Source organism: Gopherus evgoodei, chromosome 3 (genome assembly GCF_007399415.2).
Source record: "Gopherus evgoodei ecotype Sinaloan lineage chromosome 3, rGopEvg1_v1.p, whole genome shotgun sequence".
Lineage (NCBI taxonomy): Eukaryota > Metazoa > Chordata > Testudines > Testudinidae > Gopherus > Gopherus evgoodei.
In genome coordinates this window covers 9,852,346-9,918,602 of record NC_044324.1, presented here as the reverse complement: position 1 = coordinate 9,918,602, position 66,257 = coordinate 9,852,346, and the positions used below count along the sequence as shown (strand labels likewise).

Genomic DNA, 66,257 nt, shown 5'->3' with positions numbered 1-66,257 from the left:
CCAGGGCGGGGCCTGCCGGAAGCTGCCAGACTCAGGCGGCTGCAGGATGGGGGGGGCGCTGGGGCTCGTGCCCGAGCTGCTGTTCCGGGGCTGGGGGGAGCCGCTGCTCCTGGCCGCCAGCGCCGCCTTCCTGGGCTACTACTGGGTGTGCGTCGCGCAGGTCCGTCCGGTCAGCTCGCGGGGGGGGTCGGTCCGTCCGGTCAGGTCCCGGGGGGGGGGGTCGGTCCATCTGGGCAGCGCTGCGGGGTGTGGGGTCGGTCCGTCCGGTCAGCTCGCGGGGGGGGGGGTCGGTCTGTCCGGTCAGCTCGCGGGGGTCGGTCCATCTGGGCAGCGCTGCGGGGTGTGGGGTCGGTCCGTCCGGTCAGCTCGCGGGGGGGGGGTCGGTCTGTCCGGTCAGCTCGCGGGGGGGGGGTCGGTCCATCTGGGCAGCGCTGCGGGGTGTGGGGTCGGTCCGTCCGGTCAGCTCGCGGGGGGGGGTCGGTCTGTCCGGTCAGCTCGCGGGGGGGGGGGGTTGGTCCGTCCAGGCAGCGCGGGGGGGGGGGGGTCGGTCTGTCCGGTCAGCTCGCGGGGGGGGGGGTCGGTCTGTCCGGTCAGGTCCCGGGGGGGGGGGGTCCATCTGGGCAGCGCTGCGGGGTGTGGGGTCGGTCCCGCGTGTCCCGGCTGTAGGGTCGCGGGGCGCTGTCTGGCCTGGGCTGGAGCCCTGGCGCTGCCTGTGGGACAGCTCTGAGCCCCGCCCGAGCTGGGAGCGATGGGGGGTCCCAACCCCAAGAGCCCCCCCTCGCTGTGACACCCCTCCCAGCACAAATAACCCCTCCTTCCCAGGCAGGGGGGCTGAGACTGTGTAGTGGGGGCGCTCGAAGCCACTGAACCTGGAGATGATGGAGACCACGCCAAGCTGGGGGTGCAGCAGCCCCCCAGTTCCAGCACTGATGTCCCCAGGGGCCTCAGTTGGGGCCTGACCCCTCCTAGCCTGGAGCTCAGAACTGACAACCAGCTGTTGGGGGGCAGGGACCCGTCCCCTGGGGCTGCGCTGCCTCCTGCTGGTTTGCTCCCTCCAAGCCCTTGGGGGATTGTTCTGGCCTGGCCGGTGGCTGGGACTCGCCAGCTGGGTGCAGCCTGTCCCGGGCGGTGCCCGACGCCCCAGCCAGGTTCCTGGGCACGGCTGCGCTGACCTTGTTTCAGGTCAGTCCCGGAGAAGCGTCCTTGCCCCATCGCACAGCTGGGGAGTGTCTCACTTCCCCTGGGGGGAGCCGCTGTGGCTGGGAGGCAGGGGCTGAAGCAGGGAAGGGCCCCTCCAGGCTGGAACAGAGCCTAGTGCCCCAGGCCGCAGCCCCGGGCCTGCTGGCATTTGTCTCCGTGTTTTCGGATGCTGAATGCCAGCTGGCCGAGCTGTGATGAGAACGACCTCCCGTCAGCCCCCTGATCCCTCTGCTCTGGGCATTGGCCCCACAAGTCTGTCAGGGGTGCCCTGGGGGACAGCCGCTCCCTCCCAGCCCCCACGTGGTGCATCTCTGTTCCTGGTTCCTCTCTGCCCTCGTCCTGTGGCCCCATCTCACCTCTGACCTAGAACGGCGCCGCCCGGCCCGCCTCAGCTGGGTGGGGCAGGGCCGTACCCTGGAGTCTGGTTGCTCGGGGATGACGGTGACCCCCACCCACCCCCGGGTGCTGCCTGCACACCCCTGCTCCCAGCACCTGGGGGCTGGATGGGATCAGCTAGCAGGGCCTCTCGACATGTGAGCTGGGGCCAGGCTCTGTCCCTGCTGGCTCAGCTCCATGTCGCGGGATCTTGGGGGCCGTGGCCATGGCTTGTGCCAGGGCCTGCGAGCTTGACGGGCTCTGACAAGCCAGGCCGTGCTGGAGCTGCTGGGGCCTGGGAGCCAGGCCCATCCTTGGGCTCGGGCTGGCCTCAGCTCTCCCCGAATCTCTCCCCAGAGGCCCCTGCTGGTGGGTGGGCTGTCGTTCTGCAGCTTCCTGGAGGCGCACTGCCCCGTCGTCTGCGAGCCCTTCTACCCCACACCCTGGTGCTTCGAGGGGCGGCTCCAGACCCTGCTGCGTTTCTTCCTCCAGTCCCGGCTCCAGGTCTCCTACCGAAGGTGCGTGCTGGGTTCTCAAGCTGGGCTGCTCCGTGACTCCCAGGCTGTGCCCATGGGGTGCGGCCCAGGCCTCTGCTGCCCGGGGCTCACCCCACCCTGTGCTCCCTGCCCAGCGAGTTGCTCCGCACGGCGGATGGAGGGCAGCTGCTGCTGGACTGGGTGGACAATGCAGAGATCCAGCGGTACCCGGAGCCTGGCACACGCCCCACTGTCCTGCTGCTGCCAGGCCTCACCAGCAACAGCCAGGCCACCTACGTCCTGCACCTGGTGCAGCAGGCCTCCCGTGCGGGATTCAGGTGAGACGCTGCGCAGGAGCAGGACCCCGGGTGACCCAGGGGCCCGGCCTCATGGTCAGCCCCCGAGTGAGGCATCTGGGTCAGTGCCAGCCTCTGCGGGGCATTGGGGAAGGGGGGCTGGTGGGGTCATGGGTGAAGGTGGGATATGGGGGGTGGGGATGGAGGGGTGTGGGGAGTGAGGATGGAGGGGTCATGGGGGAAGAGGGCTGGTGGGGATGCAGGGGTGAGGATGGAGGGGTCATGGGGGAAGGGGGGGTGTGGGGAGTGAGGATGGAGGGGTCATGGGGGAAGGGCTGGTGGGGATGCAGGGGTGAGGATGGAGGGGTCATGGGGGAAGAGGGCTGGTGGGGATGCAGGGGTGAGGATGGAGGGGTCATGGGGGAAGGGGGGGTGTGGGGAGTGAGGATGGAGGGGTCATGGGGGAAGGGCTGGTGGGGATGCAGGGGTGAGGATGGAGGGGTCATGGGGGAAGGGGGGCTGGTGGGAATGCAGAGGGGTGGGGATGGAGGGGGAAGGGGGGACATGGAGAGTGGAGATGGAGGGGTCGTGGGGGAAGGGGGCAGGGAGCCTCACCCATCTCTCTTCCCAGGACTGTTGTGTTCAATAACCGCGGGTGCAAGGGGGAGGAGCTGCTGGTGAGTGAGCTGTGTCCCCGGGGGGGGCCTTGAGGCGCGGCTCCAACACAGAGATCCTGGCCCAGGGCTCTGGAGGCTGTGGGGGTGGATGGCAGCATGCTCCATGGGCCCTGGAGGGGAGGGCAGAGCTGCTGTCCCATCTATACAGGCAAAACAATGGGGCTAAGCCAGCTGTGACCCCTCAAGAGAGATCTCGGCCTCCCTGGGGCTGGTTCTCTGAGAACAGCCGCTCCGTGGGCAGCAGCAGCCGGGGAGCCCTGAGGAAGGGGCTGGATAAGACAGCAGAAAATATCCGATTACCTCTGTATAAATCCACGGGCCGCCCACACCTGGAACACTGCAGGCGGCTGTTGTCAGCCCAGCTCGGAAAAGGATCCTTTATGGTTGGAAAAGGTGCAGGAAGGATTAGGGGATAGAACAGCTTCCGTCTAAGGAGAGATTAGTAAGACTGGGATTTTTCAGCTCGGCAAAGAGACGACAAAGGGGGGATATGACAGAGGTCTATAAAATTGAGTGGTGTGGAGAGAGTGACTAAGGAAGTGTTCTTTACTCCTTATACCACAAGAACAAGGGCCCATCAAAGGAAATGAACAGGCAGCAGGTTTAAAACAAACAAAAGGCAGAAGTGTTTCTTCACACAAGGCACAGCCAACCTGTGGAACTCCTTGCTAGGGGATGTTGTGACGGCCCAGACTAGAACAGGGTTCAAACAAGAACTAGATAAGTTCCTGGAGGCCAGGTCCATCAATGGCTATTAGCCAGGCTGGGCAGGGATGGTGTCCCAGCCTCTGTTTGCCAGGAGCTGGGAATGGGCGACGGGGTGGATCACTGGACAATTCCCTGCTCTGTTCATGCCCTCTGGGGCACCTGGCATTGGCTGCTGCCAGGGCTGGGGTCCTGGGCTAGCTGGCCCAGTCTGGTGGCACTTTGCTCCATCCCACCTGCAAACAGCTCTCAGGGTTGAACCCTCCCCATGCCCCTGGGAGGCCAGGACCCCCCTCCCATGCAAGAGTGGGGGATCTGGCATGAACATCCCTGTTAGCTCCATGGTGCCCCTATTAACTGAGGTCAGCCAGGGACACCCCCCCCCCAGCTCCACCTCCCCGGGGTCACCGCCACCCTGCCCCCCTCAGCTCTGCTCTCACTCTTAGACCCCCAGAGCCTTCTGCGCAAGCAACACGGAGGACCTGCAGACCGTGATCACCCACATCAAGGCCCAGCACCCGCGGGCACCACTGCTGGCTGTGGGTGTCTCGCTAGGCGGGTGAGGAGCAGGGGGCTCCCCGGGGACTGGCACAGGGAGGTGAGGGATTAATCTCCCAGGTATGTGGTGGTGAATGTCTGTCCCCCCCAAGCTGGGGAAGGGGAGGGGGGCTGGCACAGCACAGCACAGGGAGGGGAAGGGTTAATCCCGAGCCCCAGCCCACCTGCAGTGCTGTCTCCCCAGGATCCTGGTGCTGAAGTACCTGGCGCAGCGGGGGCATAACACGGGGCTGGTGGCTGCCATGACCTTGTCCGTCCCCTGGGACACGGAGGATTCCAGCCGCTCGCTGGAGCAGCCGCTCAACTTCCTGCTGTTCAACCGGCGCCTCACGGCCAACCTCTGCCACCTCGTGAGCCGGTGGGGCTGGGTCAGGGGGCCTGGAGGGCTGGTACACAGAGGTTGGGGGGACTCGGGGGCTGATACTTGACCCTCCAACCCCCTGTATGTGGTGGGGAGGTGTGGGGCATGTTCAGGGGGTGTCAGGAGGCTGTGGGGCTGGTTGATGCGGGTCAGGGGGCTCTTGGCTGTCCTGCTTGGCAGTCCCCTGCTGACTGTGGGGCCCATTGCAGGCACAGGAAGGTGATTGCAGAGAAGGTGGATGTGGAGCACGTACTGCAGGTATGCTGTGTGTCCCCCTGCCATATCCTCCCCTGCCCAGCCGCACCCCTGGCCCTGACCCCCTCTCTGCCCCAGGCACGCAGCATCCGGGAGTTTGACGAGCGCTACACGGCTGTGGTGTTCGGCTACGGGACGTGTGCTGCATACTACCGGGACGCCAGCCCCTCGCACTTGGTACACGCCGTGCGCCTGCCTGTGCTGTGCCTCAACGCAGCCGACGACCCCTTCTCGCCGCTGCAGGGTGAGTGCTGGGGGGCTGGGGGCTCTGGGCCCAGCGGGGCTGGCCTGCCTGACTCGCTCTCTTTCAGCCATCCCCCTGGCTGTGGCACGGCGTCTCCCCACGCTGGCGGTGCTGGTGACGGCACGTGGCGGGCACATCGGCTTCCTGGAGGGGCTCTTCCCCCGGCACGAGAGCTACATGGACCGCGTCTTCGCCCAGTTCCTCACTGCCGCCTTCGAGCACAGCCAGGAGCTGAGCTGCAGCCTGGGACCCGAGCGCCCAGCCCCACAATAAAGCTCCTGCCCGGCTACCTCCTGTCCTCTATGAGCTACAGGGAGGAGACAGGGCACCAGGCCAGGGCTCGGCTGCAGCGACACCAACTGTGGGGGCCAGCCGGGCTCTGGGGCAGGGCTGAGACCTGGGCCCTAGAGGGGATAGGCCCTGCTGGACCCCTGCCTGGGGACGACTGGGGGAGCTGTATGGAGACCAGCTTTGGGAGCCTCACTGCCCAGCTTCTTCCCAGGGGATATCCTGCCTCCTGGGGGAGGGGCAGAACCATGGCCGTGCACCCTGGGCAGCTGAACAGGGTGGGCTCCCCCCAGCCAGGCTCTGGCTCAGAGGAGCTTGTGCCAGGCCAGGCCTGCCCAACACCGGGCCCAGGGCCAGTGGAGCCAACTGGCTGGGGTCTTGTGCAGTGACTGGCCCAACCTGGGCCCAGACCCAGGGGGGCACCGTAGAGAAAACAGGATTTTCTATTCATTGCACCCCCGCAGTTCCTCCCATGGGCTCGGCAGCCCCCCAGCATGCACAGGCAGGGGAGCGACCGGTCAGACTCCAGTTTTAATGGCAGCCAGCGAGCTGCAGCAGGAGCACGGGTAGACACTGCTGGCACGTCGCTGGACGGGCGTCATGGGGCGACTGGCACAGACTGGGCTCTCCCGCACCCAGAGCATCTTACCGTTCCCGAGAGCTCAGGCAGCACCCGTCCCATGCAGGGAGACACCCGGCACGCACATCCCCACCATGGGCAGGCAGGGCCGGGGCCAGGCCCTGAGCAGGAGCACCCGCTGTGGGGCTGGGGGGGCTGCAGGTCTCTGAGCTGCTTCACGTCCCGGGGGCAGAGCCGGGCCGGACCAGGCAGGCGACGGCCCCGAGGGGCAGAGTCTCTTGCTGTCCCCGCAGGGTTCCTCACGCCTACAGGAAGCCGGGGAAGGCCAGCTGCAGCAGCAGGATGGTGGCCACCACCAGGCCAGTGCAGAGCAGCAGCAGCAGCCACACGGGGAAGCTGCCTGTGGGAGACAAGGAGCTGGCTCAGGGGGAACCAGCCACCGGGAAGGGAGGGGGCATCAACCCAGGGCAGGGCCTCAGATCAAGCGGGGGGGGCCCTGCATCAGAGGGGCCCTGCTAGGGTCTAGCTGGAGCAGGGAAGCAGCCTGGGCCAGGGTAGGGGGCAGGACCCCTCCCCCCCAGGGGCCCAGGGCACGTACGCCTGGGGGGCAGCAGATGCAGCTTGCAGCGGCTGTCCACGGCCACGCTGAGCAGGGCAGCCTCGTTCTCAGCCAACAGCTCCCGGCCCCGCCGGCTCTCGGGCAGGAAGGCCACGTCTGTCACCACGATGCCATGTGCCTCCTTCACGTAGTACAGCCTCTGCGGGGAGGGCAGCGTCACGGCGTCGCCACGGGCCAAGCCGTGTACTGGGCCCTGCCCAGCCCCAGGCAGGAGCTCAGGAGGCTGGGGGGGCGTCCGGAACTAGGCCAACGCCCAGCTCCCCCAGGGGCCCTGGAGATGCCCCCCACCCACCCCCCAACAGAGAGCCCTGCCCCCCAGGCACCAGGCAGCCACTTACCTGCAGCGAGAAGGCGACGTGAATGGCAACCGAGCCTGTCACAGTGCCCAGCCCCAGAAACGTGCCCGAGTCACTGGTGGGACAGATGGCACCAAACAGCTGGTCAGACAGATGCACAGCACAGACCCTCCCCCTGATCCCCCCCCCAGCCCAGCCTGCCCGAGAACTGGGCCAGCGCCCCCCCCAGCCCTCACCCTGACCCCCCAGCCCAGCCCGCCCAAGAACTGGGCCAGTGCCTCCCCCCAGCCCTCACCCTGACCCCCCAGCCCAGCCGGCCCGAGAACTGGGCCAGCGCCTCCCCCCAGCCCTCACTCTGACCCCCCAAAACCCAGCCCAGCCCGCCCGAGAACTGGGCCAGCACCCCAACCCAGCCCTCACCCTGACCACCCAGCCCAGCCTGCCCTAGAACTGGGCCAGCACTCGCCCCCAGCCCTCACCATGACCCCCCAGCCCAGCCTGCCCGACAACTGGGCCAGCACTACGTCCCCAGCCCTCACCCTGACCCCCCAGCCCAGCCCAGCCTGCCTGAAAACTGGGCCAGCACTACGCCCCAGCCCTCACCCTGACCCCCCAGCCCAGCCGGCCCGAGAACTGGGCCAGCGCCTCCCCCCAGCCCTCACCCTGACCCCCCAGCCCAGACGGCCCGAGAACTGGGCCAGCGCCTCCCCCCAGCCCTCACCCTGACCCCCCAAAACCCAGCCCAGCCCGCCCGAGAACTGGGCCAGCGCCCCCCCCAGCCCTCACCCTGACCCCCCCAGCCCAGCCCGCCCGAGAACTGGGCCAGCGCCCCCCCCCAGCCCTCATCCTGACCCCCCAGCCCAGCCTGCCCGAGAACTGGGCCAGCGCCTCCCCCCAGCCCTCACCCTGACCGCCCAACCCAGCCCAGCCTGCCCGAAAACTGGGCCAGCACCCGCCCCCAGCCCTCACCCTGACCCCCGAGCCCAGCCTGCCCGAGAACTGGGCCAGTGCCTCCCCCCAGCCCTCACCCTGACTCCCCCCCCCCAGCCTGACTGAGAACTGGGCTAGCGCTACGCCCCCAGCCCTCACCCTGACCCCCCAGCCCGCCCCAGAACTGGGCCAGCACCCCCCCAGCCCTCACCCTGACCCCACCAGCCCAGACTGCCCGAGAACTGGGCCAGCGCTACGCCCCCAGCCCTCGCCCTGACAACCCCCAGCTCAGCCCGCCCCAGAACTGGGCCAGCACCCCCACCCAGCCCAGTCTGCCTGAGAACTGGGCCAGCACCCCCCCCCAGCCCAGCCTGCCTGAGAACTGGGCCAGCGCCTCTCCCCAGCCCTCACCCTGACCCCCCGCAGCCCAGACTGCCCGAGAACTGGGCCAACCCCCCCCCCCCCATACCTGACGGAGAGGCAGGAGATGACCTCGCCCCCGCAGGGCTGGGTGAGCAGAGGCAGGAAGCTTTTTCCGTCCCACTTGGTGAGGTAGCAGGGCGGGGGGCGGCGCCCGCGCTTGTGGGGCACCTGCACCGTGTAGAGTCGTAGTGCCTCCGCCTGGTCCGGCACTGTCCCAAACCTGCCACCGGGAGCCCGTCAGCCCAGCCCAGGGCCCCCCGGCACCCCTGAACCCAGCCCCCACCCATGTCAGGATCCCAGGGCCCCTCCAGCACCCGTAAACCCAGCCCCCACCCATGCCGGGAGCCCATCAGCCCAGCCCAGGGCCCCCTCGGCACCCCTGAGCCCAGCCCCCACCCACACCGGGAACCTGTCAGCCCAGCCACCACCCATGTCAGGAGCCCAGGGCCCCCCCAGCACTCCTGAGCCCAGTCCCTACCCATGCCAGGGGCTCCGAGCCCCACCCGTGAGCCCAGCCAAACACCAGGCGCCTGTCGATCTGGCCAGGCCTCACCCCGTGTCTGGGCCTGGCCAGGGCCCTACCTGCAGGCCTGGTAGCGGTAGGTCTTGTCAGGGACGCCCGGCATGTTCTCATCCCAGCGCAGCCGCAGCACCAGCTGATCTCTCTGCCACACGCAGCACTGGAAATCCCGGCCCGCTGTCACCACCTGCCAGGACGCAGCCATGAGAGCCAGGCCCGGGGCCCCAGCCAGCCTCAGGAGCGATGGAGACCCAGCCTCAGTTTCCCCATTCCATCTGGCCTGCACCAGGCTGCAACTCCTCCATTCTGTCTAAGACACCGTGGCCACTCCTCACTGCATGCCACCTCCCCAGGCCAGCACCAGCATCCTGAGCCTCCCTCCCCCGCCCATAGGAGCCTTCACTCAGGGACACCGGCCCCCACCCCACACAACCCCCCTAGCGCGTGGGGGGCAGGCAGCGAGTGCTCCGGGGGGGCGCACCCTGGGCTCTGGGGTCAGCTGCTCACCTTGTTCTCGGGACCCAGCGCAATGTCCTCAATCTCCCCGTCATGGGCTTTGAACTCCAGCACCTTCTTCATGCTGGGGAACTGAGAGAGAGATGGGGTCAGCAACTCCCCCAGTGCCCCCCCAGCTGGGGACAGAGAGAGAGACTTGCTCAGCACCCCCCAGCCGGGGAACAGAGAGAGAGACTTGCTCAGCACCCCCCCAGCTGGGGAACTGAGAGAGAGATGGGGTCAGCAACCCCCCCAGTGCCCCCCCAGCTGGGGAACAGAGAGAGAGACTTGCTCAGTGCCCCCCCAGCTGGGGAACAGAGAGAGAGACTGGCTCAGCACCCCCCCCAGCTGGGGAACTGAGAGAAGAGATGGGGTCAGCAACCCCCTCAGTGCTCCCCGAGCTGGGGAACAGAGAGAGATGGGTTCAGCGCCCCCCCAGCTGGGGAACTGAGAGAGAGATGGGGTCAGCAACCCCCCCAGTGTCCCCCCAGCTGGGGAACAGAGAGAGAGCCGGGCTCAGCACCCCCCAAGCTGGGGAACAGAGAGAGAGCCGGGCTCAGCGCCCCCCCCAAGCTGGGGAACTGAGAGAGCCAGGCTGAGCGCCACCCCCCAGTGCCCCCCTAGCTGGGGAACAGAGAGAGAGCCGGGCTCAGCGCCCCCCCAGCACCTCCCCCAGTGGGGAACAGAGACAGCTGGGCTCAGTGTCCTCCCAGCTGGGGAACAGAGAGAGAGCCGGGCTCAGCGTCCCCCAAGCTGGGGAACTGAGAGAGAGCCGGGCTCAGCGTCCCCCAAGCTGGGGAACTGAGAGAGCCAGGCTCAGTGCCCCCAGCACCCCCCTAGCTGGGGACCTGAGAGAGCTGGGCTCAGCGCCACGCCCCAATGCCCCCCAGCTGGGGAACAGAGAGAGAGTCGGTCGGGCTCAGCACCTCCCAAGCTGGGGAACTGAGAGAGCCAGGCTCAGCCGCCAGCTGGGCCCAATACCCCCCTCCCCTCACACCATGCTCCCAGTCTCCAGCTTCTCCCCGCAGGTCAGCCTGGCTGCCATTAACATTGCTATGGCCAAGGCCCAAGGAGCCGGGATTGCCAGCCTGGAGCCAGCTGCCCAGGGCCAGGTGCTGCGGGGGGGGGGGGGGTGTCGCCTGCCCCTGGTCTCTACCAGCTAGAGACCCGCTTAGCCGTGGGGCAGCTGGGTTCGTTATAACCACACCAGGCAGCCTTGTGACCCACAGAAAAACAGCCAATGCTGCCTGAATCTTGCTAAGCTCTGGGCCCCACTGGCCTCCTGCAGCGCTGAGTTCTACACGCTAATTAATCGTTGGGCAAAAGAGTGTTTCCTTTTCCCGGCTTTAACTGCCCCCCTTTTAGCATCTTTCAGCTCTCCTTGTTCTCACGTTATGAGTGGGAGAAGAGACACTCCCCGTTGTCCCTGCTGCTGACCGCCTGACGAGGGCAGTGGCAGTGAAACGCTCAGGGTGATTACTGAGGCTACAAACCCAGTAATAAGGGGGGATTTCACCCATCCCCATACTGACTGGGCACATATCGCCTCGGGATGGGATGCAGAGAGAACGTTTCTCGACACCATCAATGGCTGCTTCTTGGGGCAGCTGGTCCTGGAACCCACAAGGTGAGAGGCAAGTCTGGATTTAGAGCTAAGCGGCTCACGGAGTCTGGTCCAAGAGACGAACGTAGACAAATTGCTTGATAATAGCGACCATAATGTTAAATGTAACCGCAGGGGGGAAATGCCAAAGAAACCCACCACAGCAGCATTTAACTTCAACAAGGGGAACCACACCAAAGCTAGGACATTAGCTAAACGGAAATTAAAAGGAACAGTCACGAGTGAAATGCCTGCAAGCTGCATGGAAACTATTTAAAAATACCACAACAGAGGCTCAAACTAAAAATGATACCCCAAGTAAAAAAATCAGTAAGAGGACCAAAAACCAGCTCCCCTGGCTAAACAACAGAGTAAAGAGGTGATTAGCGACAGAAAGGCGGCCTTTAAAAATAGGAAGTCAAATCCCATTGAGGAAAACAAAGGATAAACTCTGGCAAGTGAAGTATAATCAGGCAGGCCAAAAAGAATTTTAAGAGCAACTACCAAAAGACATAAAAACTAACAGCAACATTTTGCTAAGTACATCAGCAGCAGGACCGCTGCCAAAGCAGTCAGTGGGGCCGCTGGGCGTGCTAAGGATGCACTGAAGGAAGACACAGCAGTTGCAGAGAAGCTCAACGAATTCGTTGCATTGGCCTTCACTGCAGAGGGAGATTGCCCCATCTGAGCCATTTTCTTTTTAGGTGACAGATCTGAGGAACTATCCCAGATTGAGGTGTCATTAGAGGTGGTTTGGGCACAAATCCATAAGTTACACAGTAACAAGTCACCAGGACCAGGTGGTGTCACCCAAGAGTTCCGAAGAAACCCAAATGTGAAATTGCAGAACTACTATTACTTTAATCAGCCTCTGTACCAGATGACTGGAGGACAGCTAACGTGACACCAATTTTTAAAAAGGTTCCAGAGGTGATCCTGGCAATTACAGGCCGGTGAGCCTAACTTCAGTACCAGGCAAAATGGTTGAAACTATGGTAAAGAAACAATTATTAGACACATGGATGAATACAATACGCTGGAGATGAGTCAACATGGTTTTTGTAAAGGGAAATCATGCCTCACTGATCTACTATAATTATTGGAGGGGGTCAACAAGCAAGTGAACAAGGGGGATCCAGTGGATATAATGAACTTAGATTTTCAGAAAGCCTTTGACGAGGTCCCTCACCAAAGGCTCTTAAGCAGAGTAAGCTGTCATGGGATAAGAGGGAAGGTTCTCTCATGGGTCAGTAACTGGTTAAAAGATGGGAAATAAAGGGTAGGCATAACTGGTCAGTTTTCACAATGCAGAGAGGTAATTAGTGCTGTCCCCCAAGAGTCGGTTCTGGGACCAGCCCTACTCAACATATTCGTAAATGATCTGGAAAATGGGGTAAACAGTGAGGTGGCAACATTTGCAGATGATACAAAACTACTCCAGCTAGTTAAGTCCCAGGCAGACTGCGAAGAGCTACAAAAGGATCTCACAAAACTGGGTGACTGCACAACAAAATGGCAGATGAAATTCCATGTTGATAAGTGCAAAGTAATGCACACTGGAAAACATAAACCCAATTATACATACAAAAAAGAAAGATCTTGGAGCCATTGTGGATAGTTCTCCGAGACCATCCACTCACTGTGCAGCAGTCAAAGTGAACAGAATGTTTAGCATCATTAAGAAAGGGATAGACAACAAAAAACGATCATATTGCTTTTCTATAAATCCCTGGTACGCTAACACCCGGAATGCTGCGTGCAGATGTGGCAACAAAAATGATGAGGGGTCTGGAACGGCTGCTGTGTGAGGAGAGATTAAACAGACTGGCACGGTTCAGGTTGGCAAAGAGGCGACTAAGGGGGGATACGACAGAGATCCAGAGAATCCTGCCTGGTGGGCAGCGAGTGACTAGGGAAGTGTTATTTACCCCTTCTCATAACACAAGAGCCTGGGGTCACCCACTGCAATTCACAGGCAGCAGCAGGAAGCGTTAGGGGCCCTGTCGAGCACTGACTGGCCTCACCCACCCAGGGGGAGACCTGAACGATCTTGGGCAGGGACCCCAGCTGACATCACCTCCCACAGGGCAGCTCCTACCTCCCAGACTCGGAGGAAGCCGTCGGCGCCACCCGTGGCCAGCAGCGAATGGTCGGCGCTGACACGCACGGCCTTCTGCAGCGCGTCGGGACTGAAGTCTGTCTGCACGCTGCACAGCGTCTCCACTGCCACCTCGCCCGCCTCGCTCCTCGTGTCACTCTCGCCCTTTTCAGAGGGGCTGGGGGCCTTCCGCTTGCGGGGGCCCTTCTGCGCACCGCCTAGGACGGGCAAAGCAATCACAGGCCACCTCAGCGGAGCATCTCAGACCCCTGCCCCCACCCGCTTCGCACAGCGCCTCCTGCTGGGCAAGGCCATGAGCTCCCCCCCCGCCAGCTCCTGCCCTGCCCCCCCCAGCGCCCCCTGCTGGGTGAGGCCTGGAGCTCTGCCCCATCAGCTCCTGCCCTGCCCCCCTCCTCACAGCACACCCTACTGGGGGAGGCCGGGAGCTCTTCCCCTGCCAGCTCTTGCCTGTCCCCCCCCCCACAGCACCCCCTGCTGGGTGAGGCCTGGAGCCCCCCCCCCAGTGCCCCCTATTGGATGAGGCCAGGAGCCCCCCCCCACAGCACCCCCTGCTGGGCGAGGCTGGGAGCTCCCCCCCGCCAGCTCCTGCCCTGCCCCCCCCCCGCGCCCCCTGCTGGGTGAGGCCTGGAGCCCCCCCCCCCCATAGTGCCCCCTATGGATGAGGCCAGGAGCCCCCCTCCCCCACAGCACCCCCTGCTGGGTGAGGTCAGGAGCTCCCCCCACACCAGCTCCTGCCCTCTCCCCCCACAGGGCGCGAGGCCGGGGCAGAGCAGCTGTTACTTTGGTACTGCTGGGAAGTCAGCCCTGACTAGAGCTGCAAACACCCACCCAGGCCGCCCCTTCCGGGGCCAGCACCGGGGGCTCTGCGTCTCACCTGCCTTGCTGGGGGTGCTGCTGCCGCTCTTCTCGTCAGGCCCCTGCAGGCGGAAGCGGAGAATGTGGCAGCTGGCGTCCTGCCCTGCCGCAATGACGTCGCCCGCCAGCGCCATGCTCATGGTGGCCCGGGTCTCCGTGTCGTGGGAGTGCAGCAGCGAGGCGCTGAGCTGGCCCCCAATCTGCTCCAGCTGGAGGAAATGCTGCAGGGAGCAGAGGGAGACACCAGGGCACAGGGCGATCAGGGATGGGGGTCAGGCAGGGGAGCCCTGAGGACACCCAGGGCTGGGCCCACCGCGCAGACCCCAGGCCCGCTTGAGGCAGCCCCCGAAATGGCACTCTCCAGCTGAGCCATCGCACCCCAGCAGCACCCGGCACCAGCTCCCTCCAAGGCAGCTGCACGGGGAGGACAGGCGCAGCACAGGCCCACTGCCTGCCCCACAAGCCGCAGGAGCCCGGCCCAAAACCAACCACAGCCCAGAAGGTGCTGGAAGTGCATGATCCCCCCAGCCCTGCCGGTGCCCCTCACTCCCGACCCGCAGCCCCTGCCCACCTCTGGCCCTGCCGGTGCCTCTCACTCCCGACCTGCAGCCCCCCCCCAGCCCTGCCAGTGCACCTCACTCCCGACCCGCAGCCCCTGCCCACCCCAGCCCTGCCGGTGCCCCTCACTCCCGACCCGCAGCCCCTGCCCACCCCTGGCCCTGCCGGTGCCCCTCACTCCAGACCTGCAGCGCCCCCCCCCGCCCTGCCGGTGCCCCTCACTCCCGACCCGCAGCCCCCGCCCCCCCCCAACCCTGCCGGTGCCCCTCACTCCCAACCCGCAGCCCCTGCCCCCCCAGCCCTGCCGGTGCCCCTCACTCCCGACCCGCAGCCCCTGCCCACCCCTGGCCCTGCCGGTGCCCCTCACTCCCGACCTGCAGCCCCCCCCCCAGCCCTGCCAGTGCACCTCACTCCCGACCCGCAGCCCCTGCCCACCCCTGGCCCTGCCGGTGCCCCTCACTCCCGACCCGCAGCCCCTGCCCACCCCTGGCCCTGCCGGTGCCCCTCACTCCAGACCTGCAGCCCCTGCCCACCCCTGGCCCTGCCGGTGCCCCTCACTCCAGACCTGCAGCCCTGCCGGTGCCCCTCACTCCCGACCCGCAGCCCCCGCCCCCCCTGGCCCTGCCGGTGCCCCTCACTCCCGACCCGCAGCCCCCGCCCCCCCCGGTCCAGCCCCCCCCCCGGCCGGCCCCGCCCCCACCAGGCCGTTGCGGACGCCGGTCCGGGCCGCGCCGCCGCCCCCCGCCGCCAGGGCCAGGCCGCGCGGGTGGATCTGCAGCGCGTAGAGCGGGAACGGGGCCCGGTAGAGCTCGGGCGGCCGGCGGGGCCCCATGGCGGCTGCGCTGGGGCGGGGGGCGCCCGGACAGACGGATGCGCACTGCGCAGGCTCACGACCTGCCACTCCCCACCGCGCCTGCGCACGACAGCCCACACACGTCAGCCCGAGGCGGCCCCGACCGGCGAGGCGCTCCGGGATCACGTGACGCCCGACACGTCACTGCGCCGGCGCCATCTTTGTGCGGGGCAGCTCGTGCCCCCGGGGCAGGCGGGGACCTTAAAGGGGCCGCGTCCCGCAGAGTCCGTGGAGGGCAGCGCCGCGAGACCGAACTGCACGGGACAGGCGGGCTGCCCCCCCGCCCCCTTCTTAGGCCCCGCCCCCAGCGGCCCCCAGCACCCCGCATGGCGCCCCCATCCCTCTCTGTATCCTGCCCCCAAGGGCCCCCTGACGCCCCCACCCCTCACTACGCGCTCTCTGGCCCGAGGACCCCTGGGGAACGCCCCCCACCTCCAGCGACCCCCACAGCCCCCCCTGCCCCCAGGTAACACCCAGCCCCCGGCCCCCTCCTCCAGGGCCCCCCAGCACCCCAGAGCCAGCCCCACTGCCACCCCTGGCAGCCTGCCCCCCAGCACCACCCCCCAGACCACCACCCCACCCTACCCCTGGGTACCCCTGACAACCCCCTCCTCCAGGGCCCTGCAGCACCCCACTGCCCCCCTCCTCCAGGGCCCCCCAGCACCCCAGAGCCAGCCCCACTGCCACCCCTGGCAGCCTCCCCCCCAGCACCACCCCCCAGACCACCACCCTACCCCTGGGTACCCCTGACAACCCCCTCCTCCAGGGCCCTGCAGCACCCCACTGCCCCCCTCCTCCAGGGCCCCCCAGCACCCCAGAGCCAGCCCCACTGCCACCCCTGGCAGCCTCCCACCAGGAGCCCTCCCCCCAGACCCCCACCCCCCAGCACACCTGCCAGCAGAGCCCACCCCACCCTACCCCTGGGTACCACTGCCCCCCTCCTCCAGGGCCCCCCAGCACCCCTGGCCTCCCACCTCCAGCAGCCACCAGCACCCCACAGCCCACCTTGCCCCCAGGGAACACCCCCAGTGACCTCCAGCACCACCCCAGAGCCAGCCCCACTGCCACCCCTGGCAGCCCCCCTCCAGGAGCCCTCCCCCCAGACCCCCACCCCCCAGCACACCTGCCACCCGAGCCCACCCCACCCTACCCCTGGGTACCCCTGACAACCCCCTCCTCCAGGGCCCTGCAGCACCCCACTGCCCCCCTCCTCCAGGGCCCCCCAGCACCCCAGAGCCAGCCCCACTGCCACACCTGGCAGCCTCCCACCAGGAGCCCTCCCTCCAGACCCCCACCCCCCAGCACCACCTGCCACCAGAGCCCACCCCACCCTACCCCTGGGTACCCCTGACAACCCCCTCCTCCAGGGCCCTGCAGCACCCCACTGCCCCCCTCCTCCAGGGCCCCCCAGCACCCCTGGCCTCCCACCTCCAGCAACCACCAGCACCCACAGCCCACCTTGCCCCCAGGGAACACCCCCAGTGACCTCCAGCACCACCCCAGAGCCAGCCCCACTGCCACCCCTGGCAGCCTCCTCCCAGGAGCCTTCCCCACAGACCGCCAGGCAACCCCCTGCCCCCAGGGACCCCCTCAGCACACCTCCCGCCAGAGCCCAGCCCACCCGACCCTTGGGAAACCCCTTGCAACTCCCTCCTCCAGGGACCACCCAGCAACCCCTGCCCCCATCTGCCAGGGCCCCTCTGCCCCCCTCCTCCAGGAACCCCCCCAGTGCCCTCCTGCCCCCATCTGCCAAGGCCCCCCAGCACCCCCTGCTAGCCATTCCCTGGGGCACCACCCAGTGACACCCCGGCAGCCTTTGCCCATGCAGCCTGTTAGTTTTTAGCACATGGCCTGTGGTTGCACCTCATGGCTCCTCTGGGCTCGGGCCCACGGATTCAATGAGCTCAACACTGGCCAGCTGGACGCGCGGCCCTGCCCCAAGGAGCCCAGAGACAGGACTTACGTGTGCCTGAAACTGTCACCTCTCCCTAACCCCCTCCTGCCTGCCACTGCCCCCTACAGGACACCCCCTGCCAGCACCACCCTGGGGCAACCCCCCTACAGGACCCTCCACCAGTGCCCCTCCTGGGGTAACCTGCTGCCTGTTAATTTCATTTGGTGGCCCCTAGTTCTCGGGTTATGGGAAGGAATAAATAGCCAGGCATGATTTTATAGGCCTCTGTCATGAACTTGGGGAAAACATGTTGGCTACGGGATCGAGCATCAGCTCCTGGTTGCCAGCCCCAGCTCCTGGGCCCTACACCTGAGAGCTGTTCAGAGAGTGGCCACCTCTCCTGGGGCCAGCAGCACAGCCCCCTCCCCGTGTCGCCTGCCCCCTCCCCATGTGTCCTGTCCTGTCTGCCTGTCCACTCGCTGGCCCAGCTCTGGCTTTCCTCCCCCCCGGCTACTGGGCGTGGGGCGTAGTCGGCCATCGCAGGCTGCAGGGCTGGAGCCCGTGGCCAGCAGGAGGCAGGTTGAGGCAGGGCCGTGGCCAGCGTGGCGCTGGGCGAGTTTGCGGCTCTCGGCCGGGCCTGGGTTTGTCCTGCACCGAGGCTGCGGGCAAGTCCCCAGCAGAGCCAGACACCACGTTCCCCCGTCGCTGGGCTCTGCTCGGCCCGGGCAGCTATGGCTTGTGTGTGCGAGGAGACGGGGTCGGCCTGTAACCCCAGCCCCAGCCAGGCTCCTGCCCAGCTCGGCTGCCACCTTCTCTGTGCCCCAAGAGTGGGCATGAGCGGCTCCCAGGCTATCCGGGGCCTTGTACAGCTGCCCCCAGCCCAGGGCAGGGCCAGGGGGCATTGAAAGCCTCACTTCAGACAGTGCAAAGCCTGTCACTGGGGCCCGCCTGCTGTTCGTTAATCAGAGGTCGTTAGGGACGGGGTACCTGGATAGCTCTGGGCCTTGTTCCCCCAGGTCAAGGCTGGACAGGGGCTGGGTCATGTTAGCACTTTGGGCCCCTTTATTCCACCTCAATTAATACAACAACCCCCCTATTCATAGGACACCCCTCAGACCCACCCCCCGCCAGCCCTCCTCCACACAGGATGTCCTCTAGGCCCCTCTGCCAGCACCCCTTCCTCCCATGACATGCCCTGGGCTTCCCGCCAGCACCCACTCCTCACATGACAGCCCCTGGGGTCCCTGCCAGCACCCCCTCCTCACAGGACATCCCCTAGGGCCCCCCCCAGGACCTCCTCATCACAGGACATCCCCCTGGACCTCCTCCTCACATGACAGCCCCTAGGGCCCCCCCCAGCACCCCCTCCTCACAGGACATCCCCTAGGGCTCCCCTAGGACTCTCTCCTCACAGGACATCCCCTGGGCTCCCTGCCAGCACCCCCTCCTCACAGGACATCCCCTAGGGCCCCCCCAGGACTTCCTCATCACAGGACATCCCCTGGGACCCCCTCCTCACAGGACATCCCCTAGGGCACCCCCTGGACCTCCTCCTCACAGGACATCCCCTGGGACCCCCTCCTCACAGGACATCCCCTAGGGCCCCCCCAGGACCCCCTCCTCAGAGGACATCCCCTGGGACCCCCTCCTCACAGGACATCCCCTAGGGTGCCCCCAGGACCCTCTCCTCACAGGACATCCCCTAGGGCTCCCCTAGGACCATCTCCTCACATGACATCCCCTGGGCTCCCTGCCAGCACCCCCTCCTCACAGGACATCCCCTAGGGCCCCCCCAGGACCCCCTCCTCACAGGATATTCCCTGGGACCCCCTCCTCCCAGGACATCCCCTAGGGTCCCCCCAGGACACCCTCCTCACAGGATATTCCCTGGGACCCCCTCCTCACAGGACATCCCTTAGGGCACCCCTAGGACCCTCTCCTCACAGGACATCCCCTGGGACTCATAGACTCTAGGACTGGAAGGGACCTCGAGAGGTCATCGAGTCCAGTCCCCTGCCCTCATGGCAGGACCAAATACTGTCTAGACCATCCATAACAGACATTTATCTAACCTACTCTTAAATATCTCCAGAGATGGAGATTCCACAACTTCCCTAGGCAATCTATTCCAGTGTTTAACTACCCTGACAGTTAGGAACTTTTTCCTAATGTCCAACCTAAATCTCCCTTGCTGCAGTTTAAGCCCATTGCTTCTTGTTCTATCATTGGAGGCTAAGGTGAACAAGTTTTCTCCCTCCTCCTGATGACACCCTTTTAGATACCTGAAAACTGCTGAAACATGTCCCCTCTCAGTCTTCTCTTTTCCAAACTAAACAAACCCAATTCCTTCAGCCTTCCTTCATAGGTCATGTTCTCAAGACCTTTAATCATTCTCAGTTGCTCTTCTCCTGGACCCTCTCCAGTTTCTCCACATCTTTCTTGAAATGCGGTGCCCAGAACTGGACACAATACTCCAGTTGAGGCCTAACCAGCGCAGAGTAAAGCAGGAAGAATGACTTCTCGTGTCTTGTTTACAACACACCTGTTAATGCATCCCAGAATCACGTTTGCTTTTTTTGCAACAGTATCACACTGTTGACTCATATTAAGCTTGTGGTCTACTATGACCCCTAGATCTCTTTCTGCCATACTCCTTCCTAGACAGTCTCTTCCCATTCTTTATGTGTGAAACTGATTGTTCCTTCCTAGGTGGAGCACTTTGCATTTATCTTTATTGAACTTCATCCTGTTTACCTCAGACCATTTCTCCAACTTGTCCAGATCATTTTGAATTTTGACCCTGTCCTCCAAAGCAGTTGCAATCCCTCCTCAGTTTGGTATCGTCCAGCAAACTTAATAAGCGTACTTTCTATGCCAACATCTAAATCAGTTGATGAAGATATTGAACAGAGCCGGTCCCAAAACAGACCCCTGCGGAACCCCACTTGTTATACCTTTCCAGCAGGATTGGGAGCCATTAACAACTACTCTCTGAGTACGGTTATCCAGCCAGTTATGCACCCACCTTATAGTAGCCCCATCTAAATTGTACTTTGCCTAGTTTATCTATAAGAATATCATGCGAGACCGTATCAAATGCCTTACTAAAGTCTAGGTATATCACATCCACTGCTTCTCCCTTATCCACAAGGCTCGTTATCCTATTGTGGCGAAGTACCTGTCTCTCCTCTCCTAGCTCAGTCCTCCTCAGCCTTGCAGACACAGGCTTGGGCAAAGCAAAAGCCCTTCACAGTCACGCAGGGTCTGGCTGATCCCTTCTCAGTCAGGCCCTTGTTCTGTTTTCCTCTCCTTCTGGGGAGAGTGCAACCTGCCTTGCCAGAAAAGTGTTTAGAGTTCAGCTGCCTCTACTCGCTGGCAGCTACTCTACTTCTCTTCTCCCCCCGTGCTTCCCTGCCAGGGAGGGTTTAAAAAGGTCTCCAGCCATTGGGGCCAGCTGAAACTAATTACCTCTCTGGTAACCCCTGTTCCAGCTGAACCTTATTCCTCCATGGTTAAGCCTTCTGGGACTAATTACTACCCCACGCTTGGTAGCTAAGTGTCCTGAGTTTGCCACAAACCCCCCCCCCCCCCCCGCAACACTATGGGGTTGGGCTACTTGGGTCGGAAAGCAGTGCACCCTCGACAGGCCATCCGCATTGCCATGTTGGGCTCCCGACCTGTGTCGTACCATGAAGTGGAAGGGTTGAAGTGATAGGAACCATCTCGTTACTCTCGCATTTTTGTCCTTGTTTTGGTGCATCCACTGCAACGGGACATGGTCCGTGACCACGGTAAACCTCCGTCCCAGTAGATAGTAGCGGAGGCTTTCAACGGCCCATTTTACCACCAAGCATTCCTTTTCCACTATGGCATACTTCCGTTCCCTAGGCAGGAGCTTTCTACTGAGGAAGAGGACGGGGTGTTCGTCATCTCCGACCATTTGTGAGAGCACCGCCCCCAGCCCTACTTCAGAGGCATCTGTTTGCAGGATAAACTCCTCCCTCCAGTCTGGGGCTATCAGCACGGGGTCTGTGCAGAGGGCCGTTCGCAGATCTGCAAAAGCGGCTTCGGCCTCAGCAGACCATTTTACTATATCTGGGCCCCGAGCCTTGGTCAGGTCCGTGAGTGGGCATGCCCTGGTGGCGAAGTGGGGAATGAAACGTCTATAGTACCCCATGAGTCCCAGGAATGCTCGGACCTGTTTTTTCCGGAGTGGTCAGGGCCACTTCTGTATGGCGTCTAGCTTGTTGAGTTGGGGCCTCACCACGCCCCTCCCCACAATATATCCAAGGTATTTGGCCTCAGCTAATCCGATTGAACATTTGGAGGGATTCGCCATCAGTCCAGCCTTTCTCAGGGTATCCAGGACTGCCTCTACCTTTCTTAGGTGCGTCTCCCAGTCGGGGCTATATATGATGACGTCATCAAGATAGGCAGCAGCGTACTCCCGATGGGACCGTAACAGTTTGTCCATCAGCCACTGGAAGGTAGCGGGGGCCCCATGCAATCCAAAAGGAAGAACAGTATACTGATATAGTCCTTCTGGGGTTGCAAAGGCCGTATTCTCCTTATTGGCTTTAGCCAGAGGGATCTGCCAATAGCCCTTAGTAAGATCAAGGGTAGACATGAAACGGGCTTTTCCCAGTTTGTCAATCAGCTCGTCTATCCTGGGTAAAGGGTAGGCGTCAAATCGGGACACCTCGTTTAGCTTGCGGAAGTCATTGCAGAACCTCATACTGCCGTCTGGCTTAGGCACTAAAACCACGGGACTAGTCCCGTGGTTTTGACTATGAGACTCTTCAATGACTCCTAAGGCCAGCATCTTCCTGACCTCTTTCGTAATCTCTTCTCTCTTGGCCTCCGGGATCCGGTATGGCTTAACGTGCACCTTCACTCCAGGTTCTGTGAAGATGTGATGGTGAACCTCAGTAGTCCTGCCTGGCTTTTCTGAGAACACATCTTGGTTGCGTTTGATCAGGCTGACCACTTCGGATCGTTGTTCCGGGGTCAGCTCTGGAGATATTCCTACCAGGTTGGGCTGATCGCCTTTAGGGGATGGTGCTCCCAGCGCAGCTACCAGAGCTTCTCTATCCCGCCAAAGTTTCAGCAGATTTATATGGTAGATCTGCTCCTGCTTCTGGCGACCTGGCTGCCGGACCTTATAGTCAACTTCTCCTACAGCTTCGATTACCTCATAGGGCCCCTGCCATCTGGCCAGGAGCTTGCTCTCCGCTGTGGGTATGAGCACCATCACCCGGTCCCCCACCTGGAACTTCCGGGACCGTGTTTGACGATTGTAGTACATCCGTTGCGTCCCTTGGGCCTTCTCCATGTGTTCGCGCACAAGAGGGGTGACTCGGGCTATTCGGTCTTTCATTTGCAGCACATGTTCCACAATGTTTCTCCCTGGGTTCAGCTGCTCTTCCCAGTCTTCTTTAGCCAGGTCCAGTATGCCCCTGGGGTGTTGACCATATAACAGCTCGAAGGGAGAGAATCCAGTGGAAGCCTGAGGAACTTCCCGTACAGCAAACAGTACATAAGGTAGCAGGGCATCCCAGTCTTTTCCGTCGCGGCTAATCACCTTCCGTAACAGGCTCTTCAACGTCCTATTAAAACGTTCAACGAGGCCATCGGTCTGGGGGTGGTAGACCGACGTTCTGAGGGTCCGTATGTGGAGCATGGTACACAAGTCCGTCATCAGTTTAGAAACAAAAGGGGTCCCTTGGTCCGTCAGGATCTCCTTAGGTATCCCTACTCTGGAGAATATCTGGACTAACTCTTTGGCTATGGTCTTGGACATGGCATTCCGTAGGGGGATGGCCTCGGGGGATCGGGTAGCGTAATCTAGTACTACCAGGATGTATTATGGCCCCGGGCCGACTTCTCCAATGGCCCCACTATGTCCATAGCTATTCGTTCGAATGGAACCTCAATAATTGGCAGAGGTACCAGAGGGGCCCTTAAGTATGGTCTGGGCCCATGTATTTGGCACTCTGGACAGGAGGAACAATATTGCCGGATGGCCGCATAAATACCAGGCTAAAAAAACCTCTGTAGGATCCGATCGAGGGTCTTATCCATCCCTAGGTGGGCCCCAAATAGATGACTGTGGGCCAGATCCATTACCGCTTTTTGATGCTTCCGGGGGACCAAGAGCTGTTCGATAACTTGCTCTTGGATGCGGACTACTCTATACAGAAAATCTTTTTTAATCATATAATATGGCCCTGGGCCCTTAGTTCTCCCCTCCACTGGGACCCCATTTACCTCGACTACTTCCTTAAAAATGTTGTGGTATATGGGATCATTGGCCTGATCCTGACCAAAAGTCCCGCGCACGGTCCCTATTGGCCCTATTTTGGGGGGGTCTACCTCCGTCTCCCCCTCAGGGACAGAGCCTGGGGAACCCGGTCCAACAATTGGGTTGTAGTTGGCCGACCCCGTCCCACTGTCAGTTGAGTTCCTTCTTTCTCCTGCTAGTGTAGGCATCAGGTACCGTGTCAGGATCCTCGTCCCCCTCCTTTTATCCGCCCTCCATTCCCTCCGAGTCTTCCTGGACTTCCCCGGTGGGGATGAACACATCCTGGCTAAACTCGTGGAAGGTGGGGAGAGGGTCCCCAATCTGGGCCACCCTTTGGATCCCAGAGTCCTTCTTTCCTTCTCCCTCGTCCCCGGGGAGTAGGCCATCAAACCCCGGGAAGTCTCGTCCGATAAGGACAGGGTAAGGGAGTTTCGGGACGACTCCCACTGTCAACTCAGCGGGGTTCCCTAGAACTTCTATGCGTACGGGGACGGTCGGGTAATAGCTGATATCCCCATGTACACAGGATATTCCCGAGCGCTTGGCCTGGGATAGTTGGCCTGGCCTGACCAGCTTCCCTGAGACCAGTGTGACTGCACTCCCCGAGTCTATTAAAGCTGTGGTCTCTATACCATTCAGCTTAACGGGCCTAGTGTACCTATGGGGGACCATCGCAACCCCAACTAGACTTATTAGCTCACATGGTCCCCCTATATCTCCCAGTTCACACTGCATAGGCTCTCCTAGATTAGGGCATTGGGCAGCAATATGCCCTAATTCACCACAGGCATAACAGCGGTACCCCTCTCGGGGCAGCCCCCTATTTTTCGGGCTGCTGGGATTTATCCCCTGAGCCTTTCTTCCCCAGTCCTCCCGTCTCTCCGGGACTGCTGGCGGCTCTTCCGCCTCCTGCCTCCCCTCCATTTTCCAGCCTGGAGCTGGGGCAAACCGGGGCCTCGGTGCAGAGGCTGGTCTCCGATACTGGTGCCTTCCTCCCTCGGGGGTCGGAGAAAGTCCTTGGGCTGCCAAATGCCTCTCCACGAGAGCAACTAGATCGTCATAAGAGGAGGGATCATTTTGGCAGACCCACCCCCGTATGTCCGGCGGCAAACCTCTCATGTACCTGTCCAATACCAGGGTTTCTGCCACCTTCTCTGGCCCACGGGCCTCGGGGCGGAGCCACTTCTGAGCAAGGTGTATCAAATCAAATAGCTGGGACCTCGTTGGTTTGTCCTCCTGGTACTTCCACTCGTGGAAGTGCTGGGCCCTTATGGCTGGCGTCACGCCTGCCCTCGCCAGGATTTCCGCCTTCAGCCGAGGGTAATCCATAGCTGCTTCTGCAGTCATGTCGAAGTAGGCTTTCTGGGCATCCCCACACAGGAATGGAGCCAGCAGACCTGCCCACTGGTCTTGGGGCCAGGCCTCCCGCAGTGCCGTCCTCTCGAACGCGAGGAGATACGTCTCTATATCATCATCCGTTGACATCTTCTGTAAGTAGTTGCTTGCCCGTAGTGGCCGGGTCCCCTGGGCCACATGCGTCATCGTAGTCAGGGCCTTCAACTGGTTCACTACCTCAGTCAGGGTGGCTCGATCTTGGGCCGCCTAGCTCATCAGCAGCTGGTTGGTCTCCTGTTGCACCCGCACGGACTCTCGCTGGGCCGCCACCTGTACTCGGGTAGCCTCCTGCTGAGCGGCGGTGGCCTGCATCAACGCCTTCAGCACATCCTCCATTTTTCCCCCCCTTGCCCTGTGATGGCTTGCCACCGAGCCACACTCACTGGTACATCCCACCCCTGACACCACGTGTGGCAAAGTACCTGTCTCTCCTCCCCTAGCTCAGTCCTCCTCAGCCTTGCAGACACAGGCTTGGGCAAAGCAAAAGCCCTTCACAGTCGCGCAGGGTCTGGCTGATCCCTTCTCAGTCAGGCCCTTGTTCTGTTTTCCTCTCCTTCTGGGGAGAGTGCAACCTGCCTTGCCAGAAAAGTGTTTAGAGTTCAGCTGCCTCTACTCGCTGGCAGCTACTCTACTTCTCTTCTCCCCCCCTGCTTCCCTGCCAGGGAGGGTTTAAAAAGGTCTCCAGCCATTGGGGCCAGCTGAAACTAATTACCTCCCTGGTAACCCCTGTTCCAGCTGAACCTTATTCCTCCAGGGTTAAGCCTTCTGGGACTAATTACTACCCCACGCTTGGTAGCTAAGTGTCCTGAGTTTGCCACACTATCAAAGAACGCTATCAAATTAGTTTGACACGATTTGTTCTTTACAAATCCATGCTGGCTATTCCCTATCACCTTACCACCTTCCAAGTGTTTGCAGATGATTTCTTTAATTACCTGCTCCATTATCTTCCCTGGCACAGAAGTTAAACTAACTGGTCTGTAGTTTCCTGGGTTGTTTTTATTCCTCTTTTTATAGATGGGCACTATATTTGCCCCCTTCCAGTCTTCTGGAACCTCCCAGGACATCCCCTATGGGGTCCCCCCGCCATCCTCCAGAAGGCCTTACCCCTGCAGTGACGTGCACCAGCAGGAGCCCAGTGTTGCCCGCAGAGGACGCTTGCCCTGGCCCTGGCTTTGCCCAGACAGGCCTGTGCAGACCTGGGCGCAAAGCGCTGGGAACTGCCACCGGTCCCAGCCCAGCCCTAGGAGCCCCAGGAGACGCCTGGCTGCAGGGCAGGTGCCTTCGATCCAGTGCTCCCTCTGTCCCCCGACCCCCATCACTGCCATTGTCAGCAGCTCTGCCCCCATGGGCCCCTTCTCACAGTCCCGGCTGGGCTCTTCTCAGCCGCAGCCAAGGATCCAGGACACTGCTCCCCCCCTTGTGCCCTGGATTCATTTGTTGGTGCCCAGCGGAGCCGCTCGGCCACTGGACCCCTCCTCCAGCTGCTCCTTCCTCCTCCTCCTGCACCTCCAGGTGCCCTGGACCACATGGAGCTCTGGGGTGCTTGGCTCCATCATGGCCTCGCCCCCCCTTGGGCACCCAGCTCCGCCGGTGGCCCGTCTCCATCTGCCTCAAGGCCTGGGGGCTCCAGACCCCTTCCCTGGGGCTGTGCTGGGGTGAAAGTTTGCCCGTCTCATGCTCCCAGGGTTGGTTTTCCCCAGCTCTGTGCTCGAGCAGAACAGGGGACACCAGGCCCCTCAGGAGGAGCAAGGCCCACGCTGAACTCCAGGGAGCACAGGAGGCAAGGAAGGGGCACAGTGGGGAGTCCCCGGGGGGAGGACATTGCACCTCAAGATGGGGCTGGTCTCAGGTGGGTCCTGTCTTGTGTGCAGGGGACTGTGACCACTCGTTGCCCAGCAGGAGGGTCAGTGGCGAACAGACGTGGCTGCGGGTGGCCCTGGAGCATGCAGCCTGGCTCCATCATCCTCACTGCTTAGCTCCAGGCAGGCACTGAGAGGGAGAGGGGCTGAGCTGGGCGTGCGCAGCATGGGAGCAGGAGGCCAGGGCGGGGCATGGAGTCCTAGGCTCCCACATGGCAGTGCCAAGCACTAGACCCTGAGCCCAGGCTCAGCATCCCACCTGCAGCTCCCATGAGGCAGGGCACTGGCATGGGACCTGCTTCTCCCCGGCACACCCAGGCACAGGCAGGGAGCGTGGCACTGGGCAGTGCCCTTGCCCTGGGGAGAGCCGAGCTGCCCAGCCCAGCCCAGCTCAGGCCCTGGGAGAACTGGAGGGAGGCTCCGGCTGGGACCGTTCGTTCTCCTCCCGTGCAAAGTGCCAAGGAGGGGGCGGCTGGGGAGCGTGGGATGCTCGCCCGGATACTGCTCTGAGTAGGAGCGAGCCTCGGCGTCTCTCCTTACACGTCCCAGGAGGCAGATAAGAACGAGCGCTGTGGGGTACTCCCAGCAGCTCCCCGCAGGCAGGGCACCAGGCACGCAGCACCTCCCAGTTAGCCCCAGGACCCTCCCGCCTTGACCAAGGGAGACATCCGGGCAGCGCAGCCTCCCAGACCTGCCGATGGGAGCAGACTGCCCAGGCTGGCCCAGGGACTAGCAGCACCGCTGTGCTGGGCATGGCTGAGAGCACCTTTGCAGGGGCGGAAGGGAAGCGAATGGCTGGCCAGGGGCTGGAGACGTGCAGCCCCAGGCCAGCCTCTGCCCCGGCTGGCGGGAAGATGAGAGGCAGCCCAGGCACACCAAGGCTTCCCCCGGGCTGGAGGAGAGCAAGCCAGCGAGAGATGAGCAGCAGCCAGGGAGCCAACAACGCGCCCAGCAACAGCCACAACACGATGGGGCCCCTCCCAGCTGCAGGCAGGGTAAGGACCAGAGGGAGTGTGCGAGCTGGGAGAAGCACCCAGCATGCCTAGCAGAGGGCGCTGTGGGGAGCGGGGCAGGACGCTGGTTGTGGGGGGCTCCCAGTTCCTGCAGCCCCAGCCCCTCCCAGCCGGAGGGACCGTGGGGCATCCAGAGAGGTCTCCGGGCCCCAGGAGGGACCATGCAACATCTAGAGGGTCTCCGGATCCCAGGAGGGACTGTGGGGCATCCAGAGAGGTCTCCAGGCCCCAGGAGTGACCATGGGGCATCAGGCAGGGTATCCAGACCCCAATAGGGACCATGGGGTGTCCAGAGGAGTGTCCAGACCCCAGGAGGGACTATGGGGCATCCAGAGGGGTCTCCAGGCCCCAGGAATGACCATGGGGCATCAGGCAGGATATCCGGACCCCAGAAGGGACTGTGGGCTGTCCAGAGGGGTGTCCTGACCCCAGGAGGGACCGTTGGGTGTCAAGAGGGGTATCTGGACCCCAGGAGGGACCGTGGAGCGTCCAGAGGGCTCTCCAGGCTCTGTGGGCAGACGTGGTCCCCGCACTCCTTGGGCTGGGGGCTGGGCAGGTAACGTCGGGGCTGTTTCGGCCGCGTCCGGGCTCAGCGCTGTCTCTCTCCCCAGGGTCATGCCAGCTGTGCTCTGCCCAGAGGGAGCACGGGGAAGCTGTGTCCCGAGAACGCAGCCCGGGAGCGCAGCCGCGTGCGGACCCTACGCCAGGCCTTCCTGGCGCTCCAGGCTGCGCTGCCCTCGGTCCCGCCGGACACCAAGCTCTCCAAGCTGGACGTGCTCGTCCTGGCCACCAGCTACATCGCCCACCTGACCCACACCTTGCACCAGGGCCAGCCGCCCCCCGAGGCAGCCCCACTGGCGAGGGCACCCAGCTTGCTGCACCCCATGAAGGTAACAGGCCGGGCTGCCCAGCATGCCCTGGGCTGCCCAGGGTCCCTGGCTCGCCCCAGCACAGGGCCGTGCCTGCTGTGTCCCTTGGAAGGGTGGTGGACCCAGGGCACGGCCTTGGTTTGAGTGGTACCATGAGGCCGAGGGGGGCAGGCAGCTCCGGCTCTGCTCACGACAGAGCTGTCCCATCCCCCAGGTCCCGTGGGGACGTCCCCCGCCCAGAGATGCACCAGGGAGCTGCAGGAAAAGCCCTTTCTGGGCGCAACTCTGCAGGAGGCAGTAGGGTATTTGTGGCTGGAGGGGTGGTGGGAGCTGGTATGAGGGAAGTGCCCGGGGGAGGAGGGTCTGGCCAGGGCCTGTGAGGCAATTGGGGGCACGAATGACCCCCTCCTCCTGGATATGCGGAGCCAGGAGGCCCCATGGATTTGGCCAGGAGTAGTTGCCCTCCCCCACCCCTGCTTGTCTGTCTCTCTCCTGGGGCTTCCAGGCAGCCGCAGCCCCTGGCTCTGCCTCCAGCCAGGCGCGTGGCCCCAGTGCTGAGCCCCCTCCCCCCCCATGTCTTGCAGAAATGGCCCATGCGGTCCCGTCTCTACGCTGGAGCCTGGGGCGCGGAGGTTGCTGACATGCCTGCAGCTGCCCCCGCAGTCCCCAGCAGCAGGATGAGGAGGGGCTGTGAGGGGGGCAGCCCGGAGGCTGGTGGGGCAGCCCTGTGACACCTCCCAGCCTGCAGCCCAGTGCTCCGGGGCGGCCCCCTGCATGGAGCCAAGCCCTGGACTGGCCCAGCCAGCTGCCTGCGCCCCACGGGACTGGCCTCGTCTCTGATCTCCCAGACCGCTGGCACCGGCAGCCATGTGCACCGGGCCTGGCTGCCCCGGCTGGCACCGCCTTCTCCCACTGGCTCCAGCTCTCCTAGGGGTCTCTGCTGTCCCCGTGAAAGCCCTGCTAGTGCCACACTGCAGCATCCCATTGCCCGGCCTGGCCAGCGAGGGACCGCAGGAGATGGACTGATCCCCTCCCTGCAGGGCGAAGCCAGGCTCCCAGGCCGAGAGGAAGAGAAGGGAAGAGATGAGGGAGGAGGAAGCCTGGCTGGGCACAGGCCAGAGACCAGGTGGGAGCTACATCACAGTGTGCCCTGCCCAGCCCTTGCTGTGGTCCCTGACCCCACGTTGTGCAATCTGGGTTTGACGGGCAGCGCAGTCCGGTCCTGGGCATCAGGACTCCTGGGTTCTGTTCTTGCTGATGCAGTCGATAGCCTTGGCCGGGTCACCAGAGCGTATGGAGATGGGATCCGAGCCGGAAGCAACCTCGCCCACAGTCCTGGCTCTCATGGTGGCCAGTGCCAGGCGCTGCAGGGGGTCCCAGAACCCTGCAGTGGCAGCTGCAGCTAATCCGCCCCATGAAGGCCTCCCCCGGTCTCTGAGCAGGAGCTGCTCGAGGCCTGAAGCTGGGCTTTAATTCGCTGCCCTGAAGTGCCCTTAAGGCAGAGTTCAGGCTGAGCACTGATCCTGCCATGTGCCCACCCCAGCCTCGGACCTGTCTCAGTGGCCTTGGGAGCCCGACCTTCGCCTGCAGTGCAGACGGGCGTCTGGGACACTCCCTGTGCCCGTGGCTTGGAGAGCACTGGGGGGTCCCCAACGCTGCCCAGCGCCACGTGGCGGTCTCAAGCCAGTGCCCCGGACACGGGGACCTTCGAGCCATTTGGCTGTTATAGTGACTGCCTTATGGGGGAGCCCCTTGAGCACCCCCCCCGCGCCACTGACCCTCCTCCTGCCCGTGCACAGTGATTGCAGGGGGCCAAGCAGGATTGACATTTGAACCAGGGCAAAACAGAGCTACAGCCTTTCCGTGTCTGTACCTGTCCCATGCGGTCTGGGCACGGTCTGGGCTGCCACTGTTGGGCAACAGCCATCATTAAATGCTGCCTAGTGTCTCTCAGCCCCAGCAGAGCCCCATGAGTGCAGCAATTCTCCGGCCAAGCTGACTACATGGGGATTTCCCAGCACTCGGAAGAATCGGCTCTTAAACCGTCACCATAGTGCAGCACCCCTGCCTTCCAACCAGTGACTGTTACTTATACCGGGGCTGAGGAGCCACGGGCAGCCCCTCCTGGAACTTGCCAGATACTTGCCTCAACAACTTCCCGGGGCAGCGAGTTCTACAGGCTGATTACGCAGCATGGAACCAATCTTTCCTTGTATCTGCTCTGAATTTCCCCCTTTGAACGTCCTTGACGGTCCCTTCGGCTTGGCCTGTGGGGCCAGGAAAGCAGAATCTGCCTTCTCTGAGTGTCCTGGTTTTAGAGCCTTGTAGCACATCCCTTCTCTGTCCCCCTAGAAGGCAAAGAGCCCAGTTGTCTGTCTGTGCACAGCAGAGGTTTTCCAGCCTGTGTTGCCCTCTGCTGACCCCCCCGCTCTGCGCTCTCCTTGGCAGGGGCGGGCCCCACACTGCACACGAGGGCTCTGGATTATTCACCACCTCCTTCCTTGTGCAACCTAGGGCCTGGGCTCTGTGCCCCAGGAGCTCCCTGCCCCCAGGGGGCTGGGACAATGCACAGCTTGGGGGGGAGCTGGGCCAGGCAGCCGGCGCCTGGTGCCGCGGGTGGGAGGCTCTGGAGAGGCTGCCGGGCCGTGAGAGGAACCAGCGACCCAGCTCCATGGGAAAGAGGCCAGGGCCAAGGCCAGGGCTGTAAATCCGTCCGGCACCTGGACAGCATCCCGCTCACTAACGAGGCCTCCTTCTCCTCCGCTCAGCTGCTCTGCCGGGGAGGGGGGTCCTTCCCCGCACAGCTGGACCTGGCAGCCGGCCCTGCGGGCCCCTGGCTTTCAGCAAGGAGCCACAGGGAGCAGGGCCGTGGGGCCCCTCGCTGGAGATGGCTGGATGCAGCTGCCCCAGGCAGCCGGTCTCCCCTTCCCTGGGCTGGGCGAACGGATGGATGGGGAGACAGGGCCAAGGGGGGGGGGGCTCAATGCTGCAGGGTATTGGGGGGGGCAGGGATTGGAGCTTCAGCAGGGTTCTCAACGGGGGTCGTGAGCCCTCCCCTCCCGGCCAGGTGTGGGGCAGCGAGGTTTGGGTATTTGATGTCTAGGGGGGTTAGGTGCACTCAGAGCCTTCCTGTGTCAATACAAAACAGCTGAAAACCACCAGTCTGCAGCGTCGTGTCTCCCCGTGCACTGGGCTGGCCAGTCTGCAGCGTCGTGTCTCCCCGTGCACTGGGCTGGCCAGTCTGCAGCGTCGTGTCTCCCCGTGCACTGGGCTGGCCAGTCTGCAGCGTTGTGTCGCCCCGTGCGCTGGGCTGGCCAGTGTGCAGCGTCTGGGTCTGGAGAGCGGCCGCAGGGCAGGTGATGCCAGCGCCGAGTGTGAGACAGACAGCGCCTGGCTGCCCCCCGCCACGTGAGTCACACGTGTGAGGTGCCGTGCAACGTGCTCAGTCGAGTCGAGCTGGCTTACCTCGCTAGGTGCTGGGCGTGGCTGTTGCCGGAGGGGCAGGGGTTCCTGCTGGGGCTGGGGTTTTTTGCAGCTCAAAGGTGGTAACCCTACCTGCCCCCCTCGCACAGCTGTGCCCATGTGCTGCCCCAGGGTGGGGGGTGTTCCCTGGCTCATCCCCAGCCACGGGCACCCCCGGCTCCTGTCCTGCAAGGGCTCTGCTCCCCACTGCACACGTGAGCCCCTGAATGGAACCCCAGCAAGCCCCATACAGGGTGGGGGGGAGAACAGCTGGAGGTGGGGGAAGGAGGCCTCTTCCTGCCCAACAGATAAAAGCCCCCAGTATATTTGCAGCCTGGCTGTTCCAGAGCAGTGAAGCGGGGCTGGAGCACGGCTGGGGTCCCTGTTGCTGGGGGGAACAGAACGGCTCCAAGGCAAGGCAGAGAGAGAAAGGCTGGGCGGAGCGGGGGGGAATGCCCAGCTGCCCCTCAGAGGGGGCCTGGCACCAGCTGGGGCAGCCGCTGGATTTAGGGGAGCCCCCGCCCCACAGGGAGAGCCTGAGGAGTGCTCGGCATGGGCCTGCTAGAAGGGGGGGGTCTTGCAGGCTGGGGGTGCGGGGTTGGCTTGGCCCTGTTGTGCTGGCTCTGCACACATGGGGGGGGTGCTGACATCGACCCACAGCAGAGCTGGGGGGGCAAATTCCCATTGTGTGCCTTGCACAGCAGGCGGGGCAGGGCAGAGCCTGGCACTCACCCCACCCCAGGGCAGCACCAGAAGCAGGCGCGGCCCTTCCACGTCACAGACTCACTGGGCTGGAGGGACCTCGAGAGCCCCCGAGTCCCCTGCACTCAGCACTGGACTAAGGATTAGCTCAGGGGATCTCACCACAAATGTTTTGGTGGCCTCAGAGTGCGGCCACCAACCCTTGCTGCTGCTGCTGCTCTGACAATTGTTCCTAAAGGAATGAACTTTTGGAGAAACAAACCAACGTGCAGCCACTTGTCCAAATCCCGGTCATTGCTTTAGATGGGGCTTTTGTGCTGACTCGGTAATAAAAACAGCGTACAAGTGGCTCTGCTCTTTACTGGAGCTAAACAGAAGAGACACAAATAAGGTGCTTCGCACACGCTTGTCTTTTTTTTTGGTTTAGATTTGCTGGCTAGTAACCCTGCTGCTGTGGAAAGTGATACTTGTGCTGTATGTTAATAGCACCTTGCACAGCCCCCCAGCTAGCTACTAAGTCTGCTGTGAAAAGTGATAGTAACAAACATAGAAACCTCCCTTTCCCCAGCAGATTTGCTCAGCCCCAGTAAGCTGGGGACAAACGAAGCCCACAATGGGGAGGCAGGTAGGGAGGCCGATGGGGAGGTAGTGAGACTGGGGGATGCAGCCCGATGCCCCATGCCGAGGTGATGAAGCACGATGCCCTGTGCTTGTGGGGGGGGGGTCTGACCCCAACTCCAGGAAGGTGAGGGACTCAGTGGCAGCCTGCTCCTCCAGTGTTTGTCAGGGTCCAACCCCTACTGCAGGCTCTTGGGGAGGGGACACTTCTCCCCCCCCCATCACCACCCAGGAGGCTGTGACCACAAGAAAAGCCCCTGGTGGCCTTACATAGCCATGGTGGCAACATTTGAGAAACTAGCCCATCCCTGACAGGTGTTTCTCCAACTTGTTCTTAAAAATCTCCAATGACGGAGATTTCACAGCCTCCCTTGGCAATTTATTCCAGTGTTTAACCACTGACAGTTGGAATTTTTTGTCCAGCCTCCCTTGCTGCAATTTAAGCCCATTGCTTCTTGTCCTGTCCTCAGAGGCTAAGAACAATTCTTCTCCCTCCTCCTTGTAATAGACTTTTTATGTATTTGAAAATTGTGATCATGTCCCCTCTCAGTCTTCTCTTCTCCAGACTAAACAAACCCCATTTTTTCAATCTTCCCTCACAGGTAACGTTTTCTAGTCCTTTAATCATTTTTAAAAGCAGCTAAAAGGCCTGTGGCACCTTATAGACTAACAGACGTATGGGAGCATGAGCTTTCGTGGGTGAATACCCACTTCATCAGATGCATAATCATTTTTGTTGCTCTTCTCTGGAGTCTCTTCAGTTTGTCCACATCTTTCCTGAAATGTGGCACCCAGAACTGGACACAATACTCCAGCTGAGGCCGTATCAGCGCGGGGTAGAGCAGAAGAATTACTGCTTGTGTCTTGCTTACAACACTCCCGCTGATACATCCCAGAATGATGTTCACTTTTTTTTTGCAAGTGTTACACTGCTGACTCATATTTAGCTTGTGATCCACTATGACCCCCAGATCCCTTTCCGCAGTATCCTTCCTAGGCAGTCATTGCCCAGCTTGTATGTGTGCAACTGATTGTTCCTTCCTGAGTGGAGCACTTTGCATTTGTCCTGATTGAATTTCATCCTATTTACTTCAGACCCTTTCTCCAGTTTGTCCAGATCCCAGCTTGGTATCGTCGGCAAACTTTGTAAGTGTGCTCTGTATGGCATTCTCTAAATCATTGATGAAGATATTGAACAGAACCAGACTCAGAACTGATCCCTGCAGGACCCCACTCATTATGTCCTTCCAGCCTGTGAACCACTGATACCTACTCTCTGGGAACGATTTTCCAACCAGTTTTGCATCCACCTTACAGTAGCTCCATCTAGGTTGCATTTCCCCAGTTTGTGTATGAGCAGGTCATGCGAGGCAGTATCAAAAGCCTTACTAAAGTCAAGGTGTACCACATCTACTGCTTCCCCCATCCACAAGGCTTGTTACCCTCTCAAGGAAGGGAGCTGGGGGTAGCTCAGTGGTTTGTGCATTGGCCTGCTAAACTCAGGGTTGTGAGTTCAATCCTTGAGGGTGCCACATAGGGATCTGGGGCAAAAATCTGTCTGGTGATTGGTCCTGCTTTGGGCAGGGGGTTGGACTAGGTATCTGCTGAGGTCCCTTCCAACCCTGGTATCCTGTATTCTAAAGCTCTCAGGTTGGTTTGACAAATCCATGCTGACTGTTACTTATTATCTTCTAGGTGTTTGCAAATCAATTGCTTAATTATTTGCTCCATTATCTTTCCAGGTACAGAAATTAAGCCGACTGCTCTGTAATTCCCTGGGTTGTCCTTATTTCCCTTTTCATAGATGGGCACTAGATTTGCCCTTTTCCAGTCTTCTGGAATCTCTCCCATCTTCCATGCCTTCTCAGAGATCATCACTAATGGCTCAGATATCTCCTCAGTCAGCGCCTTGAGTAGTCTGGGATGTATTTCATTAGGCTCTGGTGACTGGAAATCATCATAGGGCACTAGCAGCATTAAGGTCACAGCAGAGCAGAGGGAGGGAGCTCTCCCAGCGCTGTAAAAGCCCACCTGCACAAGGAGCACGGCTCCCAGCATGGGGCACTGGCTACACTGGCAGTGAAGCTCGCCATGCTCAGGGGGGGGTTTTATCACCCCTCGAGCGAGGAACTTGCAGCGCTGCAAAGTGCCAGTGTAGACAAGGCCAAACTTGTCTAAGTAATTTTTGACCTGTTCTTTCCCTATTTTAGCTTCTGATCCTACCTCATTTTCACAGGCAATCGCTATGTTAGACGTCCAGTCACCCCCAGCCTTCTGGGTGAAAACCGAAACAAAGACATCACTAACACCGCCATTTCCCCACGGTCTCTCATGGCTTTCCCCCCCTCGTTGAGTAACAGGCCTGCCCTGTCCTTGGGATTTGGAGAATGTTCCTTGTTCCCTTGTGGCTCGAGCTGGTTTAATCTCGTTTTCTGCCTGGGTGCTACCTGTTTATGTTGTTTTTCAGCAACATTTTCTAGCAGCCATTTAGGTCCCATCTTACCCCCCGAGCCCCGGGGCCTGGCTCATCCCCCTCGCAGCCCATACACCTAGGTGCTACCCAGGCTCATCAGCCGGTGATGGGCTCCCCCCACCCAGCACCCCTGCTCCCTGCCAGGCTGGGCTTGCCTAGCTCCAGGCATGCGAGCCGACAGCCTCTGCCCGTGCTGAGCAGCAGCAGTGGGCCCTGCTGCACAGGCCCGAGGGTGACCAGGCTGGCACTGACTGCAGAGCCGGAGGGGTCAGCCAGGGTCCCGCTTCTCAGAGTTGGGCCCAGCCCTGGCAGTCCCATGCCAGGAACATGCACTAGTGGCTGCAACTGCCTTCGTGGCCTGAAGGCTGGTGCGTGGGCAGCAATCCTGGCAGATGCCCAGGGCTCGGGGGTGCCCCAGGCCTGAGCTCCCACGCTGGGAGCCAGAACTGCCCCATCCTGCCCCTGCCAACACAGCCCCGATGGGTCTCGGGCTGGGGGAAGGGGTCCCTTTCCCTGCAGTCGAGTGGGGAGGGGGCTCCACAGAACAGGGCCCAGACGTGACACGGCAGCGTAATCACAGAGAATCACTTTACTGAGACAACAGCCCCAGGTGCTGGGGGCAAAAGACAATTAACGAACAATTAGAACAACTCATTGAACAGAATCAGGGAAGGGCCCCAGGGGGCAGGGATGGGGGGCTGTGAGTGGGGCCACTGGCTGTGGGGAGCTGCAAGCAGGGGTCAGGGATGGGGTGGGGGGTCTGAGAACAGGGGGACTGGCTGTGGGGCACTGTGAGCAGAAGGCTGCAAGTGTGGGACACTGGCTATGGGAGGGCTGCCAGCAAGGGGCATCATTGCAAATTGTTGCTGTGGTCTATGTACCCCCACTAGCTCCCGCAGGAGCAGCCAGCGTGCCCCAGCCCGAGCCCCTCTGCTGGGACAGCCATGCCTGGGACACCTGGGAGCAGCCAGCAGCCCATGCTGGCCCCGCCACGTGGCTGCATGCGCCACCACCAATCGACTCCACAGCACCGTCACCGACCCCCATGGTAACATGGGGGGCACAGGCTGGGCTCTGCGCCAGGGCGAAGGGGAGTCCAAGGTGGTGCAGCAGCAGGCGCCAGGGCACAGCAAGGGCTCTGAGCCCAGCTAACAGCCCAGGTGCCAAGGGCAGAGCCACAGCCCCCGTGGCCCCCAGGAATGCAGCTGGTCCATCATTTCCACCTGCAACTAGAGCCGGGGCCTGAGCAAACTACAGCTCCCAGCATGCCCTGCAGCTTGGAGCAGCACCTGGCATGGTGCAAATGGGGCTCAGGGGCTGCAGTGCAGAATCCCAGTGCCCCACAGCCAGAGCAGGAGGGTGCTGCCCTGGGCTGGGCCCACTTCGCCTCCTGCAAGTGCCCCATGGGGCTGGCTCCCAGCCTTGCCCCCCCCCCCGCCATGAGCCAACCTGAGCCCAGGGGCTGGGGCCCGATGGCAGGGAAAGGCATGTGGCCCCAGCCGGGTGGGGCCAGGGCAGAGTCTGTTAGGAGGCACCAAAGACTTAGAGCAGGGCCCATCTCAGCATTGGGGCACACAGCAGGCAGTGGGAGGCTGAGGGACAGAGCCCCTTGGTTTCAGGGGCAGACAGCCCAGACCTCAGGAAATGCGGGGGGTCCAGGGGTCCTGCAGACACCCCCTCCGCCCCCCATGGGCAGGGGAGGCCTGCGCAGGGATGGATGGATGGATGGATGGACTGACTGCAGGGATTAGCGCATGTAGAAACGAGGGCCTGGCCCCGGGCACCTGGTCCCATGCAACGGGAGGCCGGCTGGTCCCCTCACAGCATTGCCCGGTGCATCAGTGCACGGCCCAGCTCCGGGCCTGGGAACCAGTGGGGTCTCTCCCCACCCCCGGGCTTGGCACATAACAGCAGTTAACCTCTGTGCCCCCCAGGGCATGTGGGCAAGTGGCCAGCAAGGCAGGGCTATGCCAGCCCCAGGCTGGGGCCTGACTCCATCAGCCGGGTTCCAGTAGCGCAGGGTGGGCGTCAGCCACCCATGGGTCATTTGGTGCTTGCGGCCTGAGTGTGCGTGGAGCCCTGAGCTGTGGGCAGGGAGCGCCTGAGGGGAGCAGGAACCTGCCCCAGGAGGGGAGCAGCCCCTTCGTGCTGTGCACGCTCAGCAGGGCCGTTCCCAGGGTGAGGCCGGTGCTTCCAGCAGGGCCTTTGCGTTCCACCCCCAGCGGCTGGACACTAACTCCTGCTCTGCCGCCTGGGCCCCCGCTCAGAGCGACGTCTCCTGCAGGATGTAGGTGTGAGTGCCCTCTGTCCTGGCAAAGCCCTCGCCCTCCTCCGCATGGGCCAGGCCCACGATGGGGCCATTCAGCATTCCATTGCTGGTCTTCTCCGGGGCATGGGGCGCTGGCTCCTCGCAGCCTCCGTCCTGCACAGGGAAAGAGGAGGGTCAGAGGGGGACTAGGGTCTTTCCCCACTGGCAGGTGCTGGCTCCTAGCTGGACCAGGGACAGCGGACCGGCAGGTTCAGGGGGCAGGAAATGGGCCATGGGGCTGGCACCATGGACCTGCTCCCTCTACCCGTCTGCCACCAGCTCCCTGTGTCCCTAGCATTCAGGACAGGCCCTGGTTGAGGTTTGAACTCAGGACAAGTGCTGGGGAGAGTCCTGGGGCCGCTCCTGCCTGGAACAGCCAACGCCTCCCTTCCTCCTCCCAACCTGCAGCCGCCTGCCCACCCTGCAGAGCCGGCTCTAGCCCAGTGCTTAAAGCTCCCCGGCCCGAGCCAGCTCAGAGAGCAGCAAGCCCTGGCCGGCTACCTGGAGCCAACGTCCCGGCCCCGGCCTCAGCCCAAGCTGCATTCGGGCCAGGCCCTGGGATGGACCCCCTACTAGCGGTGCTGATGGCTGGCTCCCGCCTGTCGGCGGACAGAGGCCAGACACCCATTCTTGTCCTGCGTCCCCTCGCCAGCACTCGACCTGCTGCCCAGGGCATGCTTGGCTGGCGTTAGAGAGGTGGACGGGTCCAAGGGAATGCGCTGAAGTGGGCTGAGTCCTTGCTGGAGGGACGCACCCAACGAGCAGCACTAGGAACGGCCTCTCCCCTCAACCCTTCCCTGGCTGTGCAGCACAAGGACCAGGTCTCCGTTGGGCCCTTCCCAAAGCCACCTGCAGCTGCTAGGTTAGCAAGTCAGATGCCAGGGCTCCAGCACCACCTCCCTGTCTGCCCTTCACCACATTCCAGCCCCCACGACCATCAAGATGGTCCCAGGCCTGGAGAACAGCTGACTCCAGCGCCCCCGAGCCAGGCTGAGGCCATCTAGCCCCAGGGCCATCTCCATGGGCGAGGGTCAGGTCAGTGCCCAGCCTGGGGTGGATTCCTCGCTGAGCTCTCACACAGCAGCACCCAACAGTACCGCCACCGCCCACCTCCATCCGGCTGGGAGCCCGGCCCCGTCCCGGCAGTGCCGCTGCCCAGCTCCGGCCAGCTCAGAGCCCGGCCCCATCCCGGCAGTGCCGCCGCCGCCCAGCTCCGGCCGACTCGGAGCCCGTCCCCGTCCCAGCAGCGCCGCTGCCGCCACCCACCTCCGTCCCGCTCGGAGCCCGGCTCTGTCCCGGCAGCGCCGCTGCCGCCACCCACCTCCGTCCCGCTCGGAGCCCGGCCCCGTCCCGGCCGCAGTGCCGCCGCCCACCTCCGGCCAGCTCGGAGCCCGGCCCCGTCCCGGCAGCACCGCCGCCGCCCACCTCCATCCCGCCCAGAGCCCAGGCCCGTCCCGGCAGCACCGCCGCCGCCCACCTCCGGCCAGCTCGGAGCCCGGCCCCGTCCCGGCAGCACCGCCGCCACCCACCTCTGGCCAGCTCGGAGCCCGGCCCCGTCCCGGCCGCAGCGCCGCCGCCCACCTCTGGCCAGCTCGGAGCCCAGCCCTGTCCCAGCAGCAGCGCCGCCGCCCACCTCTGTCCCGCCCAGAGCCCAGACCCGTCCCGGCAGCACCGCCGCTGCCCACCTCTGGTGGGCTCAGAGCCCGGCCCCATCCCTGCAGTAACACTGGGGCCCTAAGCGATCCCAGTGCCGGCAGCCAGGGGCTCCCCCAGATCAGCTGAGGAGACCAGCTCCATGCACCCCAGCTCACTGTGCCTCTAACCTGTATCTACCAGGTGTCATGTCATATGTCACTGGGAAACTAATGCCTCGCTGGTCATTCATGTTCTTGCATGATGTCCGTGCAGTGTGTAGTAAGAGTTATGGATACACACTGGAATTCCACTAATGGGTGTTTAAACCAGCCATGTCAGGGGAGTTGGTAAACAGGTCTGCCCTAGACAAAGGAGGGCGTCTTTGCTTCTATGCCCAGCCCAGAGTCAAGCAGAGACAATGCAGGTCCATTTATGTGCCAGGCAAACGAAGCCCCATGCTACCAAGTGAGGCAGGAGAAAGCTTCCAGTAGGCAAGAGAAACTTTATCTGGGCTATAAAGACAGGGGGTCTGAACCTCACCTGCTAAGCAACTGGCTCATCGGATTATGTCCAACATTTCTGGGTTATAACCATGTAGGGAATGAGGTGTTTAGTGAAGGCCTGACACACGCTGGTGATTAACAGCACCACCAAATGTCTGCACGGCAGTGACACTCCATCAGGAACTATGGGACATTGTGCTGCAGAGTGTCCCAGCAAAGGAGAAACAGGTCCTTCCCCACCAGCAGGGAACATCACCGCTGTCCCCACCTCCTACAGCCGTTAAGCGTGGCAGAGTCACAACCCGGAAGCCCCATTTCCAACAGGGGATGGGAAGCCCACAGGGCAGGCACAAGGGAGAAGGGCTCTGGCAAGCTGAGAGAGGTGTGGGGGAGGGGGAGGTCTCTGCACACTGAACGTAAGTGAGAAACCTGCATAGGCAAAGAGCTTTCACCAAAAGAAACCAGCCTGTAGCGCACCTGTGGCGAGCCAGCCAGCCATGGCTGGGAAGGAGAACTCCACCTTGAACAAAGCCCAGGTCACCGGAAAGTGTATGGGGCTGGGAGCTCCCTTCCTTACGTACCCTGATGGCTGCTGTGTGACTCGTTCGTCTGTGTACAATAACCCAGCTCTGGGCAGCGTGGCTTTGCCCCAGTTAGGGTAACAAGACGTTATCTGCTCTGGTCTCCCTAAAGGAGCAAAGACCCATATTACTGCTCTGAGCGTGCAGGGGAGGGCTGGGCGCTGCAGGGCACATGGTTTTAGGGACACTCAGGACTGGGAGTGTGTCAGGGCCTGGGATGAAGTGGGACATTTCTTAGTGTTTTGCATGAACACTGTGCGTGCCTCAGTTTCCCTGGGTGCTGCATGTGTAGTGAGGGGTGGAAGGGAGGGTTGCAGAGGACCAGGTGTGACTTTGCCTAGCAGCTGGGACCCCAGACACAGCCTGGAGCTTGGGGACCCAGTGACTGGTGACCCAGAGCAGCTTGGGAGCGGGGTGGTTCTGGCCAGCAGGAGGACAACAGGCTGTGGAGAGAGGGGCCCGGGGACCTGCCCGGCTGATTCCAGCCGGGGGAGGGGGAACAGAGGCCGGAAGAGCAAGGGTGCAGGTAGCCTGTTTACCTGGCACGGAGGATGCAGGACAGATGAGGGGATATTAGGTGGTTGGCTGGAGGGAGGGGGCTGGGCTGAGGACAAGCAGCAGCCGAGGCCCCATGGGACAGACCCAGCTGGCCGGGGCTGAGACTGGCCAGGCCCGCCCGAGGGCCCTGAGAACTGCCTGGGCTGGGTCCAGATGTTCAATAAACCTCCTGTATGACTGCTGAGTGGGCTCCCTGAGGGGGCTCATGGCAGACCAGGTGTGCGGCGCCGGGAGGGGGTGGGGCAAAGGGCCTAGCCCCAGCAACTGACAGGGGGCCTGTCACACTGAAGGGGTTCTCCCAGGGGCCGTATGGTGCCCAGAGCTGGGGGCTGGCAGTTGGGGACAGGGCCCCTGGCCCATGGAAGCAAATGCGGCTGCAGCCAGGTTGCTGGGGAGCGAGCAGCTGGCCCAGGCCTGTGTGGGGCGCACACACTTGGGGCGTGACCGGCAGGTTGGGAGCTACAGGCCACCAGGTGAGCGGTGACACCCCCAGTGCTGTGACCTCCCCCCGGGCCAAATATGCCCGACCCCCTCCACGGCTAGCAGACCTTGCCACAGTTATACAGGCTTCATCCCCCATCTGCATCACGGCAACCAACACACCTGGGCAGGGCTGGGAGTCCACCTAGCTCAGCCTGCTGCAGCACCTCTCCCCAGACACATGGGCTCCTGCCAGCACATCCCACCTGGAGCAGGAGCCTTCAGCACTGCGGGTACTCAGCAACATGGGCTCCTGCGATCCCATCACACCTGGGCAGGGAGCCCTGGGCAGGGCAGGGAGTCCAGCTGGCACAGCCTGCTGCAGCACCTCTCCTCTGCCACATGGGCTCCTGCCAGCACATCCCACCTGGAGCAGGAGCCTTCAGCACTGCGGGTACTCAGCAACATGGGCTCCTGCGATCCCATCACACCTGGGCAGGGAGCCCTGGGCAGGGCGGGGAGTCCAGCTGGCACAGCCTGCTGCAGCACCTCTCCCCAGACACATGGGCTCCTGCGATCCCATCACACCTGGGCAGGGAGCCCTGGGCAGGGCGGGGAGTCCACCTAGCTCAGCCTGCTGCAGCACCTCTCCCCGGACACGTGGGCTCCTGCCAGCACATCCCACCTGCCCACAGGCATCAGGTCAGGTTCAAGGTCTCGGCCCTTCCCTCTGGGGCCCGGGCCCAGCAGATCTCAGAGCCGAAAGCTCCAGAGTGGGGCTGGAGGTCGACAGCTCTGTCCTCAGGCCCCCCAACAGGGCAAGGCTCGCCTGGGTGGGAGACGGAGCTGCCATGGGGCCTAGTCTGGATGAAGCAAGGACCAGCCGAGCCCGCCGGCCGTGCCCAGCTCCAGGCCTGCGCTGCCAACTGGACTCCTGTGACAGAGCCACCACACAGCCCCCTGCTGGTGCACACCCCCCCCCAAGTGGCCCTGCGACAGGGGTCAGTGCCTGGCGATGACGGGGGCTTGGGCAGGAACCGTATGGAATAACGTAGGGGCGCGTCGCTGGGCAGGGCGGCAGCCCTGCCCTGCCGCACTCACAGAGCTCCCAGCCACTCACCTCAGCAGAGCAGACCACCCCACAGCTCAGCCGTTCTCGGTACCTCTGGGGCAGGCAGCAGAGCAGCCGGGGCAGCACGGGGTAGATGGTGCGAGGGTTGACGGTCGCTCCCTTGGTGGGGCCTGCCAGGGCGAGGGACAGAGCACAGGGGGTTACATGGCCGCTGCACCCCTCGGACTGTCCCCACGTCAGCCTGCATTTCCTCAGGCCACGGGCGCAGAGACTCCCAGTGCCAGGGGAGGCAGGGTTGGGTCTATTCTCTCCTTCCTTGTCCTCCCCTGGGGCAACTGTGCCTGGCCCAGCCACGGCCAGGAGCCGGTAGCCCCCGGCCTCAGGACAGATGCCCCCTGAGGGGCAGCGCTGCATGCTGGGCCACAGCCTCTGCTCTCTGGTCATGGGCCTGGCCCAGGCTGCGCTGCCAGAGGCATCCAGCCCCCAGCCTAACAGGGAGCCTGGGGGCCCCCAAACCTGAGCTCCTGCCCGCAGCCACAAGCCCTTCATTCCCCCACCTCCCCAGTCTCTCCCTCCTGCCCCCACGCAGCCGAGAGTGGGATTTTCTGTCCTGTCCCTGACCTATGGGCCTGGCCGCAACCCGCTGGGCTCAGGGCTGCCAGCCCGTGGGGCTGCTCTTGGGTAGGAGACAGGAGGTGGGGGCGCGGCACGGATAAATGCTAGGACCAGCTAGAGCCGCAACCAGGCAGACAGTGGGAGCCCAGGACAGACCCACAGACAGTGGGAAGCTCCGGCAGGCAGGGATCTGGTTCCTGGAGCAGGCTGGCTCCAGTGGCCCTGGTGTCGACCAGCAGGGACTTAACCCCAATTTCTCTGGGCCAAGCCCAGGGGACCGAGACCAGCTCGGGCAGAGGCTGCCTAGTGTCGCTGCAGGCACTGGTGGGCGCAGGGTCCCTGCAGAGCAGCTGAGTCTCTCCTGGGCATTTGGCTCAGTGGGACTCGCTGGGCAGGGGGACGGGCCGAGCAGGAGCCCTCCCCTTGTGGCACACCAGGGCCTGCATAAAACTGGGGTGTAGCCAGATCCTCTGGATCCATGAGAACCCCTCATCCCCCCTCCCCACCTCACACACAGCCAGGAGCCCCCCTGCACGTACCCGTCAGCAGGCTGACCAGCAGGCCCACCAGGATGACGGTGGTGGAGTTGTGGGCACTGTACCACATATACGACAGGTTGTAGAATTTCTGGAGCCCTGAGAGGCTATGGGGGAAACAGCCGGGTTAGGGAGCAGCTGGGGACCTGGCACAGGTGCTGGGTTCCAGCCACCGCTGAACATCTCTGCTCCTTGGCGGGCCCAGGACGCCGTGCGCCTGCACCTGCAGCCTGGAAGGATGTTAACGCACCTTCACCCCTTTGGGGGATGCTCCTTCGGTCTCCCAGGAGCCTCCAGCCGGGGCCCAGCACTCTGTCCCCAGCACCCTCCCCAGGGAAGGGCTGGGGTCAGACCCCCTCCACAGCACAGCTCCCCCCACTCACCGCTTTGGGGCCGGGGTCGAGGTCAGCAGGGTGGTGGCGATGGCCGTGCTCAGGCTGCTGGCCTGGGGGAAGTCGGTGATGTTGGACAGCGGCAGGGCCGAGGGGGCCGCCCGTAGGTTGGACACCAGGCTCCCAATGCCGATCCAGAAGGCCATTGCCAGCCCAGCTGCCAGCCCGGCAATCGCACCCTGCACACAGGGACAGTAGTCAGCAGCGGCCCATGCAGCTCCAGAGCCCTCCCTGACCCCGCTGGGGAGGCACCAAGACCCCAGCCCAGCCGGTGGAGCGGCCATGCCCCAGTTGAATCCATCTCCCTGCTGGGCACAGCCTCAGTTTCCCCCACACTGCATTGGCTGCAGTGGAGCCCAGAGATTCACAGCAACTGGAGCCTGGCCAGTACCAGGCCTGCTGCACCCCCCGCCCCAGCTCGGCAGCCAGACCCAAGGGGGATGGGGGCAGATGCAGGCCCAGACCAGGGCAGGGGCCCGGAGACCCTAGGGAGGGGCCCAGGCGGGAGTGACACTCACGGTGGGGTTGGCACACGGGAAGAACATCCCCAGGCAGAAGAGTCCCAGCAGCGGGCCGCCCACCATGCCAAAGATGCTGATGGCAGCCTGTGGGCAGAGAGCGCATCACGCCTGCAGCCAGGGCACAGCCCCCCGGGACAGAGGGCAGTGGGGCTCCCTGCCTCAGGCTGGGGGGGGACAGAGTGGGGGAGACATGTACTAGGAACAAGCCCCTTAGGGCACCTGCTGGGTGTTCAGAGAGAAGTGCTGGTTACACAAGGCACGGTGAGCTGGGGATGTCTCCGTTGGAAGCAATGGAGGAGAGACCTGGGTGTCTGCGTCCATCACGCGGTGACTATGCGCCGCCAGTGTGACGCGGCCGTGATAAAGGCTAACGCAGTCCTAGGGTGCGTCAGGTGAGGGATTTCCCGGAGAGACGGGACGTGTTAGTACCGTTATACCAGGCACTGGGGAGCCCTCGGCTGGACAATGTGAGCAGAGCTGCTCTGCCGTGGGTAGGAAAGATGAATTCAGACTGGAAGAGGTGCACAGAAGGGCGACGAGGCTGATCGCAGGAACGGAGAACCTGCCTTACGCGAGGAGGCTCAACGAGCTCGGCTTGTTTAGCCTGACCAGACGCAGGCCCAGGGGAGATCGAATTGCTCCCTCTAAATCCACCCCAGGGATAAACACCAGGCTGGGAGAGGAGTTATTGAAGCTAAGTGTCCATGTGGACACAGGAACACGTGGCTAGAAACTGGCCATTGGCAGGTTTAGATTTGAAATTAGATGAAGGTTTCCCACCACCAGAGGAGTGAAGCTCTGGAGCAGCTGCCCAAGGGGAGCAGTGGGGGCAAAACCCCGAACTGGCTTCCAGCCTGAGTGTGATCAGTTTATGGAGGGGATGGTGTGATGGGGCTGCCTACGATGGCATGGAGCCGATCTGTGACCGCTAGCAGCAAATCTCCCCAGCAGCCGGTGATGGGACACTGCAGAGAATTATTTCCCAGCTGTCTGGCTGGTGGATCTCCTCCACATGCCTGGGGTCTAACTGATCCCCGGATTTAGGGCGGGGAAGGAATTTTCCCCGGGTCAGGTTGGCAGAGACCCTGGGGGGACGGGGTTCGCCTCCGTCTGAAGCCTGGGGCCTGGGTCACTTGCTGGTTTGAACTTGTGTGAATGGTGGAGTCTGTCACGTGAAGCCTTGATTTGAGGACAATAGAGGCTCGGGGCCTATTGCGGTGGGGGGGGGGGGGTTCTGGGGGCTGCAGTGGGCAGGTCAAACTGGAGGATCAGGATGGGCCCTTCTGGCTTTGAAGCCCAGGAGTTCATGAATCTGAGCACAAAGTCCTTTGGCAAGTGGCCAGAACACCAGCTTCCCCCCGGCCCAGCACCTCCCTGGGCTGAGAGCCCTGGGGCGGGGCATGTCCTACCTGCAGCATGGGGCCCATCATGGAGGAGAGGTAGGCCATCCCCAGGCAGAGCAGGCCATAACTGAGAGCTGGGGAGGGGGAGGAGAAGGGGGTTAGAAGTTGCAGCATCACTCAATACAACCACCTGCCCTTGGGCAGGACACAGCCAGGAGCCCGGGGCAGCAGGGGCTGCGGGTCGGGAGTGAGGGGCACTGGCAGGGCTCAGAGCAGGGCAGGGTCGGGCTAGCAGGGGCTGCGGGTCGGGAGTGAGGGGCACCGGCAGAGCTCAGAGGGGGGCAGGGCTGGGCTAGCAGGGGAGTGCGGGTTGGGACTAGAGGGCACTGGCAGAGCTGGGGCTGGGGCAGCAGATCCAGATGGGGATGAGCTCCCACAGACCTGCCTGCCCGGGGCTGGCTCAGGGTCTTTCTCTGCGTGGCCACTGGGACCAGGCAGCTGTCAGGGGCTGGGAGGACGCCCCGTTCCCTGGGAGTGTGGCTCGGAACCCCAGCAGGGAGCTGCGTGGCCTGCAGGAGCGTGACTCACCCAGCAGCTTGGAGAGCAGCGTGGCACGGGACTCCCGCAGGCCGGGGAAGTAGGGGTGGATCAGGTCCTCCATGGTCACCGTGGCCAGGGAGTTGAAGGCTGAGGAAATTGTGCTGCAAGGCAGAGAGAGGAACTGGGATCAGCTGGGAGAGGCCTGCTCCCGTCACACCCAGCCCAGACACGGGACTCTCAGCACCCGGGCGCTGGGCACTGCCTGGGCATGGGGCACTCACCTCAGGGAGCCGCTGAAGAGGCAGGCGACGAAGAGGCCGGGCAGGCCGGGCAGGTCCTTCAGGACGTCCATGACGAAGTACAGAACCAGCTGCAGAACATAAGAACGGCCATACCGGGTCAGACCAAAGGTCCATCCAGCCCAGTATCCTGTCTGCCGACAGTGGCCAGAGCCAGGTGCCCCAGAGGGAGTGAACCTAACAGGTAATAATCAAGTGATCTCTCTCTTGCCATCCATCTCCACACTCTGACAAACAGAGGCTAGGGACACCATTCCTTACCCAGCCTGGCTAACAGCCATTCATGGACTTAACCTCCTGCAAAGGCAGGAAGCTGGTCAGGGACCCGTGAGCCAGGGGAGGAGAGGGGAGGTCAGGGCACCGGTTCACCGAGGGGGGCGAGAGGGGAGGTCAGGGCACCAGTTCGCCGAGGGGGGCGAGAGGCTGGGTACCCAGGGGAAGGGACAGCTGTGAAAACAAGCAGCAGCACCGTCACTAGCAGAGTCACCATCACTCAGAGCCGCCATCGTTGGGTTTCAGAGTCAACGCCCCGGGGCTGCGTGGTGCCGTTCCCCTGCCCAGAGCCAGCGTTGCAGGCTCTCTGCTGACTCAGGCAGGCATCAGGGAAGGTTCCTCTTCTACAAGTGAGCCCAAGGGGCCCCAGTGGGAGCAAGACTGAGGGGCCATCTCCGAGCGAGGAAGAGAGCTGCCCAGAGCTCTCGCAGACGGGAATCCCCTGGCTTTAGGGTAAGGAGGTTGATCCCGGGCCCAGCCCGGCACTCACCTGGTCCGAGGAGGCCTGGCTCTGGGCTGCCGTGAGCGGATGCTCCTGGTAATAGGCAAACATGACAAGGCCTGTGAGGCAGCTGAGGCAGAGCACCACCTGCTGGCAGGGGAACACGGCGTAGCAGGAGCTGCGAGGGATGAGGGGGGTGTTACAGGGGCGCGTGCAGGCAGGAACCCCTGGGACTGGTTCTCCAGAGCCCCTCGCCAGCAGGGAGCCGGGCCCAGCGCTCCCTGAGCACGGCCCAGACGGGCACGGGAGGCTGTAGGGGCCGGAGGCAGCTCTGAAGGCCTTGGCTGTGGGGTCCCCACCCCGCTGGAGCCGGGGAGCCTGTGCAGAGCAGCTCCCAGCTGTCCCATTGCGACACAGCAGTCAGCTGCCCAGGGGGCTGGCCAAGCCGCCTGCCCGGGAGGGCTGCGCACCACGGCTTCCCCCACCCCCATACTCACAGCACGGCCTCCTGCTCGGTGCGGGAGCTCAGATAGCGCTGCACCTGGGCCTGGTTCACGCCATACAGCGACAGCATCATGAAGACGCCCCCGACGGACAGGGTCCAGAAGGTGTGACGCTCAAAGGGGTCGGGGTTGAGGCTGCAGCAAGACACAGATGGGCAAGGGCTGGAATCTGAGCTTGTGGGGCTGGGAGTGAGGGGTCCCGGCCCCACAGAGCACTCGGGGCTGGATGCATGGTGTGACTGCCCCTAGGGCAGGGCAGGGCAGCTTCCTCCTGCCCAAAGCAGGGTCTGCGTCTGGCCGTGGCTTGTCTAGCACCCTTCAGGCCTTCCCTGACCCGCAGCGCAGGCAGGTCCCATGGAAGTGGGCTGGGTTCTCCCCACCACCCCCTTAACCAGGGCTGAGCGGGCACGGGCTGGGACACCAGGCAGACGTTACAGGGTGTGAGAGTCGGGGGGCCCGCGAGGTCTCCACGGTTCCACTTACTCAATTCCAGAGATCTTCCCCTGATCAGCCGCCAGCTGCCAGACCCGCCCCATGCTGCCCACCTTGACAGTGCCCACCACGATGACGGCCAGCTGCCCTGCAAACATCACCAGCGTCTGGAAGACGTCGGTCCATATGACAGCTTTCAGCCCGCCCTGTGGAAGGAACGGGCCAACAGCAGAGCCCTGAGCACAGGGCAGGAGCGCAGGGGCCACCCTGCATCAGCCCCTCCCAGCAGAGGCCAGTCCCAGAGCTCTGGGGGGCGGGCAGGGGTGAGCCCCCATCACACTGGGTGGCGGAGAACCCTCGACACAGAGGGGCAGGGCACCAACACCAGGTTAGGGGCAGACACAGGGTGTCATCAGAGGGCAGGGGGGAAAGTGAGAAGGAGGGGGTCAGGGTGACTCTTTGGAGATACTCCAAAGCAGGGAGATGGGTCCAGCTGGGGGCAGGGCTGGGGGCTGCTCCCCAGCAGGGAGAGGAGGGCAGGGCAGGAGGCTGCTCCCAAGGAGGGAGAGGAGGGCAGGGCAGGGAGACGGGGGCAGGGCTGGATGCCCCATCACTGGGGCGTTTGGAAGCAGCCCTGTCCCGGGCACACAGGGAGCTGCCTAACTGGGACACCAGGGGGTCTCTCTCCTGCCTGGCAGGCTGGGCACCGACAGACCCTGGGCCATGGGGAACGAGTGTCCTCTCTGGTCTCACTCCCCGCCCCTCAGATGGTTCCCAGAGCAGCCCCAGGCCCCCCACCCCACATGGGCTGGCACCGGCGCTTACCAGGGTGGTGTACAGGGTGCAGACCAGGCCCATGGTCAGCACCGCCCCCCAGAGGTCAAACTGAGTCACTGCAAAGAAAACACCAGCCATCAGGAAAGGGTGAGGGCCAGGCAGCCAGCACTCCAGAGACCCCAGTCCTGGGCCTGGCCCCCAGCCTGCTGCCCCCGCTCACACCAGGCACGCTGGAGAGGGAACAGCCCTCGCCAGGCTGGGAACGGGCCTCTCCTCACAGTGAGAGGAGCATGAGCCGCGTGGCCCGGCCGCACCTTGCCCCTACTGGGGGTGGGGAGGTGTTGTGCCCCCAGAGCTCCCGGCCAGGCTCCTGAGCAGCAGCAACACCAACGCAGGAGGTGTCACCTCCCTGCCAGACAGCCTCAGATTCACCAGCCTAGCGTTGGATATTCCCTGAGCCAGAGAAATGGCCGATCCTGCTGCAAATCTTGAGCTCAGTGACACCCAGTGGCAGTGAGTTCCACAGGCTATGGGCACTTTGGGTGAAAACCTCCCAATATCCCTCAGCCACTGCCTTTGGAACATCTATGCTGCGCCCCTCTGTTTATCCCTCCCGCCCCTGGGCTCAGGGCCCCACCCTCCCTGCGTTACCTGCATTGAGAGCCAGCGCGGGTGCGTAGAGAACGACCCCCATGTAAATCACCTGCAGGGCAGAGAAGCAGCAGCAGTTATGGTGCCCAGGTGGCCTGAGCCAGCCAGAGAGACACGAAACGGAGGCAGCCAGCCCCACAGGCCAGCACAGGGCCCAGTGGGATCGCAGGGTCCCCCATAGGCCAATGCAGGGCCCCCCACAGGCCAACGCAGGGCCCAGCGGGACCAGGCTGATGGAGGGTGGGAGGAATTCAACACCCAGGAAGTGGGAGGATTAGCAGCACTCCTCAGAGCCAGGCGTGGGGCAGGGCGATGTGTGGTAGGCCCCCACCTGCCCCGCCTTCAGAGAGGCCCCTCATGTCCCATGTGCAGCCCCCTGCCAGCCTGGCCCTGGCCAACAGAGGCTCCCTGTGCTGGGGGTTTGTCCTGGAGGCCTCAGGAGGGACCACGGCCCAGGGCAGGTTCTCTGAGGGTGAAATGCTTGCGCTCGTGCTGCCTGCGCCCAGGGACCCCGAGGGGCCGCTGTCCCTTCCACCCCAACGGGAACTGATCTGAGCCCATGGCCGCTGGGGCCCTGGCCAAGACACTGAGCTCCAGCCCCAAGCGCCTGCCGTCCCGTCCCGTCCCGTCCCAGGGGCTCCCCGCATGCGCACTCAGCCCTGGCAGACCCCGTGGTGCGGAGCAGGGAGGCAGGTCGCAGGCGTCTGGAAGAGCCGGAGTGACCGGCTGCAGCTCCCAGCATGCCGTGCGCCTGGGATGGGAGATCTCTGACCCCGCTGCGCACTGGGGTCTGTAGTGCAGCCTGCCCATATCAGCCCCCTCACCTCCCAGCACAGCCCAGCCACCCCACCCGTGCCAGGGGCCCGGGCGGAGCCGGAGCCGGGGGCCAGACAGACGCTCACCATCTGGAAGATGAAGGTCACGGTGCCACACACACGCACAGCCTTGTTAAAGCGCAGCTCCAGGTACTGCCGGGGGAGAAGGGAGAGGCAGGCGGGTGAGTGGGGGGGGCAGACAGGCTTTGCGTATGGGGCTCACTTCTGTCCCTTTCTGGGCCCACGAGACGCGATCCTGCTCCCGCATCTTATAGCCCACGAGTCAGCCCGAGAATTGGCTGGTGGTGCCTATCACTGGCCCATTGCCCTGCCCCCTCACCAGCCCATCGCCCTGTTCCCCACCTGCTCCATCACTCCGCCCACCCCACCCATCACCCTGTCCCTCACCAAACCCATTGCTCTGCCCCTCACCTGCCCCCTCACCAGCCCATCGCCCTGCTCCCCACCTGCTCCATCACTCCGCCCACCCCACCCATCACCCTGTCCCTCACCAAACCCATTGCTCCGCCCCTCCACCCCCTCCCCAGCCCATCGCCCTGCTCCCACCTACTCCATCACTCCACCCACCCCACCTACCCCATCGCTCCGCCCCCCCCCACCGGCCCATCACCCCTCCCAGCCCTCCCATCACCTCGTCCCCCACCTACGCCATCGCCCTGCTCCCCACCTGCTCCATCACTCTGCCCCCTCACCAGCCCATCATCCCGCCCAGCCCACCCATCACCCTGTCCCTCACCTACGCCATCGCCCTGCTCCCCACCTACTCCATCACTCCACCCACCCCACCTACCCCATCGCTCCACCCCCCCCACTGGCCCATCACCCCTCCCAGCCCTCCCATCACCCCATCCCCCACCTACGCCATCGCCCTGCTCCCCACCTGCTCCATCACTCTGCCCCCTCACCAGCCCATCATCCCGCCCAGCCCACCCGCTGCCCCATCATCCTGCCCCTCCTGGCCCATGGCCCTGCCCGCCAATCGCTCTGTCCTGCCCGCCGGGCGATCACCTCGTAGGTGCTGGTGAGGTGGAGGCGGTAGAAGACAGGGATGAAGACGTGCGCTGGGATGAGGAGACCCAGGAAGTAGCAGCAGCCCAGTAACCAGTACTCGGTGCCGAAGCGGTAGATCTCGGCTGGCACACCCAGGATGGCCACGGCCGACTGGAAGGTGGCCAGCAAGGACAGGGCCACGGGCAGGAAGCTCATGCTGCGGTTGGCCAGCAGGAACTCCTGCACCGTGCGCTGCCGGCCGCCGCTCAGCGCGTAGAACAGCCCGATGGCGGAGGAGAGTACCAGCAGCAGCACGAAGACGGTGTAATCCGCCACCGTGAACGCCATGGTAATGCTGCCGGCCGGCTGCACTACAGCCTTCTGCGCCCACCGGCTCTGCCCAGGCCGGCCATGCCAGCCGCGCTGGCCTCGCACTCAGCTCTACCCACCACGGGCCATGCAGGGGCTGCGCCGGCACCAGTCACCGGCCCCCCGCGCCTCTGGCACGCGCCTCAGGCCCTGCCACCATCACGCACAGCCGCCGAGCTGGAAGAGAAGAGAGAGTCAGTGAGCAGGGAGGGAGGGCAGCCCCTACTGACTCTTCCCCGGCCCCAGTGCCAGGGGCTGGCACGGCACACGGGGAGGGGTCACATGCCGCAGCCCAGCCAGCTGCAACAAGGTGCCCTCGGCCCAGGGCTGCCCCTTCACCCACTTCCCACGGGCAAGCAGCCAGCGAGGAGATAGTGCAGCAAGGACCTTCACTCGGCTCCCACTAGCTCAGCCTGTCTCAAGGACCGGACTGCTCCAGGCTGGGCTGGGCACCCTGCTGGGATGGGGGGAGTGGGCAGAGGAATGCCAGATTAACCATTTCACGGCTCCCAGCCCCTCAGCACACGGCAGGGAGCTGACACCCGCCCAGATTTCACCTCTGTGGCCCCACCGACGGCAGCTCCTTGGGGCTTTTCCAGGCACTGGGCCTGTGCCTGACCTGCTCCTCCTCAAGGGCGGTGCTGCAGGGCCATATCTCACCACGACTCATGGGGCCGCAGCAGCCCCAGCCCTGCGACTCCGTCCTGAACCTCGCCGGCTCCACCGGCAACAGGGAAACGCTGCCAAAAAACGCAGGCAGCGCGGCTGCAATAACAGCCCCGCCCTGCAGCTACAGCACTTGGCAAACCTGCTAACCCCAGAGCCCCACCCGCTCCCCTCCCAGAGCCAGGGAGAGAACCCAGGTGTCCTGGCTCCCAGCCCCCCCTGCTCCAACCACCAGCCCCCACTCCCAGAGCTGGGGAGAGAACCTAGGAGTCCTGGCTCCCAGCCCCCCCTGCTCCAACCACTAGCCCCACTCCCCTCCCAGAGCCAGGGAGAGAACCCAGGAGTCCTGGCTCCCAGCCCCCCCTGCTCCAACCACCAGCCCCACTCCCCTCCCAGAGCCAGGGAGAGAACCCAGGAGTCCTGGCTCCCAGCCCCCCCTGCTCCAACCACCAGCCCCCACTCCCAGAGCTGGGGAGAGAACCCAGGAGTCCTGGCTCCCAGCCCCCCCTGCTCCAACCACCAGCCCCACTCCCCTCCCAGAGCCAGGGAGAGAACCCAGGAGTCCTGGCTCCCAGCCCCTCCTGCTCCAACCACCAGCCCCACTCCCCTCCCAGAGCCAGGGAGAGAACCCAGGAGTCCTGGCTCCCAGCCCCCCCTGCTCCAACCACCAGCCCCCACTCCCAGAGCTGGGGAGAGAACCCAGGAGTCCTGGCTCCCAGCCCCCCCTGCTCCAACCACCAGCCCCACTCCCCTCCCAGAGCCAGGGAGAGAACCCAGGTGTCCTGGCTCCTGCTCCAACCACCAGCCCCCACTCTCAGAGCTGGGGAGAGAACCCAGGAGTCCTGGCTCCCCCCCCCCCCCCCGCTCCAACCACCAGCCCCACTCCCCTCCCAGAGCCGGGGAGAGAACCCAGGAGTCCTGGCTCCGAGCCCCCCCTGCTCCAACCACCAGCCCCACTCCCCTCCCAGAGCCAGGGAGAGAACCCAGGAGTCCTGGCTTCCAGCCCCCCCTGCTCCAACCACCGGCCCCCACTCCCAGAGCCGGGGAGAGAACCCAGGAGTCCTGGCTCCCAGCCCCCCCTGCTCCAACCACCAGCCCCACTCCCCTCCCAGAGCCGGGGAGAGAACCCAGGAGTCCTGGCTCCGAGCCCCCCCTGCTCCAACCACCAGCCCCACTCCCGTCCCAGAGCCGGGGAGAGAACCCAGGAGTCCTGGCTCCGAGCCCCCCCTGCTCCAACCACCAGCCCCACTCCCCTCCCAGAGCTGGGGAGAGAACCCAGGAGTCTGGGCCCAGCCCCACTCCCTGACCCACCAGACCCCACTCCTTTCCCAGAAGTCAGGAGTCCTGGCTTCCAGCTCCCCTGCTCTGTGAACTCTCTGCCACCTTGTGAAGCATGCCCAGAGCAGGGATGGCATGGCACGGGCCTCGCCCCCAGGTCCTGGTCTGGGTCCTTGGCTGGTCCCTCTGCTGCCCCCCTCAAGAGCTGCTGCCTGGCCCCTCACTGCAGAGCCCCCAAAGCCGTCACGACAGCCAGGCTCCAGGGGTGTCAGAGTCTCTACTCCCTGGGCTCCTGTGTGGAGTCACTGGCTGCCCTAGAACTGCCGGGCTCTGGTTTCCTTGCCAGTCCCTCCCCGGCAGGCGCCACTTAGTGAGCTCCCTGTCGAGAGACTGGGCTGGGCTGGGCTCTGGACACCCGAGAGCCCAGGGGAAGCATTTCCCCGGATCACAGAAAGACTCCAAGCAGCGGCTGCTGGGAGAGGGGCGCCTGGCCTTACCCTGGGAAAAATTTCCTGCTGGATCCAGCCCTTTCTAACAGTACTCCAGGTCCTCACAGCTCTGTCGTCGTGTGCACCCGCGCGCAAACACACACACACACACACCAGCTTCTACATCCTCTGGCACTGTGACCAAGGGGAAATGTTCTGTAATATTTTTAGGACCCCCTATGTCAGCCTCAGTTTCCCTATATTTTGCATGTTTACCCAGAGGGGTAAAAGGAGTGTTTGCTCTCAGGACAGGCTGGGAGACAGTCTCCTGCCTGTCTGAGCCCGGGAGGGTCATTGAAAAGGAGCGGTCGAGGCGATCCCATAACACTGGAAAATCCGAGGAGACAATGAAAAAGCGCATCAGAGCTCCTGGGGTGAAGCAGGGGGCCTGGAGCCCCGGAGGTTCAGACTCGGGAAGAGCTGAGGCCAAGTGGCTGACACTGAAGGACAAGTGGGACCCCTCGGGGGTCTGGCCCATCAAAGAGACAGTCCCCAAGCTGGGGGTAGCTTGGGAACAGCACACTAAAGACAATGGATTTCAAGGAGGCAGACTTCAGCAAATTCAGGGCGTTGGTAGGTAAAATGCCATAGGAAGCAAGTCTAAGGAGAAAAACAATTGAAGACAGTTGGCAGTTAGAAAATGCCAGGGACATACAGGGTAACAAGAAACCATTCTACGAATACATGAGAAGCCAGAGGAGACCAAGGACAGGATAGGCCCATTACTCAATGAGGGGGGAAAACAATAACAGAAAAGGTGGAAATGGCAGAGGTGCTTAATGACACCTTTGTTTCGGTTTTCATCCAGATGGTTGGGGGTGACTGGTTGTCTAACATAGCGAATGCCAGTGAAAATGAGGTAAGATCAGAGTCTAAAATAGGGAAAGAACAAGTCAAAAATTACTTAGACAAGTCAAGTATCAGAGGGGTGGCCATGTTAATCTGGATCTGTAAAAAGCAACAAACAGTCCTGCGGCACCTTATAGACTAACAGACGTCCAATCACCACCATCCGACGAAGTGGGTATTCACCCACGAAAGCTCATGCTCCAATATGTCTGTTAGTCTATCAGGTGCCACAGGATTCTTTGTCGCTTTAGACAAGTTAGGTGTCTTCAAGTCACCAGGCCCTGATGAAATGCACCCTAGAATACTCAAGGCGCTGACTGAGGAGATATCTGAGCCATTAGTGATGATCTTTGAGAAGTCCTGGAAGACGGGAGAGATTCCAGAAGACTGGAAAAGGGCAAATCTAGTGCCCATCTATGAAAAGGGAAATAAGGACAACCCAGGGAATTACAGAGCAGTTGGCTTAATTTCTGTACCTGGAAAGATAATGGAGCAAATAATTAAGCAATCGATTTGCAAACACCTAGAAGATAATGAGGTGATAAGTGACAGTCAGCATGGATTTGTCAAACCAACCTGCTAACTTTCTTTGACAGGGTAACAAGCCTTGTGGATGGGGGGAAGCAGTAGATGTGGTATATCTTGACTTTAGTAAAGCTTTTGACACTGCCTCGCATGACCTGCTCATAAACAAACTAGGGAAATACAACTTAGATGGAGCTACTATAAGGTGGGTGCAAAACTGTTTGGAAAAACGTTCCCAGAGAGTAGGTATCAGTGGTTCACAGTCAGGCTGGAAGGACATAACGAGTGGGGTCCTGCAGGGATCAGTTCTGGGTCTGGTTCTGTTCCATGTCTTCACCAGTGATTTAGCTAATGGCACAGAGAGCTCACTGGGGAAGTTTGCAGACGATACCAAGCTGGGAGGGGTCGCGAGTGCTTTGGAGAACAGGATTAAAATTCAAAATGATCTGGACTAACTGGAGAATGGGTCTGAAGTAAATAGGATGAAATTAAATCAGGACAAATGCAAAGTGCTCCACTCGGGAAGGAACACTCAGTTGCACACATACAAGCTGGGCAATGACTGCCTAGGAAGGATACTGCGGAAAGGGATCTGGGGGCCATAGTGGATCACAAACTAAATATGAGTCAGCAGTGTAACACTTGCAAAAAAAGCGAACATCATTCTGGGATGTATCAGCGGGAGTGTTGTAAGCAAGACACAAGCAGTAATTCTTCTGCTCTACTCCGTGCTGATACGGCCTCAGCTGGAGTATTGTGCCCAGTTCTGGGTGCCACATTTCAGGAAAGATGAAATCAAATTGGAGAGACTCTAGAGAAGAGCAACAAAAATGATGAAAGGTCAGGAAAACATGAGCTATGAGGGAAGACTGAAAAAATTGGGTTTGTTTAGTCTGGAAAAGAGAAGCCTGAGTGGGGACATGATAACAGTTTTCAAGGATGTGAAAGGTTGTTACAAGGAGGAGGAAGAAAAATTGTTTCTCTTAACCTCTGAGGATAGGACAAGAAGCAATGGGCTTAAATTGCAGCAAGGGAGGTTTAGGTTGGACATTAGGAAAAAACTTCCTAGCTATCAGGGTGGTTAAGCCCTGGAATAAATTGCCTAGGGAGGTTGTGGAATCTCCATCATTGGGGATTTTTAAGAGCAGGTTGGACAAACTCCTCTCAGGGATGGTCTAGATAATACTTAGTCCTGTCCTGAGTGCAGGGGACGGGACTAGGTGACCTCTGGAGGTCTATGATCCTGTGTGTCTGTGCCAAGCCCCATTCCCCAAAGCCAGGCCCTGCACCTGGCCAATCCCTGCCCACCAATACAGATTAGCCAGTCAGGCAAGAGGCAGGAGACTGGCTCGGAACCTGCCACAGCTCGGGCCCGGCAGGGCTCAGTTACCTGGGGAGTCCCGGAGCAGGGGAAGTGACTGGGACAGAGAGGGCTACGGGAGGTCACTGCAGGAGCTGGGGCAGCAGAGGAGTGAAAGGTGTCCAGGGTGGGTTCCCCACCCTCCCTGGGGCTCAGGAGACCCCGGGGTGTCGTTCCTGTGGCCAGCATCACACTGGCCCCAGGCTGGCCAGAGCCCCACTTTCTCCACCGTGCTCAGCACAGGAACCGGGCAGCGCCCAGGCTGGAGCAGGTGGTGTGCTCAGCCAGACGCTGCCATCGCAGGACTCATAGGGCAGCCCCTGGCCCGGCCTGCAGGGCACAGCAATGGGTCACAGCTGCAAACCCCCAGTTCTGAGGTGGGGAGACACCACCCGGAGGGTATCCAGCACTGCCACGTCGGGTCGGGAGGGCAGCATGGCCCCAGCCCTGCAGGGCACAGCAGTGGGTCACGGCTGCACACCCCCAGTCCTGAGGCGGGGAGACACCACCCAGAGGGTATCCAGCACTGCCACGTCGGGTCGGGAGGGCAGCATGGCCCCAGCCCTGCAGGGGACACCTCCCAGGAGGCTGCTAAGGGGGCGACCTGCTGGCTAAGACGCAGGGAGAAGGGGTGAAAGGCCAATCCCCTGCCTGCAGACAGGGGGCAGTGGGGGCCGCTGGCAGGGCCCTGGATGCCCTGGGCCCAGGTCTGACCCTGCAGTCGCCAGGGGGTGGAGATGGCTAGATGGGAGCACAGACGGGGCTCCTGGCCCCTGCACAGGGCAAACCCCACATCGGCAAACCCCACACCACAGCAGGGAGGCAGCTTCCTCTCTGGAGGGGGAGCCCGGGTGGAGCAGTGCCGGAGCCAGGGAGGAGGGGCTAGCCGGATTCGGGGCTGGCTGGGGGCTGCATTGCTCAGAAGCTTTGTGGCAGGAGGAATTTTGTGGGGCATATTTGCTGGGATTACGGCTCAGCCCGTGATCGCCTGGCACCTCCATGCATGCGACAGCTTGTCTGGGCTCGCCTGCGGTGGCGTGAGCTGGGGGGGGGCTCTGGGGACTGGGGGGCAGTGACAAGGCAGAGCCCCTGGGGTGGGCATAAGCAGCTCCCCATGTCACTGAGCCAGGCCCATGGGTGGGGACGGGACATGGTGCCCTGTGGCTCACAGTGGAGCCGCAGGAAGGGCGACACCTCGGGCTGCAGCAACAATGAGCAGGGTGAACAGCCGCCCCAGTCCCTGCTGCCAAGGGCTGCTCCCCACAGCGGGGCCGGGAGCCTTGAGAGCCCCCCAGTGTGTTACCCTCCACCCCAAACCCCTCATCCCTGGCCCCACTCTCGAGCCTGCACCCCAGCCCCTCCCGCATCCCAACCCCTTGCCCCAGCCCTGAGCCCCTTCCACACCCCAAACCCCTCATCCCCAGCTCCACTGGGTCACAGGCATCAAGAATTTTCTTCAACTGGGTCACTAGAAAAATGTTTGAAAACCGCTGGTCTAACCAGTTCTTAAAAACCTCCAAGGATGGAGATTCCACAACCTCCCTCGGCAATTTATTCCAGTGATTAACCACCCTGATCGTTAGGAACTTTTTCCTAATGTCCAACCTAAACTGCCCTTGCTGCAATTTAAGCCCATTGCTTCTTGTCCTGTCCTCAGAGGCTAAGAACAATTCTTCTCCCTCCTCCTTGTAACAAACTTTTATGTATTTGAAAATTGTTATCATGTCCCCTCTCAGTCTTCTTTTCTCCAGACTGAATAAACCCAGTTTTTTCAATCTTCCCTCACTGGTCATGTTTTCTAGACCTTTAATCATTTTTGTTGCTCTTCTCTAGACTTTCTCCAGTTTGTCCATATCTTGTCTGAAATGTGTTCTCCCGGAGAATTCTGCACCACTTCACATGCGCAGAATTTATGTCCCCTGCAGATTTCTTTGCTTCCCTGCAGAAAAATGACTCTCTGATGGGAGAAGCAAAGGGAAGCCACAAGAGTGGTCCCGCGACCCTCCCCAGCAGTATGTTTTGGGGGCCCAGGGCAGCCGGCAGCGGTAAATCACTGGGGGTGGGAGAGATCTGACTGGTGGCTCCCATCCTGCATCAGGCTCAGCTGCTAGTCCCAGATGGGCTGGGGAGGACAGGACTTCAGCCCACCCTCAAATTTCTCCTCTGGCTGTAGGAAGTTCTGCAAACTTCTCCCCTCTCCCCGACGCGCACTTCCTGTGCCCATCACTCCTCAGCTGTGTCACGGCTGGGTACAGCCTCCCCACTGAGTCCATGTCGGGGTGGGAGGGGGAGCGCTGCACAGCGATCCACCCCTGTGCAGCCAGTGGCCTGTGCTCCCCAATGTCACGCTGGAGCCGCCACATTTGACATACAATTTGCAGAATTTTGAAGAACTTTAAAATATTGTGCACATAATTTTTAATCTTTTTGGCACAGAATCCCCTCAGGAGTAAATGTGGCACCCAGAACTGGACACAATAATCTAGCTGAGACCTAACCAGCGCAGAGTAGAGCGGAAGAATCACTTCTCATGTCTTGCTTACAACACACCTGTTAATACATCCCAGAATGATGTTCGTTTTTATGCATCACACTCTTGTCTCATATTTAGTTTGTGATCCACTATGGCCCCCAGATCCCTTTCCGCAGTATCCTTCCTAGGCAGTCATTGCCCAGCTTGTATGTGTGCAACTGAGTGTTCCTTCCTGAGTGGAGCACTTTGCATTTGTCCTGATTGAATTTCATCCTATTTACCTCAGACCCATTCTCCAGTTTGTCCAGATCATTTTGAATTTTAATCCTGTTCTCCAAAGCACTCGCGACCCCTCCCAGCTTGGTATCGTCTGCAGACTTCCCCAGTGAGCTCTCTGTGCCATTAGCTAAATCACTGGTGAACCAGGGCTCTATCCAGCCCCCGGGGGAGGGGCTTCACTTGGGAGCTCACTCCAGACTCTGAGGTCAGGCCAAGGGCCTGTGCCAGGAGGGTGAGGAGTCAACACCAGGCCAGGGCTCTGTTGAGGCCTGTCCAGGCAGAGGCGCTGTTGCCTGTGGGGACACTGAAGGTGTTCTGCAGACACAGCCCTGCTCTGGGCACTTCCCGGGGGCAAGGAGTCCCCAGGGGCTGTGATAACACTCAGTAACCCTGTGCCGATCTCCAATATCTCTGCCCTGGATCGCACAGCGCCTGACACCCCACCCGGGAGCTTGTGGCCATGCTGGATACAGACTTTGTTTCTCAAATGTGGCCACCAGGGACTTTTGTCCAGACCACTGGGGCTTTTCTAGTGGCCACAGTCTCCTGGGTGATGATGGGGGAGCGGGGGAGCAGTGCCCCCCCCACCCCCAAGGGCCTGGTCCCTATCCCCTTCCAGAGTCCCAAACAGCGTAGGAGCAGGCAATCAGTAAGAGTTCTCCACCTTACCAGGGGCGGTGGGGCTCAGGGCTCAGGCTTCAGCAGTGGGGCGGTGGGCTCTACCCGTGCAGCGGTGGGCTCCACCCCCAGCCACCGGGCTTCAGGCTCTGCCCCTGGGCTCGCTCTCTCACGCCACCCCGACCCCACTGCCTCCTCCAGCCCCCAGCTGTGCAGTGGGACCCCAGGCTCCAGCCCCAGGCTCACCCCCCACCATTGACTGCCCTGACTCCCGCTCCACTCCACTCTCCAGCCATCTCCTCATCCAGGGCTTAATTTGTCCTCCAGCTTGCTGGGGCTGAGTAAATCTGCTGTGAAAAGTGATAATATACAACTACCAACTTTCACAGCAGCAAGCTTACTAGCTAGCAAGTCTGAAAAAAAATTACCTAAAAAATGAAAACATGCAAAGCTCCGTATGTGTCTATTCTGTTTAGGGCGGTAAGGACTATTGAGTTTGCAATAAAAACCCACAGAAATAAATTACAAGGACGTGGACATGTCTATGTGCATATTTACTGGTTTTTCCTGGAGTTAATTAAGTGTTTTAGGAGTTGGTGGCCGCGCTCTGAGGCCACTAGCAAATTTCTTGAGATCCCCAAGCTAAGAGCTCACCAGCCGCCCTCCCGCACAACTCCCCCTGCAGCCCCCCCAGCCGGTACTGAACCCGGGGTCCCGCCGCCCAGCCCAGGCCCGCTCTCAGCCCCGGGGGGGGTCCCGCTTCATCTGCTGAGCTAGCACCGCTTCCCCCCCGACGGGGCCCCTCCCCAGACTTGTCCCCCGGCTGCCCCTGGCGCCGGCCGCCCGGGTCTGGCAGCGCCGAAGGCCGAACCGTAAGGGAGCCCCGGCCCCACGCGGGTTCCCCTCCCCCGCCGCTGCCCGCGCCCCACGCGGACTCCCCACCGCTCTCCCCCGCGCCCCAAGCGGGCTCCCCGACGCTTTCCCCACGCCCCACGAGGGTTCCCTCCCCCGCCGCTGCCCGTGCCCCACGAGGACTCCCCACCGCGCTGTCCCGCGCCCCAAGCGGGCTCCCCTCCCCCGCCGCTGCCCGCGCCCCACGCGGGCTCCCCGCCGCGATGCCCACGCCCCAAGCGGGCTCCCCGCCGCGCTGCCCCGAGCCCCACGAGGGCTCCCCTCCCCCGCCGCTGCCCGCGCCCCACGAGGGCTCCCCGCCGCGCTGTCCCGCGCCCCAAGCGGGCTCCCCTCCCCCGCCGCTGCCCGCGCCCCACGCGGGCTCCCCGCCGCGATGCCCACGCCCCAAGCGGGCTCCCCGCCGCGCTGCCCCGAGCCCCACGAGGGCTCCCCTCCCCCGCCGCTGCCCGCGCCCCACGAGGGCTCCCCGCCGCGCTGCCCCGCGCCCCAAGCGGGCTCCCCGCCGCGCTGCCCCGCGCCCCACGCGGGTACCCCTCCCCCGCCGCTGCCCGTGCCCCAAGCGGGCTCCCCGCCGCTCTCCCCACGCCCCACGAGGGCTCCCCTCCCCCGCCGCTGCCCACGCCCCACGCGGGCTCCCCTCCCCCGCCGCTGCCCGCGCCCCACGCGGGCTCCCCGCTGCGCTGCCCCGCGCCCCACGCGGGCTCCCCGCCGCTCTCTCCCGCGCCCCACGCGGGCTCCCCTCCCCCGCCGCTGCCCGCGCCCCACGCGGGCTCCCCGCCGCTCTCCCCGGCGCCCCACGCGGCTCCCCCGCCCCCGCCGCTCTCCCCGCATGTCACTCACCCGGGAGGCTCCGCGCTGCCGACTCTGTCCCCTGCGATCCCCACACACGTGCTGCGGCCCGGACATCCCAACGGGCGGGGGCTTCCCCGTCCTCCGGCGCAGAGTGATGACGTAACGCACGGGCACTGACTCCCGTTCCCGCCTTCCGAGCCGCCATCTCCATTCCTGGCAGTGTCGCCCGCCCCGCCCCCGCCAAGCACCTGCCTGCTCCCGGCCCCGCCCCCTAGAGCCAGGGGCGCCTTCCAGCGTCCGAAAGCTGCAGCCCGGAGCCGGGGGCCTGGGAGCTGGGGGGCAGTGGAGTTGGGGGGCCTGGGAACTGGGGGGGCCTGGGAGCCGGGGGGCAGTGGAGCCATAGACTCATAGACTCTAGGACTGGAAGGGACCTCGAGAGGTCATCGAGTCCAGTCCCCTGCCCTCATGGCAGGACCAAATACTGTCTAGACCATCCCTAATAGATAGATATTTATCTAACCTACTCTTAAATATCTCCAGCGATGGAGATTCCACAACTTCCCTAGGCAATCTATTCCAGTGTTTAACTACCCTGACAGTTAGGAACTTTTTCCTAATGTCCAACCTAAATCTCCCTTGCTGCAGTTTAAGCCCATTGCTTCTTGTTCTATCATTGGAGGCTAAGGTGAACAAGTTTTCTCCCTCCTCCTGATGACACCCTTTTAGATACCTGAAAACTGCTATCAGGTCCCCTCTCAGTCTTCTCTTTTCCAAACTAAACAAACCCAATTCCTTCAGCCTTCCTTCATAGGTCATGTTCTCAAGACCTTTAATCATTCATGTTGCTCTTCTCTGGACCCTCTCCAATTTCTCCACATCTTTCTTGAAATGCGGTGCCCAGAACTGGACACAATACTCCAGTTGAGGTCTAACCAGCGCAGAGTAAAGCGGAAGAATGACTTCTCGTGTCTTGTTTACAACACACCTGTTAATGCATCCCAGAATCACGTTTGCTTTTTTTGCAACAGTATCACACTGTTGACTCATATTAAGCTTGTGGTCCACTATGACCCCTAGATCTCTTTCTGCCATACTCCTTCCTAGACAGTCTCTTCCCATTCTGTATGTGTGAAACTGATTGTTCCTTCCTAAGTGGAGCACTTTGCATTTATCTTTATTGAACTTCATCCTGTTTACCTCAGACCATTTCTCCAATTTGTCCAGATCATTCTGAATTTTGACCCTGTCCTCCAAAGCAGTTGCAATCCCTCCCAGTTTGGTATCGTCCGCAAACTTAATAAGCGTACTTTCTATGCCAACATCTAAATCGTTGATGAAGATATTGAACAGAACCGGTCCCAAAACAGACCCCTGCGGAACCCCACTTGTTATACCTTTCCAGCAGGATTGGGAGCCATTAACAACTACCCTCTGAGTACGGTTATCCAGCCAGTTATGCACCCACCTTATAGTAGCCCCATCTAAATTGTACTTTCCTAGCTTATCTATAAGAATATCATGCGAAACTGTATCAAATGCCTTACTAAAGTCTAGGTATATCACATCCACCGCTTCTCCCTTATCCACAAGGCTCGTTATCCTATCAAAGAACGCTATCAGATTAGTTTGACATGATTTGTTCTTTACAAATCCATGCTGGCTATTCCCTACCACCTTACCACCTTCCAAGTGTTTGCAGATGATTTCTTTGATTACCTGCTCCATTATCTTCCCTGGCACAGAAGTTAAACTAACTGGTCTGTAGTTTCCTGGGTTGTTTTTATTTCCCTTTTTATAGATGGGCACTATATTTGCCCCCTTCCAGTCTTCTGGAATCTCCCCCGTCTCCCATGATTTCCCAAAGATAATAGCTAGAGGCTCAGATACCTCTTCTATTAACTCCTTGAGTATTCTAGGATGCATTTCATCAGGCCCTGGTGACTTGCAGGCATCTAACTTTTCTAAGTGATTTTTTACTTGCTCTTTTTTTATTTTATCTTCTAAACCTACCCTCTTCCCGTAAGCATTCACTATACTAGACATTCCTTCAGACTTCTCAGTGAAGACCGAAACAAAGAAGTCATTAAGCATCTCTGCCATTTCCAAGTCTCCCGTTACTGTTACCCCCTCCTCATTGAGCAGTGGGCCTACCCTGTCCTTAGTCTTCCTCTTGCTTCTAATGTATTGATAAAAAGTCTTCTTGTTTCCCTTTATTCCCATGACTAGTTTGAGTTCATTTTGTGCCTTTGCTTTTCTAATCTTGCCTCTGCATTCCTGTGTTATTTGCCTATATTCATCCTTCGTGATGTGACCTAGTTTCCATTTTTTATATGACGCCTTTTTATTTTGTAGGTCACGCAAGATCTCATGGTTAAGCCAAGGTGGCCTTTTGCCACATTTTCTATCTTTCCTAACCATCGGAATTTTGGGCTTTTGGGCCCTTAATAGCGTCCCTTTGAAAAACTGCCAACTTTCCTCAGCTGTTTTTCCCCTCAGTCTTAATTCCCATGGGACCTTGCCTATCAGCTCTCTGAGCTTACCAAAATCCACCTTCCTGAAATCCATTGTCTCTATTCTGCTGTACTCCCTTCTACCCTTCCTTAGAATTGCAAATTCTATGATTTCATGATAACTTTCACCCAAGCTTCCTTCTACTTTTAAATTCTCAACAAGTTCCTCCCTATTGGTTAAAATCAAGTCTAGAACAGCCTCCCCCCTAGTAGCTTTTTCAACTTTCTGAAATAAAAAGTTGTCTGCAATGCAGTCCAGGAACTTATTGGATAGTCTGTGCCCCGCGGTGTTATTTTCCCAACATATATCTATCTGGATAGTTGAAGTCCTCCATCACCACCAAATCTTGGACTTTGGATGATTTTGTTAGTTGTTTGAAAAAAGCCTCATCCACCTCTTCCGCCTGATTAGGCGGCCTGTAGTAGACTCCCAGCACGACATCACCTGTGTTTTTTACCCCTTTTAGCCTAACCCAGAGACTCTCCACCCTTCCGTCTCCTATGTCCATCTCCACCTCAGTCCAAGTGTGTACATTTTTAATATATAAGGCAACACCTCCTCCCTTTTTCCCCTGTCTATCCTTCCTGAGCAAACTATACCCATCCACACCAACATTCCAGTCGTGTGTATTATCCCACCAAGTTTCAGTAATGCCAATAATGTCATAGTTGTATTTATTTATTAGCACTTCCAGTTCTTCCTGCTTATTACCCATACTTCTTGCATTTGTATAAAGGCATCTAAGATACTGGTTTGATCTTGCCTCCCAGCTTTGCCCTGACCCTCCTTCCTCTCTGCCATTATAGCCCGTGCTCCCTCCTGTTTCCAACCCATCTCCCAGGTCTTGTTCCCCACTTACCTGTGGGCTTTGCTCACCTGTCCCCGTCGAACCTAGTTTAAAGCCTTCCTTACTAGGTTAGCCAGTCTGTGCGCAAATAAGGCCTTTCCCCGCTTCGAAAGGTGAACGCCATCTGTTCCTAGCAGTCCTTCCTCAGATAGCATCCTGTGGTCGAGGAAGCCAAAGCCCTCCTGGCA

The 66,257-nt window shown here is 61.7% G+C and overlaps 4 protein-coding genes across 29 annotated transcripts in view; 2 read left to right on the top strand and 2 right to left on the bottom strand.

Annotated features, from left to right (window-relative positions):
* ABHD1 (abhydrolase domain containing 1) overlaps positions 1 to 5,846 on the top strand; it is a 5,919-nt gene extending 73 nt beyond the window's left edge. The window contains exons 1-9 of one of the 21 annotated variants that reach the window (XM_030555005.1): positions 1 to 160; positions 1,968 to 2,093; positions 2,207 to 2,389; positions 2,979 to 3,024; positions 4,176 to 4,288; positions 4,472 to 4,645; positions 4,858 to 4,906; positions 4,982 to 5,147; positions 5,215 to 5,436. The exon at positions 1 to 160 is cut by the window's left edge and continues 73 nt beyond it. In XM_030555005.1, the coding sequence (XP_030410865.1) occupies positions 1 to 160; positions 1,968 to 2,093; positions 2,207 to 2,389; positions 2,979 to 3,024; positions 4,176 to 4,288; positions 4,472 to 4,645; positions 4,858 to 4,906; positions 4,982 to 5,147; positions 5,215 to 5,420 (1,223 nt within the window). In that variant the 3' untranslated portion in view covers positions 5,421 to 5,436. Of the gene's footprint in view, positions 161 to 610; positions 2,390 to 2,978; positions 3,025 to 3,843; positions 4,328 to 4,471; positions 4,646 to 4,857 lie in introns of those variants that run through there. The other 20 variants (XM_030555006.1, XM_030554990.1, XM_030555001.1 and 17 more) reach the window with 20 other exon arrangements.
* A 107-nt stretch (positions 5,847 to 5,953) lies between these two features.
* PREB (prolactin regulatory element binding) lies at positions 5,954 to 15,280 on the bottom strand. 2 transcript variants are annotated; one of them, XM_030555011.1, is made up of 9 exons: positions 15,134 to 15,280; positions 13,895 to 14,096; positions 13,000 to 13,217; positions 9,311 to 9,391; positions 8,866 to 8,990; positions 8,330 to 8,503; positions 6,973 to 7,045; positions 6,614 to 6,773; positions 6,228 to 6,415 (listed from the first exon to the last, which is right to left on the bottom strand). In XM_030555011.1, exons 1-9 carry the CDS (start codon positions 15,263 to 15,265, stop codon positions 6,321 to 6,323), a joined length of 1,260 nt encoding a protein of 419 aa, XP_030410871.1. In that variant the 5' UTR covers positions 15,266 to 15,280; the 3' UTR covers positions 6,228 to 6,320. The 2 variants fall into 2 exon arrangements, with proteins under 2 accessions (XP_030410869.1, XP_030410871.1); XM_030555009.1 differs by lacking the exon at positions 6,614 to 6,773 and having other exon boundaries at positions 5,954 to 6,415.
* Positions 15,281 to 27,490: 12,210 nt separating this feature from the next.
* On the top strand, positions 27,491 to 29,818 carry TCF23 (transcription factor 23). Its single transcript, XM_030558407.1, has 3 exons — positions 27,491 to 27,733; positions 28,363 to 28,641; positions 29,205 to 29,818. The coding sequence occupies exons 1-3, from the start codon at positions 27,491 to 27,493 to the stop codon at positions 29,349 to 29,351; spliced, it is 669 nt and encodes a 222-aa protein (XP_030414267.1). The 3' UTR covers positions 29,352 to 29,818.
* A 6,622-nt stretch (positions 29,819 to 36,440) lies between these two features.
* Positions 36,441 to 62,848, bottom strand: SLC5A6 (solute carrier family 5 member 6). Of its 5 annotated transcripts, none has more exons than XM_030554948.1 (16): positions 62,760 to 62,848; positions 52,121 to 52,648; positions 51,179 to 51,244; positions 50,277 to 50,328; positions 49,674 to 49,741; positions 48,900 to 49,054; positions 48,411 to 48,551; positions 47,962 to 48,091; positions 47,181 to 47,269; positions 46,948 to 47,060; positions 46,426 to 46,493; positions 45,014 to 45,100; positions 44,487 to 44,674; positions 44,107 to 44,210; positions 43,001 to 43,122; positions 36,441 to 38,297 (listed from the first exon to the last, which is right to left on the bottom strand). In XM_030554948.1, the coding sequence occupies exons 2-16, from the start codon at positions 52,448 to 52,450 to the stop codon at positions 38,139 to 38,141; spliced, it is 1,872 nt and encodes a 623-aa protein (XP_030410808.1). In that variant the 5' UTR covers positions 52,451 to 52,648; positions 62,760 to 62,848; the 3' UTR covers positions 36,441 to 38,138. The 5 variants fall into 5 exon arrangements, 3 of the variants coding, with proteins under 3 accessions (XP_030410808.1, XP_030410809.1, XP_030410810.1); XR_003999423.1 differs by lacking the exon at positions 62,760 to 62,848 and adding an exon at positions 40,903 to 41,008 and having other exon boundaries at positions 38,210 to 38,297; positions 52,121 to 53,282; XR_003999424.1 differs by lacking the exons at positions 44,487 to 44,674; positions 62,760 to 62,848 and adding an exon at positions 40,903 to 41,008 and having other exon boundaries at positions 38,210 to 38,297; positions 52,121 to 53,285.
* Between the last annotated feature and the right edge of the window lie 3,409 nt (positions 62,849 to 66,257).

Coding starts and splice junctions, on each gene's coding strand:
- PREB (XM_030555009.1), bottom strand. CDS start 15,265: ATGGGGCCCCGCCGGCCGCCCGAGCTCTACCGGGCCCCGTTCCCGCTC. Junction 13,218..13,894: donor CAGCACCCCCAGCAAGGCAG/GTGAGACGCAGA, acceptor TGCCCGTCCTAG/GCGGTGCGCAGAAGGGCCCC. Junction 8,991..9,310: donor CGCTGGGTCCCGAGAACAAG/GTGAGCAGCTGA, acceptor GCGTCCTGGCAG/GTGGTGACAGCGGGCCGGGA.
- TCF23 (XM_030558407.1), top strand. CDS start 27,491: ATGGCTGAGAGCACCTTTGCAGGGGCGGAAGGGAAGCGAATGGCTGGC. Junction 27,734..28,362: donor CCCTCCCAGCTGCAGGCAGG/GTAAGGACCAGA, acceptor CTCTCTCCCCAG/GGTCATGCCAGCTGTGCTCT. Junction 28,642..29,204: donor GCTTGCTGCACCCCATGAAG/GTAACAGGCCGG, acceptor CATGTCTTGCAG/AAATGGCCCATGCGGTCCCG.
- SLC5A6 (XM_030554948.1), bottom strand. CDS start 52,450: ATGGCGTTCACGGTGGCGGATTACACCGTCTTCGTGCTGCTGCTGGTA. Junction 47,270..47,961: donor GCCAGGCCTCCTCGGACCAG/GTGAGTGCCGGG, acceptor TATGTTCTGCAG/CTGGTTCTGTACTTCGTCAT. Junction 44,211..44,486: donor TCGACCCCGGCCCCAAAGCG/GTGAGTGGGGGG, acceptor TTTCCCCCATAG/CCTCTCAGGGCTCCAGAAAT.